Source organism: Bos mutus, chromosome 5, assembly GCF_027580195.1.
Source record: "Bos mutus isolate GX-2022 chromosome 5, NWIPB_WYAK_1.1, whole genome shotgun sequence".
Taxonomy (NCBI): domain Eukaryota; kingdom Metazoa; phylum Chordata; class Mammalia; order Artiodactyla; family Bovidae; genus Bos; species Bos mutus.
Genome location: NC_091621.1, coordinates 73,175,134 through 73,247,222, shown reverse-complemented (window position 1 = coordinate 73,247,222; position 72,089 = coordinate 73,175,134). Strand labels below are relative to the sequence as shown.

The following is a 72,089-nucleotide window of genomic DNA, read 5'->3' as shown; positions in this document are numbered from 1 at the left end:
GAGTGGGTAGCCATGTCCTTTTGCAGGGGATCTTTCCAACTCAGGGATCAAATGTGTGTCTCTTGCACCTCCTGCATTGGCAGGTGGATTTTTTTACCAGTATGCAACCTGGTAATAGTAAAAGTTAACACTCTATGTGTGTGTTTTATTATCCATTTATTTGTACATTGGTGTCAATATCCAAATACTATAATTGAAAGTACATTCCTTATAGCAAGTCTGCTCCATGGACAAGGTTCCTGGCTGTACCTCCTAACTAATATGTTTCTATTCTATTAATTAAATTCTGCCAGCTGCCTTTACAGAAAGGTAGACAGTCCTGCCAGACCAAAGCACAAAGCTGGCCTAACCTCCAAATAGGCAGAATATGCAAATGCTATTTAGTGGAATCAAACTGTGCTCAAAGATACCTTAAATATGAGAATCAGGGAACCAAAAGCTGGCCAGACAGTGACAGCTGAAAGGATAAACTGATTCTCTGATCTCCTGTCCAGGAATCAAGTATACAGTCTGAAGTGGACATAATTCTTCTTCTTTCTCTTTGTTGGAAGGAGGATTTTGGGGTCTACTTTCCTAGTACCTCTGTTTACCTGAGGCAGGAGGGTCAATTTTCAAAACACTTCTGGGAAGCATTTCAAAACATGTAAGAAAAAGAAATTAGGAAAAGTCAAAAAAAGAGAGAGTGTGTACTAAGTAAGGGTGCTAAGTCGCTTCAGTAGTGTCCAGCTCTTTGCCACCCATTGGACTGTAGTCCCCCAGGCTCCTTTGTCCATGGGATTCTCCAGGCAAGAATACTGGAGTGGGTTGCCATGCCCTCCTCCAGGGGATCTTCCCAACTCAGGGATCAAACCCATGTCTTTTATGTCTCATGCACTGGTAGGCAGGCAGGTTCTTTACCACTAGCTCCAAGAAAAACGGAAACAAAAACCAAGAGAAATCCCTAGAGCAGAGAGAATGGGGGAGAACAATGTTGGGATGTTAAGATTAGGTCAAATTTGTTATTTATTTACATTTTGCACCAGGCTCTGTCCCCTACTCTCCCTCCTTTAACATTAAAATTTAGTAGGCGTTGACCACATAAAGTAAGCTGCTTCTTTTTTTTTATTTATTCTTTTTTGGCTACACCTTATCACTTGCAGGATCTCAATTTCCCACCAGAGATAGAACCCGGGCCACAGCAGTGGAAGTCCAGAATCCTAACCACTAGGCAACCAGGGAACTCTAAAATAAGCTCTTCTTACCAATGTTTTGGATGAGAAAGAAGAAGCAAAATGTCTACACATTATGTGAAATGGGAAGAGAGAAGATTGGAGGCATAGAAGAAAAAAAAAAGGAAGAAAAAAAAGATTTAGATTTTAACAGAAACACTTTCAGGAAGTCATGGTTAGAAGTATGATAGCTCAAAGACACTCAAGTGCTATTAGAAATACTAGTGCAACACTGCTTTTTAAAAAATTGATAATCAACAAGGACCTGCTTGATGTATAGCATGGGGAATTCTGCTCAATGTTATGCAGCAGCCTGAGTGGGTGGAGAGTTTGGGGGAGAATGGATGCACATATATGTATGGCTGTGTCCCTTCACTGTTCAGTTGAAACTATCACAGCATTTTTTGTTAATTGGCTATATCCCAGTACAAAAAGATTTTCTTTCTTTCTTCTTCTTCTTTTTTTTTTTTTTAAAGAAGTATTAGGTACAGTATGCAAAGCTAATGATTCAAACCACTTTATTTCTTATTAGTCAAAGGACTTGAGAACTTGAACATGTTTTATGTAGATGGTATATTTGTCCTCAGCAGATGTGTGAACTCTAATGATTTTTCCAGGAAGCTCAGAAGATGAGCAAGTCTGACCCTATTCTGTATAGGATTACATATTCTACAGCAAGTGAGAAATTAAGGACCTTATTCTCTCCACTTTCCACTGATAGGTACACATTAGAATGGAATTTGGGGATGAAAGCAGGTACTTTTTTCTTGTAAGAGCTTATCTTTTGACTTATCTGTACTGCTAGCTTGAGGAACTGATGCTAAGGCTGAAGCTCCAATACTTAGGCCTCCTGATGAGAAGAGCTGACCCTGATGCTGGGAAAGATTGAAAGCAGGAGGAGAAGGGGATGACAGAGGACGAGATGGTTGGATGGCATCACTGACTTGACAGACATGAGTTTGAGCAAACTCCGGGAGTTAGTGAAGGACAGGGAAGTCTGGCATGCTGTAGTCCATGGGGTCACAAAGAGTCAGACATGACTGAGTGACTGAACAACAGCTTGAATCTAAAATATTAGTCACTCGGTTGTGTCCGACTCTTTGCGACCCCATGGACTGTGTAGCCCACCAGTCTCCTCTGTCCTTGGGATTCTCCAGGCAAGAATACTGGAGTGGGTTGCCATGCCCTCCTCCAGGGAATCTTCCTGACCCAGAGACTGAACCCATATCTCATATCTCCTGCACTGGCAGATGGGTTCTTTACCACTAGCGCCACCTGGGAAACCCATAGAGAGAGTACAGCTGCTTATAACAAGCTGCTTATAACTTACATTTCCCAAAGTGTCATGTACCAGTATCTTCTAGGATATGAGCTAAGAGCTGAAAAGACTATCCATGTTCACCATGACTATAACATTCTGAGGGAACAAGAATGGTCCAGTTCCTAGTGAATCATCACTAAACCTGATGGTAATCCAGCTCCCAGCTCCTTTCTTATCCACCAAGAGACTCATCATTTCTGATCTTTTCCTTTAGCTAGAGGAAGTGAGAACAAGGAACTGAAAGTTGTTTTCCCAACTAAAATCTAGCCATACTATGGGGTAACTTGAATTGATTTACATTGTAAAGGGTCACTATACTTGAGGACATGAGAAATAATCTTCATTTAAATCATTTATTAATACATACATATGGAATCTAAAAAACATGGTACAGATGCACCTATATTCAGGGCAGGAATAGAAATGCAGATGTACAGGACGGACTTGTGAACATAGCAGGGGATGGGGAGGGTGGGACGAATTGAGAGAGTATAATTGACATAAATACACTACCATGTATAAAATAGATAGATAGTGGGAAGCTGCTGTATAGCACAGGGAGCTCAGCTCTGTGATGACCTGGAGGGATGGGAAGAGGGGGTGGGAGGAAGACTTGACGGGGAGGGGATATATGTATACATATAGCTGATTCACGCTGTTGTACCACAGAAACCAGCACAACATTGTACAGTTCAGTCTCTCGGTCGTGTCTCACTATTTGTGACCCCATGAACCACAGCACGCCAGGCATCTCTGTCCATCACCAACTCCCGGGGTGCACCCAAACCCATGTCCATTGAGTCAGTGATGCCATCCAACCATGTCATCCTCTGTTGTCCCCCTCTCCTCCTGCCCTCAGTCTTTCCCAGCATCAGGGTCTTTTCCAATGAGTCAGTTCTTCACATCAAGTGGCCAAAGTATTGGAGTTTCAGCTTCAACATCAGTCCTTCCAATGAACACCCAGGACTGATCTCCTTTAGGATGGACTGGTTGGATCTCCTTGCGGTCCAAGGGACTCTCTAGAGTTTTTTCCAACACCACAGTTCAAAAGCATCAATTCTTCTGAGCTCAGCTTTCTTTATAGTCCAATTCTCACATCCATACCTGACCACTGGAAAAACCATAGCCTTGACTAGACAGACCTTTGTGGACAAAGTAATGTCTCTGGTTTTTAACACGCTGTCTTGTATAGCAATTAACCAATTAAAAATAAATTTTAAAAATGCCAAAAAAGAAATACTCTTCATTTAAATTAACCAGGTAGCACACATTATGTCCTATAACTAGTAACTCAATCATAAAAAGACAAAATTGTGTTTGAAAAATAAAGCTGAAGCCTAAGAATCTTCACAACCAAAATTACAAAGTTAACATAAAAACATTCTAAATGACTTCTGTACTTTCCTATTTCAATTATGCTTCTGAGAAGTTTTTAGATTTAGTTTTACTAAGAAGATTCTGTCAAACCTACATCTGCCTCCATGAAATCAATTTTCCAGAGTCTATGTGGGGAGGGAACCCAACTTATGTAAGAAGAAATGATGTAATTAGGATAGAACATTTCTGGAATATTCAAGTGCTGTTACTATGAGGTCATCTTGGGAGAAGAAGAACCCTGACTCTGGATCTGGATTCAGCATCTCTTTCAGTCTGACCATGGATCACTCACCTAGGGCTTAACACCAGAGAAGAAAATATATATTTGGATGAAAGTGGTGAGGGGGTGAATATTGTAAAAGCTGTTTGTGTTAAAGTCTCTAGATGTTCACAAAAATTTCTCAATAATGGAACTGATATAAAAGGACCGAAGTATTTATTATTGGACAATGTATGTAAAAATGGGACACAAGTCAGTGTTACCCTTTTATTGACATATGAAGTGATATTTTCTGTACGTCTAGTTTGGACCAAAATGTAACAGGAGTTTCAGTAGACACATATTTGTTCTTCAAATGGAATTCCACTGCTTCCAAGCGCAGCATCCTCATTTCCAAACTCACACTCTTCGGTCAGGAGTTTCTCCTCTCCCAGATCTTCTTTCTTTGAGGAACGTGAAAACCAGCCTGCAATAGCAAGTTTAGGGACTGGTTATGTTTATGACTCAGATGAAACAGAGCCCTCTAGAGGCATCAGAATGGAGGACAAAGTGAACACACAGCATGCCTGGTGACTCAGATTGAGATCATTTCTGCATGATATAAAACACATCAGGAAAAGCATTTTAGATACAGACTGTTGATCTCAGACCATGTCCAGGAAGTATCTGTAACAGAGACTTAAAAACTTCTGTGAACTCTAATTTTCAGTCTGTATAGATGGTTGGGACCTGAAACTGGAGAAAAGAATTCTGAGCATTCGACTTTTCTCAGTACTAAATCAGAGAAACTGGTAAGAAGAAGGTACAACTCCATTATTATCTATCCCATGAGGACACTTAGGGAACGGATCCCAACTTCCCAAGGGTCTACAAGGATAACCCTAGCCTTTTCTGAAAGTCTTCAATGGCTAAAGCTGCTTCAGCTTCCACAGTTTTTCTTCTCCCAAGGAACCCCACCGCCCTCACACTGCTATGGCAAAGACGGTTTATTGGGCCTTCCAGCTCTGAAATTCTGTGGATCTGGGCAAACTCACAATCATGCCACCTATGCTCAGAAGGGCCCTGGGCTTGGTTTAAAGCTCTACTGTCACCAACTTCAATGTCTTAATAATTTTTGAACATGGAAATCCACACTTTCATTTTGCATTGGAATCTGAAAATTGTGAAATTAGTCCTACCATGGGTCTTAAAGAAAGATGAAGGGATTCACACCTTTCATCCAAAACTGCCTCCATGAAAACATAGTTATCAGAGTAATCTTGACATTTAGCAGCTATAGAGTATCGAAATATATCTTAATATCAACGTTTTGCCATTTTAACTGTATTTCTTACTTTGTCACATCTTGGATTAACCACCTAAATCTTTTGATAATTTATGAGATTGTTGTGATTAAGAAAATAAGGTCATAGCATCAAAAAATACATGCCTAGTTGTAACTGCAGGAAGGTACCCACTGTGAAATCTGATTTAATTCCATCCTTCCTAGCAATACACAGAATAACTGAATATGGGCTCACTCAAATTTTGTCTTTCCAGGAAGGACTGGCTTTTAAGGGTTCAAGCGCATCTTCCCAGGAAATAAGACTATAACTATAAGAGATCAATCAGACTTCTTTTTTACTTGCTTCTCAGGGAATATTTTCTGGGAAATAGAATTTTGGGGACCTTATTATCCAAAATGCAGATCTCCTTATACAAAAACTATTAAACATTTCAAGATGGCAACAGGAAAGTGATAAACCAAGTGCAAGGTCATTCTTAATGTGGCAGCCTGTGCCATTGCAGAGATCACATGAAGGTGGACACTGGGATGGTCATCTCATTCATTTCACATAAAGAGATCTCAGGAAGAATTTCAGGCATAGAAGCCCTTTACTTTTGTCATTGAATTTTAGACCACTTCTCTTCTGTCCTTGAATAACAGTCAAGAATCTTTGGTGGAAATCGTGCAAGTGGAGTCTTGAGAGTCCCTGGGACTGCCAGGAGATCAAACCAGTCAATTCTAAAGGAAATCAACCCTGAATATTCATTGGGAGGACTGATGCTGAAACTGAAGCTCCACTTTTGCCACCTAATGTGTAGAGCTGACTCACTGGAAAAGACTCTGATGCTGGGAAAGACTGAAGGCAAAGGAGAAGGGTGGAGCAGATGATGGAGCTTCCCTGGTGACTCAGGGTAAAGAATGGTAAAGAATCTGCCTGCAATGCAGGAGACCTGGGTTTGATCCTTGGGTTGGGAAGATCCCCTGGAGCAGGGCATGGAAACCCACTCCAGTATTCTTGCCTGGGAGAATCCTCATGGACAGAGAAGCCTGGTGGGCTACAGTCTATATGGTTCAAAGAGTCAGATACGACTGAAGCAACTAAGCACTCACACACGCAGCAGAAGATGCAATGGTTAGATAGTATCACCTACTTGATGAACATGAGTTAGAGAGAACTCCAGGAAACACTGGAGGAGAGAGGAACCTGGCGGGCTATAGTCCATGGGGTCACAAGGAGTCAGATACCACTTAGTGACTGAACAACAAATGTGAGTGGAATGAACCCATCCCTGGGAATCAGGATAGCTTCATCCTGGATCTAACAGTGACTTCTTATGTAACCTTGAGAAGTCACACATTATCTACTTTGTTACTTTATTTGTGCAGTAGTGTTTGACTATACAATCCTTATGATCCCTTCAAGAATGGATAATCCCAGAATCTACAATTAAAGGTATTCTGGATAGTTGGTGGATATATCAGCTTCAAAATCCTGTTAGCATTTTCCACATAAAACATCAAAATGTTCACCAAATGCAATATCTCTCAGTAATATCTTTCAATAATATTTCTCAATTGTCTCTTGTTCTGAACTTTTATGATATTTTATCAAACCAGACATCTTGGTTTGGGAAATGCATTCACATTATCCATACATGTCCACACATCAGAAATTATTTTTTTAAAGATTTTTTTATGTGGACCATTTTTAAAGCCTTTAATGAATTTGTTACAATATGGCTTCTGTTTCACAGTTTGGCTTTTTGGCTGCAAGGCATGTGGGATCTTAGCTTCCCAATCAGGAATCGAAACCACACTCCCTGCATTGAAAAGCGAAATCTTAAGCACTGGACCTCCAGGGAAGCCCCAATATATTGGAAACTCTTAGAGCAACTATACAGACAGAGAACTCAGTCTATTTCTTCCTCTCTGAGGTCATGAGACAGTAACTGAGGTGCTTAAAAAAAAAGAGGAGTTTAAACCTGCTGGAGAAACAGTCATTCCTTTCCTCAGAGCATGGTCCTCAGGAAGACAGACCCTCCCTCTAGAGGACTGAGGTTTCCATCTCCCAAAACTCTTTTCAGTATCTCTTCTACACAAGACTTTCCTACCCTCATCCCCATTTCCAAGAGCAGAAAGCCCTGCCTTGTGTAGGACACGTCCAGAATCAACTTTGTTTTCATTCCTCGGCAGCTCTGCCACAGAATCATCTAACAGGTAAGAAACAATCCAAGAATAGACATGAAAAGAAAAATACACGAGTGTATAAACCAGATAAGGGGTCGGAGTAGACCCCCAGCCTTGACTTATTTTCATGCCAGAGAGAAGACAGTATTCACTGGGGATGGGAGATATCTGGTGGTATCTTCAGAGCATGGAGAGAGCTATAGGTCCAAAGTGGGACACAGGAATCTCGTATGTGGATGCGTGACCACAGGTGATGCTATGAATCACCCCAGATGATAGTTTATGCCTAGAAGAATACACGAGGGACTTCTCCACCTGACTCCATCTGTCTTTCCTCCCCAGGCTCAGGCTCACTAGTATGCTCATAGGCAGCCTCCCATAGATAATATTTACATGAGGACAAGATTGATACAAAGATTCTGAGTCAGAAACTCACATCTTGAAACACCTTTATAGAGTGCTATCTTTGACATCTCTGGGACTGCACTCAGCTCATCAGAGCCATTAGCCTCATGTCTTAGGGGCATACCCAGAATTCCTGGCCCAGTCCTAACCTGTGTCCCTGTACTTGATACTAAACTTATTGCTGTGATGTACAACATCATGCTTCCTTGGCATGCCTATCTGAAGTTCACTGAGGCTGAGTCCAGAGAAACACAAGTATCATTTCCCAGAAAATGTAATGAGGACAAGATGCAGATTCAGTATCCAACATCACAGTGTCTCCCTTCTCACCCAAAGCCCACAAGCTCTTCTCATCATCATCTCCATTTTAGAGCCTACCTTCGCACTTTATTTTCTGTCTGCACTTTTGAATTGCCAGGAAAACAAAAAAAAGGAACATGCAGGGTCCCAAGACGCAACCAAGGATGCCTGTCACGAAGAAGATCCCAGGGCCAGGGTGGGAGCTTGAGTGGTTCCCTAAGAAAAACATGTTCTCAGGGTGGGAAGGGACATGGGAGAATCCTGCCCCTCACTAGCACCTGCTGAGTGCTCAGGGTGATGAAGTCACAGCTTCAGACACAATGAGAGATTGTGAGAGCCTGGTAGACTGACCCAGGCTCTGTCCTCTGGGGATCTCAGTCCCATCCTATACTATTCTGAGGATTTACACAAGAGAATACTAAGGACGTCAGTTCCAATCCCCCCAATTCATCCCATCCCCCTTTCCCTCCTTGGTGTTCATGTTTGTTCTCTATATTGGTCTCTATTTCTGCTTTACAAATAGGTTTATCTGCACCATTTTTCTAGATTCCATGTATACATATTAATATATAATATCAGTTTTTCTCTTTCTGATTTATTTCACTCTGTGTGACACTCTCTAGGTCCATCCATGTCTCTGCAAATAGCAGTTTCATTCCTTTTCATGGCTGAGTAATATTCCATTGTATATATGTGCCACATCTTCTTTATCCATTTCTCTGTTGATGGACATTTAGGTTTCTTCCATGTCCTGGCTATTGTAAACAGTGTGGCAAACAGATAACTAATGAGAACCTACTGTGTAGCACAGCGGGTACTATTCAGCTCTCTGTGGTGACCTAAATGGGAAAAAATCCAAAATGGAGGTGATATGTGTATATGTATGGCTGGTTCACTTTACTGTACAGCAGAGTAAAGCAACTGTATCCAATAAACAGTTTTAAAATGAGAGAATGCTAAGGAATATCAAGAAGCTTTCCAACAGTCACAGACTCATAGTTCAGAAGCACCACACCCAGTCCCTTTCCAGGGAGAGAGCTTGCCCATATCAGAACAGAGAGAGAGGAATTTCAGGGCACTCTTGTTCAGGAAAAGAACATCCTCGAAGGGAGAGGCATCCATGTATATGGAGAGGGATCCGTTTCCCCAACTTTCCTGCCTCAAGTGAAACCGAGGGAGGGAAAATTTCCCTAAGCAGAGACTGTTGATCCCTTTCTGAATGTCCCCTCAGGGCACATTCAGTCCCCTCTGAAATGTGTGCACCAGAAAGAATCTTGACTAACTCACCTGTCACATAAGACAGAAGGAATGGAAAATTGTAACTGTTAAAATACCACCAGGCAAATTTTTCCTATGGTCTGGACATCAAAGAATCTCAGAATGTCCAAACATCACCAGGATATGCACCCTGACTCCCTCACTCGGTATTCCCCGGAGACTCTAGGTATCCCTCCAAAAGTGCCTGGAGAAACTCAGCAGTTCAGGCCATAGTCCCACCCAGTGTAAGAACATTTACAGCCCACAGAAATACTTCTTAGTTACATTTTTTTTTTTTTTTTAAAATTTTGGTTGTCCTGGGTCTACCTTGCTGCTCGGGCATTTCTCTAGTTGTGGAGTTCACTGTCTACTCTTCCTTGCGGTGTGCGGGCTTCTCTTTGAGGGGGCTTCTCTTGTTGCAGAGCACAGGCTGTAGGGTGCTCAGGCTTCAGTAGTTGCAGCTCCCCCAGACTCTAGAGCACAGGCTCAGCAGTCGTGGCACATGGGCTTAGTTGCTCCACTGCAGGTGGGATCTTCCCAGACCAGGGATTGAACCCATGTTTCTTGCATTGAAAGGTGGATTCTTTACCACTGAGACACCAGGGAAGCCCGTGAAACAGTACTTGAAAAAAAAAAAAACAACAACAATTTCTTACATTGCTACCCTGTTTCCTAAAGCTACCGTGACAAATTAATAATTTTTAACAGAAATTTATTTTCTCACAGATTTGGAGGCTAGAAAACCAAAGTCAGGGTGTAAACAGGATTGTGCTACTTCTGGAGCTTTTAGGGGAGGGTCCTTCCTTGCCTCTTCCAGTCTTGATCAACAATCCTTGACAACAACCCTTTTATCAACAATCCTTGACATTCCTTGGTTTACAGATGCTCTGCTTCAATCTCTGCCTCCATCATCACATGGAGTGTTCTCCTGTGTCTCTTGTTTTCACATGGTGTCTTCTCTCTGTGTCTGTGTCTAAATGTCCCTTTTATTGTAAGGACAGTACCCACACCAATCCAGTAAAACCTCATCTGAACTTGATTTCATCTTGTTGTTCAGTCTCTACGTTGTCTCTAACTCTTTGCAATCCCATGGGCTACAGCACACTAGGCTTCCCTGTCCTTCACCATCTCCTGGAGTTTGCTCAAATGCATGTCCATTGAGTCGATGATGCCATACAACCATCTCATCCTCTTCACCCCCTTCTCTTCCTGCCCTTAATCTTTTCCAGCATCAGGGTCTTTTCCAATGAGTTGGCACTTTGAATCAGGTGGTCAAAGTACTGGAGCTTCAGCATCAGACCTTCCAGTGAATATTCAGGGTTGATTTCCTGAATTGGATTATTAGGATTGACTTGCTTGATCTCCTTTGTGATTACATCTATGAAGACACTATTTCTAAATAAGATCACATTCAAAAATTCTGGTTGGACATGAATGTGGATGGGGGAGCACTATTCAATCCAGTACATACCTCATCCTCCAAGCTTTCAAAATGAATTCTCCTGTATAGAGTTTCAAGCCAGAGCTCAGGCCTCTCCACTCCACTTCACTGTAGCATCCTTTTCTCCTTTGTTGTCTTCTTACAGTAACAAGTGCTGGCCTCTGGGGAGGACTCTCTGCCCTGGCACAGAAACCAAAGGAGGCATATTGAACAGAGGGAGAATTTGAACTATCCTGCAGTCACATGAAGGCTCAGTTAACCCCATGGTGAGCTGGAGTGGTCCTTTATATTTGTCCTAAGTGGAGGGAAAGGGATTGAATTTATATATTTGTGTACTAAAGAGTCATTGAATGAGGATGCTCCCCAAGAAAGGAACAGCCATCATCACCTATAGCTCCTGAGAAGCAAGCACTGCAGCCAGACAGAGGGTCATACCACGGCATCCATCCTTTCCTACTGCTCATTCATTTTTGTACCTTTAATTCATTTACTTCATTATTTAAGTATGTTGTGTGGGTATACTCAGTAGTATCTGACTCTTTGCAACCCCCTGGACTGTAGCATGCCAGGCTCCTCTGTCCATGGAATTTCCCAAGCAAGAATACTGGAGTGGGTTGTCATTTCCTCCGGGGAATCTTCCCAACCCAGGGATCCAACCTGCATCTCCTGCATTGGCAGGTGGATTCTTTACCACTGCACCACCTGGGAAGCCCAAGTTAAGTATATATTTTACATTAAATTTTGAGAGTTTATTCTTGTTGGATTTTTATATGCTTCTTCTTTTTCTGGGGTAACTTGTAAGAGGAAGGTTAGTTAAGACAAGCTACAGACCCCACCACTGCAGCTGGGTGTTGCGTCCACAGCTATAAATCATCATTTCCCTCATTTACCACATTCTAGATTTCCTTCACCATCTTTTAGCACCTCTGCTGGTCTAGGCAGCTTACTTGGTGGAGTGGTCTACACCCTCACCCTGGGAGATCTGAAACCCTGGCCACTATACACTTCTCACGCTGTGGCTGGTGCACTCATATTTATTATCAAAATGGAGCAAGGGAGTGCCAAGAGATCCCAAATAGATTGCCTGGGTTTCAGATAGGTTTTTGCCTACACCTGTTATGCAGCAATTCTCTTTCTGATGCCTAGGGTATTCTAGTGTTGAAAAAAGCTTATTGTTTACTTGCTTGTTGATAATTTGCCATGAAGATCCTAGGATGACTGGGAAGCAGTCATGGCTTAAAGTTTAAGGTGACACTTACTGTGTGTGTCCCCTGGTGAAGTCACTTTTCCTTCTGTGAACCAGAGATAAATCCATAAAGCCTAGACTTGGAATATGGGAAGCCCAAATTCCTCAAGTGGACCTTGAGAATAAAAGTAAGCCAGAAAGAAAAACACCAATACAGTATACTAACGCATATATATGGAATTTAGAAAGATGGTAACGATAACCCTGTGTGCGAGACTGCAAAAGAGACACAGATGTATAGAACAGTCTTTTGGACTCTGTGGGAGAGGGAGAGGGTGGGATGATTTGGAAGAATGGCATTGAAACATGTATAATATCATATAAGAAATGAATCGCCAGTCCAGGTTCGATGCAGGATACAGGATGTTTGGGGTTGGTGTACTGGGATGACCCAGAGGGACGGTATGGGGAGGGACGTGGGAGGGGGGTTCAGGATGGGGAACACATGTACACCTGTGGCAGATTCATGTTGATGTATGGCAAAACCTATACAATATTGTAAAGTAATTAGCCTCCAATTTAAATAAATTTAAATTTAAAAAAGCATAATCATTCCAATTTCCACTGATTCTTGGATCTGTGTATTCTTACTGTTGGGTATATCATGGGTAACCATACAATGATAATTGATTTGTGTGATTGATTTAGGGTATATGCATTTTGCCATGGAAAGGAAGTCTCATCATTGCAGAATATCATGTCCAAGCTGGTTTCAGTTACCAGGTCAACAGGCATCTCCATCACTCTGAGAGTATAGCAAATTCTGAAGAATCTTCATTCTGTTTTCCAAAGTGGCTGCACCAATTTACAATCCCACCAACAACGTATGAGGATTGTCTTTTCTCCACATCCTTACCAATGCTTGCTACTTCTTGCATTTTTGATCAATAAAAAACAAGTTTAAAAAATTATATACTTAGAAATTCCATAAATAGTATGAAATTTTAAAATACTTTAAAAAATTATCCAAAAGTAATGAATATATCACAAGCATTTTTAGGAAATATCTTGAATTAAGTGATAGTGAAAAGAAAATATATTAAAAATTGTGAGAGCCTGCTAAAGATTTGCTTAGAGGAAATTGCCTAGTTTTAAATACCTATATTGAAAACAAGAAAAGAGTCACTTCCATGGCTGTCCAGTGGTTAAGACCCCATGCTTTCACTGCAGAGGACATGAATTTGAGCCCTGGTAGGGGAACTAAAAGCCCGTATGCTGCATGGCACTGCCCAAAAAAGGAAATAAGAAAATATTAAAATATTAATGGTTAACCTCAGGAAGCTGTTGTTCTTCAGTCACTCAGTTGTGTCTGACTCTTTGTGACCCTATGGACTGCAGCACACCAGGCTTCCCTGTCCATCACCACCTCCCGGAGCTTGCTCAAACTCATGTCCATCGAGTTGGTGATGCCATCCAACCATCTCATCCTCTGTCACACCCTTCTCCTTCTGCCTTCAATCTTTCCCAGCATCAGGGTCTTTTCCAATGATCAGCTCTTTGCATCAGGTGGCCAAAGTACTGGAGTTTCAGCTTCAGCATCAGTCCTTCCAATGGATATTCAGGGTTGATTTCCTTTAGGATTGACTAGTTTGATCTTGCAGTCCAAGGAACTGTTAAGAGTCCTCTCCAGCACCACGGTTAAGCAAACTGAAACTAAAACAAGTAGAAATAAATGAAAAAATAAGGTAAATGTCTAGAGGAATAAAAGCAAACATTAGCAAAGTAAAAGTTGGGTTTTCAAAAATTAGTAAAATTGACCAAATCATAGGAAAAATAATTTTTAAAAAGGAAACAGAAGATCAATATCAAAAGTGAAAGTAATCATTCAGATACAACAGACCTTATAATGATAATGAAAATATACTATGAACAATTATATGCTAATAAACTTAACAGTTTAGATAAAGTAGATAAATGTCTTAAAAAAAAAACACACAATATCAAAACAAAATCAAGAAGAAAAATAGCCCTACATTTATTGAAGAAATTTTGTCTTAGGAGCAGGGCAAGCTTTGTCAGGCTTCAAGAAGATAGTTGTAAGAAGGCCTTTTGGGGTAACTGGGGGCTGAAGTTGATTGATTCTTTAGGATGAAATGAGGTCACAACTGATTCAATGCAGAGAAGAGAAGACTATCCTTTAGATGAAGAATAGGAAAGGCATACTGGTTTTCAGGAAAAGGGCAGGCCTGCTCAGGAGTCTCTGGAGCCCTGGCTCTTTACCAGGCTTCCAATCACCAAGGGGAAATGGAAGTGGGGGAAGACTCACCCTATGAAGCCAGTAATCTGGTCCCCTTGATGTTCATCTCAACTTTTTTTCATTTAATTAAGAATTTTTCACCTTTCTTATCCCGATTTTGTGCTCATATGACCTTTTGTTCTCTCCATTAGTTACTTAGTTTCTTTGCAGCCACAGCAGGTCAGTCACTTGACACTGCAGACCTCCACCCAATGAAACAAAACTCATCTTTCCCAGGGTTCGTGAGGAGTTGGAGGAGGTAGAACTGACCCAGAAAGTGTTTCTGGCTGATCCCGCCAGCTGAGCTGAACCAGCCATTGAGCGGGACACCTGGCATGGAGAAAAAGAAAGCCACATATATATTTTTTTTAACATAGCTTTTCTGCATCAGCTTAACGGACAGAATGACACCTGACGTCAGATAACCTTGCATCTCATATAAGGAGATATTCAAGATTCAGCATCTAATTGGTGTTTGAACTTCAGAAAGTTTCCTTTTATATAGTGTCTGATGGCAGAGAAGATGTTAAAAAGCGTTTCTATTGGCTCGGAAGATGGCAGTGTCAGGGGATGGGATTATATGAACCCCTTTCTGCTGTAAGAGCCTCCATTAAGGGCCCAGAGGACTCCTCATGTAGTTTGGGGAAACTGAAGCTGTTACCCAAAGACAAGAGGATCAGAGAACCATGAACGGACACTACTTTCTCCAGGGACTTGTCTCTCTGCTCTTTAGCGTCCTATCGCGTGCTCAAGGTAAGTGTTCTTAAATTCAGTAGACACACTGGATTAGCTATAAGATTGTGGGACTGTAAGGACAATACCTTTCTATTTGTTGACCATTTGGTTTTGACCAAATGTGATCCTTAGTGACAGTAAGTGCTGATTTTTCTCCCTCGGGGCTCAGTTTTTCAAGTTAAGCAGTAATATGCTGCAGACATATAAATTCTATTCACAGACCTAACTCTGTGTTTTTAGCCCTCCCCAAGTACACCTAACAGCTCAGAAAATGTCTGACCACTTCTCAGTTTTCCTCTAATGGATTATGGCTGAGGGACTGCCTCTGTCTGGGTCTCTGATCTGTCCTTCCCATACTTTATATTACATCTCTCCCCACCAGTTCAGTATTTTGGATCTTTTAGACTGTGGACATGTGTGTGTGTGTGCACATGTGTGTTTATGTATGTATGCTTTAAGTGTATGCACATATGTGTGGACTTCCCGGTGGCTCAGTGATAAAGAATCTGCCTGGCAATGCAGGAGATGCAGGTTCGATCCCTGGGGTGGTAAGATCCCCTAAAGAAGGGAACAGCTATTCACTCTAGTGTTCTTGCCTAGGAAATACCATGGATAGAGGAGCCTGGTGGGTGTTCATGAGGTCACAAAGATTCAGACACGACTTAATAAATAAACAACAACATACATATGTGTGTGCATGTGTATGTGTCTGTATATGTGAGATAAGGGAATGGGTAAAGGTGAATTAGAAGAGTACGTATAGGCTAAATGTGTGAACAGAAATAAATCTGCCCAGTGGAAGTTGATTTTTTAGATAGGAGTCCATAGAACTTCCCTGGTGGCACAGATGGTAAAGAATCTGCCCACAGTGCAGTAACTTGGATTTGATCCCTGTGATGGGAAGATCCCCTGGAGTACGAAATGGCAACCCACTCCAGTATTTTTGACTGGAGAATTCCATGGACAGAGGAACCTGGTGGGCTACAGTCCATGGGGTTGCAAAGAGTTGGACATGACTAAATGACTAACACTTTCACTTTACTTTCCATAGAACTCATATAAGTTCTCTAAGCCAGACTGCTGGATTTGGTGGTAGCAATGGTAATGGTGGTGATGATATGTGTGTATGTATGTATGGTGAGGGCAAATATGGAAATCTTCCTTTCTGTGAGGAAAGCCCTCTCAGTAGAAATTGTAATCACACCTCTGGATAACGCTGCATTTGCATTCGAACTCTGAGTTTCTTTTTCTTCCCCCACAAACAACCCACAGTTCAGACGTTTTTCTGCTTTTCTGTAGTCTTTCCCTAGCATAGGATTCGGCAGGACTCTGTCTTCCTGCCTGTAATATTTTCCCTTCCTACCTCTTGGATCAGTGGTTCTCTAACCCCGCTGTGCAAAGGAAAAAAACTAACACCAAATGCAGGTGCCATCAATGGACTGATGCATTGAGGGCAGAAGAGGGATTTAGTCTTAGAGACTTGATGATCCCCACTGAGGCAGGTCAGTTTTTCCCTGTCTCAGTGGAGAGCACAAGCTTGTTCTGTGACATCTTAATGGGTCAGATATTTAGCAGGAACTCTGTGTTTGTGAACGTCCCTGTGGTGAATATTCTCACTTGTTGTTCGCACAGATGCTGTATGAAATTTGGTCTTCACTGTGCCCTTAAATCAGGAGAGTCCCAGATACCTGCTTTGAGTTCCTGAAATTAGAATGAGCTAGTCACATGCCTGGAAAGTCAGCTTTTCCAGGTTAGCCCTTGCTCCTGTCTGCTTTAGCAAAGGTCATCTCTCCATCCCTTCCTGATCCCACATTCCCTCCTTATTTCAAGCCCCACCCCCTCCTCCGCCCACCCTGTCAGAAGTCTCTGTCTCTCTTCTTTGGGAAACTCCACTCCTCCCCAAAGGAGCAAGAAGTTCTGCTCTTCATTCCCTTGTTATATTTCTTTCAACTTCTAGTTGGGGACTTCCCTGGCGTTAGATTTCGTCTTCCTAGGGGTTAAGATTTCATCTTCCAATGCAAGGGGTGCAGGTTCGATACCCAGTTGGGGAGTTAAGATCTCACATACCTCACAGCACCCGCCTTCCCCGCAAAAAAACCAGAACAACAGGAATATTGTAATAGATCCACATCAAAAAAAAAAAAAAATCTTAAAAAACCCTGCAAAACGAAACTTCCAGTTCCTTGGGTTTGGGACATATTATAATGGTGGTTGTCATTTTTTCAGGCTTTGCAGGCTGTTAAGAATAGAGGTAGACTCTCTGAATGAAATATAAAATTGGCTCTCTGATTCCCCTTTGGCCTCTCCAGATACAAGAACAATGAAGGAATTTCTCATTAGGCTAAGGAGAAATCACAGTTAACTCAAACAAGCATGTTTCCTCATAGAGAATGCTCTGTAGCATCATATTATTAAAGCACATATTCACACACTAAGGAACTCAGTTCACATGAGTTTGCCCCCATATACTTTGGTATGGGGGGCATAACTTTGGTATGATCATTCCAAAGAGCATTAAATATTTTCTGAGCTTGCACTTGTCTCTAAAGTACAAGGCAGGATATACCAGCTCCCTTTATATTCTTTCTGAACACAATCTCTGTATTAAATCTCAGTCCCTACACACACACACACACACACACACTCGATTGGATCATCAGTTCAGTTCAGTCGCTCAGTCATGTCTGAATCTTTGCGACCCCATGGACTGCAGAACGCCAAGCTTCCCTGTCCATCACCAGCTCCCGGAGCTTACTCAAACTCATGTCCATAGAGTTAGTGATGCCATCCAGCCGTCTCATCCTCTGTCATCTGCTTCTCCTCCCACCTTCAGTCTTTCCCAGCATCAGGGTCTTTTCCAGTTGGTCAGATTTTCTTATCATGTGGCCAAAGTATTGGAGCTTCAGCTTCAGCATCAGTCCTTTCAATGAATATTCAGAACTGATTTCCTTTAGGATGGACTGGTTGGATCTCCTTGCAGTCCAAGGGTCTCTCAAGAGTTTTCTCCAACACCACAGTTCAAAAGCATCAATTCTTCAGCACTCAGGTTTCTTCACAGTCCAACTCTCACATCCATACATGGCCACTGGAAAAACCATAGCCTTGACTAGACAGACCTTTGTTGGCAAAGTAATGTCTCTGCTTTTTAATATGCTCTCTAGGTTGGTCATAGCTTTTCTTCCAATATCATTTTATATCCACTTTCAAAATAATATATTTTAAATTTCTTTTTGTTCATTAAAATGTCTTCTATGCCATTTGGATGGTTGCCGGTATTTCAGTTATCCCATTCATTGAATCATAACTTATTTATCTAATCCTATTTATTGTACATTAATATTTTCAAATACAATGCTGTGATAAAGTTCTTATGAACATCTACATTGACTTAATAGAAAAGCCATTATTTTTTCCTCAAGATAGCCAATTTAAAGGCCTCCCTCTATATGTATTGCCTAATTGTCCAGCACAGTAGTTTTCAATATTCTCAGCAACATTAATGGAATTAAAAGAGTATTATTTTGGGGACTTCCTTGGTGGTCTAGTGGCTAAGACTGTATGCTCCCAATGCAGGGGACCTGGGTTCTAACCCTGGTCAGATAACTAGATCCCACAAGTAAGAATTTGCGTGCTGCAACTGAGACCCAGCACAATCAAATAAATAATTAATTAAAAAAAAGAGTATTATTTTCTTCATAGTCTTGACATAAGAGCATTCATCATTGTTTTTATCCACATAAACACTATATACAAAAGTTATCTTCTTTCCTATATTACTCTTTCAAGGTATCTTACATATCAATATTTTTCTCTAGAATGTTTTAAAACTTCTTATTTATTTATTTATAGGAACTCTCTATAAACAAACAACACTTCTTGTTTTTCTTACTTATTTTTGTAAATATTTCCCCCAGTTTTTGCATATATTTTTAAGGTTGTATATGTGTATAGGGGGTTATGTGATCAAATCTATAATGTTTTACTTTTTTCATTTCTGCCTTTAAAGCAGTGTTTCAAATGCCGTTCTTCATCTCAAAGCAACATCATCACCAGATAGGAATTACATTTTAGATATATGATATCTTAGCCCCATCACAAAATAAAAACACATTGTTTCATGATTTCATGGATATGATATCAAAAGTACAGGCAACAAAGCAAAAATAGACAAGTGGGGATATATCAAACTGAGAAGCTTCTGCAAACCAAAGGAAACATCAACAGAGTGAAAAGGCAAGCTAGCAAAAATGATATAAGGTTTTAATTTCCAAAAAATTAAGGAACTCCTGCAACTCAAGAAAAAAACCCCCAAACCTAATAACTCAATTAAAAAATTGACCAAGGGCTTGAATAGACATTTCTCTAAAGACATACAGATGGCCAATGGGTATATGAAAAAATGCTTGACATTGTCAATCATCAGAGAAATGTAAATCAAAACCACAAAGAGATACCATCTCACACATGTCAGAATGTGGGGAAGGAAATGGCAACCCACTCCAGTGTTCTTGCCTGGAGAATTCCAGGGACGGAGGAGCCTGGTGGGCTGCCGCCTATGGGGTCGCACAGAGTCGGACATGACCGAAGCAACTTAGCAGCAGCAGCAGCATGTCAGAATGACTTTTTTTTTTTTTTTAAAGACACTTAAGTGTTGGCAAGATTGTGGAGAAATTGACACTTTCTGTGTACTTATCCATGTTAAAGGTATAAATTGTATTAATAAAACTATGCAATCCTGGGATTAAATCTCTGGGCTTTCACTGTGATGGGTCCGGATTCAACCCTGACCTGGGAACTACGAGCCACAGAACAGCCAAAAATCAAACAAACAACAGCACAAAAACTATGACCAAAAAATCTGTATGATTCATAGTGATGTCCCTTTTCATTCTTGAAATTGTTAACTTTATTTTCTCTCTGCTCTTCTTAAGCGTTGCTCATTGTTCATCAATTTTCAATGAGCCATGTTTAAAGAGCTTTCTTCTATGTTTTCTAACTTATGCTTACCTTCTTTTCCATTAATTTTTGTTCCTTTTAAAATTAACCCCAACATTCTACATCCTTTAGACTTTCTCATCTCCTAGTTTTTTAATTGGAAGCTTACATTTTTTTCACTTTTCACAGTCTTTCCTCTTCTCTAAATCTGGTATATAAATTTCCCTTAGGCACTACTTGGATTTCATTAGAAGAATTTATTATCATATCATTATTTTGTGTTTATTATCATTATTATCAATCTTTATTATCATTATTTCACAATATTTTGTAAGTTTTAAATTTATTCCCAGATTCAGGGGTTTTTTTTGGAAGGGTGTTGCTGAATTTCCCCAAATAGGGATGGGTAACAACATTTTCTTATTAATTCTTAATTCTATTCCACTGTGGTCAGAGTAAATACTCTGTATGAATTCAAAGAGTAAAAGATTTTGTCCTATTATATGGTCATTTTGGTAAATGTTCCTAATGCATTTACAGTAATGTGAACTCTTGCATTGTTGGGTGCATTGCTCCATATGTTACTTAGTTAAATGTGCTGATTATGTTGTTGTACATCTACTGTATTCTTTGTTTTTTGTATGTTTGGTCTGTATGCTACTGAAAAAGATACAGTAATAATCCCAAATTTTGATTGTGATTTTGTCTATTTCTTCTTTTCAACCTGTCAAGTATATTTCAAAGCTATGTTCTGTTACCTTTCTTGAATTTTGTTGTCTATAATATCTTTTTAAGGGTGCATCTCATTATAATCATGAAAATTCCTTCTTTAATTCAATTAGTATATCTTGGCTTAAAGTCTACTTTCTGGGACATTGATATAGCTACTCCAGTTTTCTTACAGTTAGTACATTTTTTCCATCATTTTACTTTCAACCTTTCTTTGCTATCATAATATAAGGTGAGCATTATGTAATATGTGTCAATTTTGTTTTATCTTTATTTACTGTAAATGCAATTACTGATATTGATGTGTTGGTATCTACCATTTGCTTTTAAAAAAAATGATTTATTTATTTTAATTGGAGGCTGATTACTTTACAATATTGTAGTGGTTTTTGTCATATATTGACATGAATCAGCCATGGGTGTACATGTGTCCCCATCCTGAACCCCCCTCCCACCTCCCTCCCCAACCCCTCCCTCAGGGTTGTCCCAGTGCACCAGCTTTGAGTGCCCTGTTTCATGCATCAAACTTGAACTGGTGATCTATTTCACATACAGTAATATACATGTTTCATTGCTATTATCTTAAATCATCCAACCCTCACCTTCTCCCACAGGGTCCAAAAGTCTGTTCTTTATATCTGTGTCTCTTTTGCTGTCTTACATATAGGGTCATCATTACCATCTTTCTAAGTTCCATATATATGCCTTAATATACTGTACTGGTTTTTTTCTGTCTGACTTACTTCACTCTGTAAGTTTCATCCACCTAGTTAGAATTGATTCAAATGTATTCTTTTTAATGGCTGAGTAATATTCCAATGTGTATGTGTACCACAGCTTTCTTATCCATTTGTCTGCCAATGGACATCTAGGTTACTTCCATGTCCTGGGTGTTGTAAACAGTGCTATGATGAACATTGGGGTACATGTGTCTTTCAGTTCTGGTTTCCTTGGTGTGTATGCCCAGCAGTGGGATTGCTGTGTCATACGGCAGTTCTATTTCCAGTTTTTTAAGAAATCTCCACATTGTTCTCCATAGTGGCTGTACTAGTTTGCATTCCCACCAACAGGGTAAGACGGTTCCCTTTTCTCCATACATTCTCCAGCATTTATTGTTTGTAGACTTTTGGACAGCAGCCATTCTGACTGATGTGAGATGGTACCTCATTGTGGTTTTGATTTGTATTTCTCTGATAATGAGTGATGTGAGCATTTTTTCATGTGTTTGTTAGCCATCTGTATGTCTTCTTTGGAAAAATGTCTGTTTAGTTCTTTGGCTCATTTTTTGATTGGGTTGTTTACTTTTCTGGTATTGAGCTGCATGAGCTGCTTATATATTTTTGAGAGTAATTCTTTGTCAGTTGCTTCATTTGCTATTATTTCCCCCCATTCTGAAGGCTGTCTTTTCACCTTACTTATCATTTCCTTTGTTGTGTAAAAGCTTTTACGTTTAATTAGGTCCCATTTGTTTACTTTTCCTTTTATTTCCATTACTTAGGGAGGTGGGTCATAGAGGATCCTGCTGTGATTTATGTCGGAGAGTGTTTTGCCTATGTTTTCCTCTAGGAGTTTTACAGTTTCTGGTCTTATATTTAGGTCTTTAATTCATCATGAGTTTATTTTTGTGTATGGTGTTATAAAGTGTTCTAGTTTCATTGTTTTAGAGTTGGTTGACGAGTTTTCCCAGCACCACTTGTTAAAGAGATTGTCTTTTCTCCATTGTATATTCTTGCCTCCCTTGTCAAAGACAAGGTGTCCATAGGTGCATGGATTTATCTCTGGGCTTTCTACTTTGTTCCATTGATCTATATTTCTGTCTTTGTGCCAGTACCATACTGTCTTGATGACTGTACCTTTGTTCAGTTCGGTTCATTCACTCAGTTGTGTCCAACACTTTGCGACCCTCTGAACCACAGCACGCCAGGCCTCCCTGTCCATCACCAACTCCCAGAGTTTACTCAAATTCATGTCCATTGAGTCAGTGATACCATCCAACCATCTCATCCTCTGTTGTCCCCTTCTCCTACTGCCCTCAATCTTTCTCAGCATCAGGATCTTTTCAAATGAGTCAGTTCTTTGAATCAGGTGGCCAAATATTGGAGTTTCAGCTTCAACATCAGTCCTTCCAATGAACACCTAAGACTCATCTCCTTTAGGATGGACTGGTTGGGTCTCCTTGCAGTCCAAGGGACTCTCAAGAGTTTTCTCCAACACCACAGTTCAGAAGCATAAATTCTTCTGTGCTCAGCTTTCTTTTTTTTTTTTTATATTGAAAGTTGCTTTTATTTCTGTTCTTCTCTTGATGAACATTTTTGTTATTTACAATTTTGGATATTACAAAACAAAAAGCTGACATGAAGTTTCATAACAAGTGTTAGGGTGAAAATATGTTTACATGCCTCAGATGAATAAGCAGTCTAATGGTTGGATTATATTATAGTTGTCCACTTTAATTATTTAACTTTTTTTTAAAATTTTATTTTATTTTTAAACTTTACGTAATTGTATTAGTTTTGCCAAACATCAAAATGAATCTGCCACCGGTATACATGTGTTCCCCATCCTGAACCCTCCTCCCTCCTCCCTCCCCATACCATCCCTCTGGGTCATCCCAGTGCACTAGCCCCAAGCATCCAGTATCGTGCATCGAACCTGGACTGGCATCTCATTTCATACATGATATTTTACATGTTTCAATACCATTCTCCCAAATCTTCCCACCTTCTCCCTCTCCCACAGAGTCCATATCAGCTTTCTTTATAGTCCAACTCTCACATCCATACATGGCTACTGGAAAAACCATAGCCTTGACTAGACATACCTTTGTTGACAAAGTAATGTCTCTGCTTTTTAATATGCTGTCTAGGTTGGTCATAACTTTCCTTCCAAGGAGTAAGCGTCTTTAATTTCATGGCTGCAATCATCATCCGTAGTGATTTTGGAACCCCAAAAAATAAAGTCTGACACTGTTTCCACTGTTTCCCCATCTATTTCACATGAAGTGATGGGACCAGATAGCATGATCTTAGTTTTCTGAATGTTGAATTTTAAGCCAACTTTTTCACTCTCCTCTTTCACTTTCATCAAGAGGCTCTTTAGTTCTTTACTTTCTGCCATAAGGGTGGTGTCATCTGCATATCTGAGGTTATTGATATTTCTCCCAGCAATCTTGATTTCAGCTTGTGCTTCTTCCAGCCCAGTGTTCCTCATGATGTACTCTTCATATAAGTTAAATAAGCAAGGGGAGAATATACAGCCTTGACATACTCCTTTTCCTATTTGGAACCAGTCTGTTGTTTCATGTCCAGTTCTAACTGTTGCTTCCTGACCTGCATACAGGTTTCTCAAGAGGCAGGTCAGGTGGTCTGGTATTCCCATCTCTTTCAGAATTTTCCACAGTTTATTGTGATCTACACAGTCAAAGGCTTTGGCATAGTCAATAAAGCAGAAATAGATGATTTTCTGGAACTCTCTTGCTTTTTTGATGATCCAGCAGATGTTGGGAATTTGATCTCTGGTTCCTCTGCCTTTTTTAAATGCGGCTTGAACATCTGAAATTTCATAGTCCATGTACTGTTGAAGCCTGGCTTGGAGAATTTTGGGCATTACTTTACTAGTGTGTGAGATGAGTCAATTGTGTGGTAGTTTGAGCATTCTTTGGCATTGAATTTCTTTGGGATTGGAATGAAAATCGACTCTTTCCAGTCCTGTGGCCACTGCTGAGTTTTCCAAATTTGTTGACATATTGAATGCAGCACTTTCACAGCTCCATCTTTTAGGATTTGAAAGAGCTCAACTGGAACTCCATCACCTCCACTAGCTTTGTTCATAGTGATGCTTCCTAAGGCCCACTTGACTTCACATTCCAGGATGTCTGGCTCTAGGTGAGTGATCACACCATCATGATTATCTGGGTCGTGAAGATCTTTTTGTACCATTCTTCTGAGTATTCTTGCCATCTCTTCTTAATATCTTCTGCTTCTGTTAGGTCCCTACCATTTCTGTGTTTTATTGAGCCCATCTTTGCATGAAATGTTCCCTTGGTATCTCTAATTTTCTTGAAGAGATCTCTAGGCTTTTCCAGTCTATTGTTTCCTCTATTTCTTTGCATTGATCACTGAGGGAGGCTTTCTTATCTCTCCTTGCTATTCTTTGGAACTCTGCATTCAAATGGGTATATCTTCCTTTTCTCCTTTGCTTTTTGCTTCTCTTCTTTTCACAGCTATTTGTAAGGTCTTCTCAGACAGCCATTTTGGTTTTTTGCATTTCTTTTTCTTGGGGATGGTCTTGATCCCTGTCTCCTGTACAGTGTCATGAACCTCTGTCCATAGCTTTGTGGTATATTCTAAAGTCAGGCAGATTGATTCCTCCAGTTCCATTCTTCTTTCTCAAGAATGCTTTGGATATTCAAGGTTTTTTTTGTATTTCCATATAAATTGTGAAATTATTTGTTCTACCAATACCATTGGTAGGTTGATAGGGATTGCATTGAATATATAGATTGCTTTGGGTAGTATACTCATTTCACTATATTGATTCTTCTGATCAATGAACATGGTATATTTCTCTATCTATTTGTGTCATCTTTGATTTCTTTCATCATTATTTTATAGTTTTCTATATATAGGTCTTTTGTTTCTTTAGGTAGATTTATTCTGAAGTATTTTATTATTTCATTGCAATGGTGAATGGATTTTTTTCCTTAATTTCCCTGTTTTCTTAATTGATCAACCTGCTTTATGTTCCCTTTTCTCTCCTTTTATTTCTTCCTTTAGTATTAAATAAATCTGTTATTATTTCAGATTTTCCTTTTTCCTTTTGATTTTCAGCAGCTTTACTAGGAGTGGGCGTTTTCATACTCGTCCATTTATTTTTTTTGGAAAATTATCTATCATTATGTCTTCAAATATGACTTCTGTAGTTCTGTCTCTAGATCTCTTTTCCCTCTTCTCCTCCTCTTTCTTCTGTTTCTCATCTCTCATCTTTAGGACTCCTCTGAAAGAGGTGAAAGTGAAGTCACTCAGTCGTCTCTGCCTCTTTGCGACCCCATGGATTGTAGCCTACCAGGCTTCTCCATCCATGGGATTTTCTAGGCAAGAGTACTGGAGTGGGTTGCCATTTCCTTCTCCAGGGGATCTTCCTGACCCAAGGATTGAACCCGGGTCTCCTGCATTGCAGGCAGACGCTTTTACCATCTGAGCTATCAGGGAACACATTAGGACTCCTCTGGCAGAAAGTGAAGAGGAACTGAAAAGCCCCTTGATGAAAGTGAAAGAGGAGAGTGAAAAAGTTGGCTTAAAGCTCAACATTCAGAAAACGAAGATCATGGCATCTGGTCCCATCACTTCATGGGAAATAGATGGGGAAACAGTGGGAACAGTGTCAGACTTTATCTTTTTGGGCTCCAAAATCACTGCAGATGGTGACTGCAGCCATGAAATTAAAGACGCTTACTTCTTGGAAGAAAAGTTATGACCAACCTAGATAGCATATTCAAAAGCAGAGACATTACTTTGCCAACAAAGCTCCGTTTAGTCAAGGCTATGGTTTTTCCAGTGGTCATGTATGGATGCAAGAGTTGGACTGTGAAGAAAGCTGAGCGGTGAAGAATTGATGCTTTTGAATTGTGGTGTTGGAGAAGACTCTTGAGAGTCCCTTGGACTGCAAGGAGATCCAACCAGTCCATTCTAAAGGAGATCAGTGCTGGGTGTTCTTTGGAAGGAATGATGCTAAAGCTGAAACTCCAGTACTTTGGCCACCTCATGCGAAGTGTTGACTCATTGGAAAAGATTCTGATGCTGGGAAGGATTGTGGGCAAGAAGAAAAGGGGACAACAGAGGATGAGATGCCTGGATGGCATCACCGACCCGATGGACGTGAGTCTGAGTGAACTCCGGGAGTTGGTGATGGACAGGGAGGCCTGGCATGCTGTAATTCATGGGGTCGCAAAGAGTCAGAACTTATTCATCACTTTTTTAAGGTTGGCACTGGTTCCCTTGATATTTTTATTTATTAATGATTATTTGGTATTTTTTCATCTTTTTATTCTGTCCTCTCTTTTCCCCTAAATACATTGATCATAGTTAAAATCTTTATCTGCCAAGTCCAACATTTCTATCATGTGTGTCTCTGCATTCTCTTATCTCTTTTTTTCACTTTGGTCATTTGTCGTGTTATCCTAGCTTGTCAAATGTCATGTTATTTTTTATTGAATGCTATAAATTATATATGAAAAAGTAAGATACTCCTGATACATTTTCTAACACCTGAAAGGATTTACCCTTTGTTTTGCTAGGCAGGTAGGGGGAAGGGTGTATATCACTCAAACATCTAAATATAACCTAAAACTGAGCTGTAATAAGTGTGGGTTGCAGTTTTGGTAGCACCCAGTCCACCTCTGATTTTTCTGTCCCTGTGACAGGGGATTTCAGAGATTTCAGTTCAGAGCCTGGATTCTTTGGCAGCTCAGTACCCAAGAGAATGAGAAAGACTCTGCTTTCCAAGTCTTTTTATATAGTTCTTTAGCCTCCTGTCCTTCACAGCTTATATACTGGGCAGATATTTGAGGAGAAAACATGCTGTGTGAGAGAGGCTCTCAAGACTCTAATTTTGTGTCTCCAGCACCAGGTAACTCCCAAATTATGCTGGCTTCCTGTCACAACAGTAGTCCTCTGCTTGCCCAAGCCCAGATTCTGAATCATTAAATTATGCAATGAAATGACAAATTCCCACAGATAAAAAGAAGCTATAGATCCTGGACTAACATTGAAATAATCTCCACTCTTTAGAATTTTAGCATATTTAGTCCATGTTGTGTTAACAAATGTCAAATACATTTACGGTTTTGTAAAAAACATTTCCCAGCTTTTCAAGTTGTATCCAGCAAGACCCAGCAAGACACATTGGCCAGCTGTGAACTCCCCCATTCTCTCTGGCAGTGGAAAATTTTAGGGTTAATTCTCTACTTCATTATTTACTTAAAGTGCAGCACTGATAGACATTATTTAACCTTTCTTTACATCACTTTTATATATAAAAGGAGAGAAGAATACACTGAGTCTGTTAATGTTATTTGTTCAAGGGCTTTCAGAACAGGAATATAACTTATTTCTGCTCAGTGATAGAACCAGAAGGGCTTCACCAGTGGCTCAGTGGTAAAGAATCCACCTGCAATGCAGGAGACTCTGGTTAGATTGCTGGGTCAGGATGATCCCCTGGAGGAGGGCATGGCAACCCACTCCAGTATTCTTGCCTGGAGAATCCTATAGAGAGAGGAGCCTGGCAGGCTACAGTTCATAGTGTCTTAAAGAGTCAGACATGACTGAACCGACTAAGCACACATACACACTATTTCCCCCTCAAGATCACATAACTCCAAAATTTGAATAACAGAGATTCTTGACACAAAGTCTAAGAAAGGGTTGTATGGTTAGGGGAGCAGAAGAACATTCTCCGATTCCCAATGGAATCTGGCCAATGTCAATCAATGTTACCTGACATCATCTCTCATGCAAAGTTGTTCAATCAACTCAAAGAGATCACATTTTTTGAAAGTAAGTATCCAGATCTGAAGTCTGAAGCTTAGAACCACAAATGAAATATTCTGGGGTAAACCAAGATATCACAGAATCCATTTGTTTTTCAGTTCTGAATGACTGTACCAAGGAGAAGGATTCTAATGGTAGAGGATTCATGATTGCTATCTGAGGCATCTGATAAGGCCAGTTCCTGACTCCACTCCCTTTAATCAACCCCTTTAACTCTTAGGTCAACGGCATCAAAATGTGTGTGCTTTGAAAGGAATCCATCCAGCTGCCAGCTCATTCCTGTGACTCTGAACTCATTTAACTGCTCCGGGTAGAGAGACTAACATTTCCTGTAAATCTTTCTCTAATGCTGTGCAGAACTCTACAGATCAGAATGTTAACTCTGATAGGACCTTGTACCACCTTCTGTCTCAGACTACTCACTAGAGTGTTTTCAACTTAATATTTCCTGTTTTATTTTCTTCCTATTTTTCAACCTTATTATTCTCTTGCCACTGGTATAAAAAACCAGACCCAGCTGCTGCCCCATTGCAATGACTCCGTGTCTGAATCAGCAGGGTCTGCAGCCTCAGAGGAGAGCGCCCCCTACTGCTCAGGTGGGGGTCCCACAGGACAGAAAACCCTTCCCAACCCCTGGTGTCCCATTTCTCTCTGCTCAGACAGCAGACAGATCCGCCTGGTGGACGGAGGTGGTCGCTGCTCTGGGAGAGTGGAGATCCTTGACCAGGGCTCCTGGGGCACCATCTGTGATGACGGCTGGGACCTGGACGATGCCCGCGTGGTGTGCAGGCAGCTGGGCTGTGGAGAAGCCCTGGACGCCACTGTCTCTTCCTCCTTCGGGACGGGATCAGGGCCCATCTGGCTGGATGAAGTGAACTGCAGAGGAGAGGAGTCCCAAGTGTGGAGGTGCCCTTCCCGGGGCTGGGGGAAGCACTACTGTGATCATAGTGAGGATGCAGGAGTCATCTGCTCAGGTATGTGCCAGGGTCCAGCCCTGGCTGATACAGGGTATTTGAAGGAGAGACGGCTTAGGCTACCTATTTATTTATTTATTCATCAAAGATATAAAGAGTAATAGAATGAGGATAGCTCAGTAGGAAAATTCAGTGGAGAAAAGAAGCTGAATAGCTTGGTTTACGCGGAAGATCAATATAACCTGTGACACCAGGTTAGCTCTGACCACGGAGGCCGCAGGTGCCCTCTCGAATAGCGGAAGGTGCTCCACCTTAGACACCTTCTCAAGTGGGTCTTAGAAGCCCAGGCAAATAAATGGTGGCAGAGGATATTCGCGCTCCAGATGGAGACTCAGCTGGAAATTGAGGGGAAGAATGACATGGGGAGACCAAGCTTTGGTGAGCAAGGCCCGTAGCTTTATTTTCAGCAGGGGCTTATATACCCTAAGTTACACATAGAGGATAATAGGGGATGCAAAGTCAGCAGTCTTTGATCCTTATCAAAAACCAGGGTTTCATTCCTGCAAATTTATCGTATACAAATGGTTTAGGTGATTTACATCATCTTCTGGCCAGAAGGCCTATTAACATTTTATGACTCTTGACAAAGACTTATCAACAAAGACTTATTTTCTCTAAGAGTAATTATTTTAAGGTTTGGCGCCATCTTCTGAAGATAAAATTACATTCCTATAGGGCTGATGTGTAATGGGTTTACAACAAAGGAAAGAATTTATTACCTTAAGGGTCTAAAGTTACTAACACCAAGGCCACTACTTATTTTTTCTACATACCAACTATATTAATTAATACACATTCAAGGATACAATTCAGGGGATGTGGAAACTTGGCAACAAACATTGGCTCATCAATGAAGTCTTTTACTAGTTTTATTCTGACAGTTTCTAACTCTCTGAGAGGCTCTAAGCTATTTGAATATCTCTGTGCCTCTCGAGGGTGGGAGACTGTAAACAATCATATGCATAGCTGTAGGTGTGCGGGTAAACTTGTCAGGCGAGTTAGAGAGCCATCTGAGGGGTTTGGATTTAAACACTCCTAGTTGCCCAGGAACTTTATTAATTGGAGCTGTAAGTTAACTCTTTGACAGAGAGAGTGAGATGGTGGTGGGGACAGCCCGCAGTAAAGTCAGAGGTGAGAGCACAAAGCAATAAAGTAGGCAGACTCTGGTTTTTTGGGGGTAGATGCTCGAGAATATCGGGTGGGGGGGCGGGACTCCCGAGGCTCGATCCCGCCTTTGCGAATGCTGAGCCTCCTTCCTCATGACCTTTGTCACGAGTGGAATGTCTCTCACTGGCTCCCAGCAGGTATGATCAGTTTATTGCCCACCAGCTGGGAGAATGGAAAGTTCCAAGAAAGCTGGTGTCTGATCAGAGGGACAATAAGGGATGGGTGGGCTAGAGAGGACTGAGACAACTACCCATCTTCCCTGAGTGCCCTGTAGCTGTGAGCAATGAGCTTCATACACTTTCCTTTTACAAGTCTCTGCTATTCTTTTCTTTTCCAGTGGTCTTACCTGACACTAAAATAGCTTTATTTATTATCCCAGTTAAAATAAATCCTCATAATTTTTTTTTTTTCATAATTCACTTTTTGTAAGAGTGAAACATTTACTAACAGCCACATACACACTCTCTTTGCACAGGAAGGCTATAAGAGGCAGGGACAAAAATTAGGATGTACTTTCCTGGGTGGAGTTGTTTCTATACAAACAGTGTGAGACATTATTTTGCACTAGGTTAGTAAGAGTGGGGGCTACTCCTACTATAGGAGGATATCATTTACATGTATAGAGGGTATCCCTACAAGGGTTATCATTTAACAGATCAGAGATTCTTATGGATTTGTGCCAGATTTCAAGTTTCCTTTGCAAATTTAGACATAAATGTTCATAGTTCTTTGATGGTAGAGAATTGTTGATGAAATGCTCTGACTCATATATTCTTCCATTGTTACTAGAAAGGTCTCTCTCTCCAATTTTTCCTTTAAAATATCTGTATAAATGAAACTTTTGAGGAACACTTAGCCATGTACTGACAGGTCAAAGGTGGAGGCAATAAAACTTGAATTTCTGTTTTATGATAAGAGATTATATAGTTTATACTTGATGACTTCAATGATATAAGAGAATTGCATTTGGGGGCTTATTTGGAAAAAGTGGACAAATATAATTTTTGAAGAAGGTGGAAAAGGTTTTATAGTAGCTGGGAGGAAGGAGAATGGCAATGGGAGCTGATGAAGGTAACTGTGAGGTTCTCTGAGCAGCACTGAGGCACCAGGTGTGGTGTGAAGAATGTTGCATGTGCCTAAGGACACAGGATGTGTACACAGAAAGAGACTAGACAAGGATATGTCTTTACTATATTTAATATCTTTACTCACATCAGCCTTCTATTTAATAGTTTTCTTGGAATATTCCCACACTTATTCTTCCATGTAAATTTTAAAATCAAGTATAAAATAAAAATGACACATTATATCTCAGAAGTCTCTATCTTGATATGTATAAGACTTTATTGATTATTCAGCATATGTTTGAATATTTCACATGTATCAGGGTATATAAAACAGAATACAAGAAGTACTCCTTTCTTATTCTTTCTAAATTTTTAATCTCATAGAATTAATAAAACAATATCAATAACCTCATATATGCAGATGACACCACCCTAATGGCAGAAAGTAAAGAGGAACAGAGGAGAGCCTCTTGATGAAAGTGGAAGAGAAGAGTGAAAAAGCTGGCTTGAAACTCCACATTCAAAAAACTAATATCATGGCATCCAGTCCCATCACTTCATGGCAAAAAGATAAGGAAAAAATGAAAACAGAGACAGACTTTATTTTCTTGGGCTCCAAAATCACTGCAGATAGTGACTGCAGTCATGAAATTAAAAGATGCTTGCTCCTTGGAAGGAAAGTTATGACAAACCTAGATAGTATATTAAAAGCAGAGACATTAATTTGTGACAAAGGTCCATACCATATAGTCAAAGTTATGTTTTTTTCCAGTAGTTATGTGTGGACATGAGAGTTGGATCATAAAGAAGGCTGAGCACTGAAGAATTGATGCTTTTGAATGGTGGTGTTGGAGAAGACTCTTGAGAGTCCCTTGGACAGCAAGGAGATCAAATCAGTCAATCCTAAAGGAAATCAGCCCTGAATAACTCATTGGAAGGATGTATGCTGAAGCTGAAGCTCCAATACTTTGGCCACAAGAAGTTCCTCCACAAGAAGAACTGACTCACTGGAAAAGACCCTGAGGCTGGGAAAGGTGGAAGATGGGAGGAGAAGGGGACTTCAGAGGATGAGATGGTTGGATGGCATCACTGACTCAATGGGCATGAGTTTGAGTAAACTCCGGGAGATAGTGAAGGACAGGGAAGCCTGGTGTGCTGCAGTCCATGGAGTCACGAAGAGTCTGACACAACTGAGTGACTGAGCAACAAAAACAACCAGTTAAATAAAAATGCTTTAATTAGAATGTGTAGCCTGTGACCAAACTCCCAGCCAGAGGACTAAGGGTCCTAACCTGGGCCTCTCTGTTCAGTTCAGTCACTCAGTTGTGTCTGACTCTTTGCGACCCCATGAATTGTAGCACACCAGGCCTCCCTGTCCATCACCAAAGTCCATACCCCACGTCCAAGGTAAGAGAAACCCAAGTAAGACGGTAGGTGTTGCGAGAGGCATCAGAGGGCAGACACACAAACCATAATCACAGAAAGCTAGTCAATCTAATCACATGGACCACAGCCTTGTCTAACTCAATGAAACTAAGCCATGCCATGTGGGGCCACACAGAAGGGCGGGTCATGGTGAAGAGGTCTGACATAATGTGATCCACTGGAGAAGGGAATCGCAAACCACTTCAGTATTCTTGCCTTGAGAACCCCATGAATAGTATGAAAAGGCAAAATGATAGGATACTGAAAGAGGAACTCCCCAGGTCAATAGGTGCCCAATATGCTACTGGAGATCAGTGGAGAAATAACTCTAGAAAGAATGAAGGGATGGAGCCAAAGCAAAAACAGTACCTAGTTGTGGATGTGACTGGTGATAGAAGCAAGGTCTGATGCTGTAAAGAGCAATATTGTATAGGAACCCAGAATGTTAGGTCCATGAATCAAGGCAAATTGGAAGTGGTCAAACAGGAGATGGCAAGATTGAACATCGATATTCTAGGAATCAGCAAACTAAAATGGACTGGGATGGGTGAATTTAACTCAGATGACCATTATATATACTACTGTGGGCAGGAATCCCTTAGAAGAAATGGAGTAGCCATCATGGTCAACAAAAGAGTCCGAAAAGCAGTACTTGGATGCAATCTCAAAAACGACAGAATGATCTCTGTTCATTTCCAAGGCAAACCGTTCAATATCACGGTGATGCAAGCCTATGCCCCAACCAGTAATGCTGAAGAAGCTGAAGTTGAATGGTTCTATAAGACCCCCAAGACCTTTTAGAACTAACACCCCAAAAAGATCCTTTTCACTATAGGGACTGGAATGCAAAAGTAGGAAGTCAAGAAACACCTGGGGTAACAGGCAAATTTGGCCTTGGAATACGGAATGAAGCAGGTCAAAGGCTAATAGAGTTTTGCCAAGAGAATGCACTGGTCATAGCAAACACCCTCTTCCAACAACACAAGAGAAGACTCTACACATGGACATCAGCAGATGGTCAACACCGAAATCAGACTGATTATATTCTTTGTAGCCAAAGATGGAGAAGCTCTATACAGTCAGCAAAAACAAAACTGGGAGCTGACTGTGGCTCAGATCATGAACTCCTTATTGCCAAATTCAGACTTGAATTGAAGAAAGTACCAAAACCACTAGACCATTCAGGTATGACCTAAATAAAATCCCTTATGATTATACAGTGGAAGTGAGAAATAGATTTAAGGGACTAGATCTAATAGACAGAGTACCTGATAAACTATGGACGGAGGTTCGTGACATTGTACAGGAGACAGGGATCGAGACCATCCCCATGGAAAACAATGCAAAAAAGCAAAATGGATATCTAGGGAGGCCTTACAAATAGCTGTGAAAAGAAGAGAAGTGAAAAGCAAAGGAGAAAAGGAAAGATATAAGCATCTGAATGCAGAGTTCCAAAGAATAGGAAGGAGAAATAAGAAAGCCTTCCTCAGCCATCAATGCAAAGAAATAGAGGAAAACAACAGCATGGGAAAGACTAGAGACCTTTTCAAGAATATTAGAGATACCAAGGGAACACTTAATGCAAAGATGGGCTTGAAAAGGACAGAAATGGTATGGGCCATTTCTTAACATTAAGCAGAAAATGTTAAGAAGAGGTGGCAAGAATACACAGAACTATACAAAAAAGATCTTCATGACCAAGATAATCACGATGGTGTGATCATTCACCTAGAGCCAGACATCCTGGAATGTGAAGTCAAGTGGGCCTTAGGAAGCATCACTACGAACAAAGCTAGTGGAGGTGATGGAATTCCAATTGAGCTAGTTCAAATCCTGAAAGATGATGCTGTGAAAGTGCTGCCCTCAATATGCCAGCAAATTTGGAAACTCAGCAGTGGCCACAGGACTGGAAAGAGTCAGTTTTCATTCCAATCCCAAAGAAAGGCAATGCCAAAGAATGCTCAAACTACCACACAATTGCACTCATCTCACACGCTAGTAAAGTAATGCTCAAAATTCTCCAAGCCAGGCTTCAGCAATATGTGAATCATGAACTTCCAGATGTTCAAGCTGGTTTTAGAAAAGGCAGAGGAACCAGAGATCAAATTGCCAACATCTGCTGGATCAAGGAAAAAGGAAGAGAGTTCCAGAAAAACATCTATTTCTGCTTTATTGACTATGCCAAAGCCTTTGACTGTGTGGATCACAATAAACTGTGGGCCTCTCTGGGGAGATGGAAATGGATAAATAATAAAAGGCAAAGAGATCATCCTCTCTCTCATCATTCATTCTTATATCAGTGGTCAAGCTAATCCTTCAATTCTTTAATTTCTGTGGTATCTTTTCTGTTCTCTCCTGATCTCTACAGTACATTTGTATTCTGTTACATCATTCTTTTTGAGACTTCAAAGTTCACATACTTATGCAATCAGAGTCCTTGGCAAGGACAAACTCCACCATGTACATAAATAACCATGAGCACACTCAGAAACCATGCAAATTATTTAAAAAGTTGTTCTTTATGACGTGCAGGGATTGTTTCTCATTGGATTACCATTTCTGTATCTAAATAGGGTCGCTAAAGGATGAAATCATGATCAAGAGTCTTTTCCTTGGTCTCTCTCTCATACTCCATCCACTCCCCATTTAACTCACCCCACCTCTCCCTACAGAAGTTCTTCCCTTTTGGAGTGTCCTATCTATCTATTTCTATCTATCTATCTATCTATCTATTTCTATCTATCTATCTATTTCTATCTATCTATCTATCCTTTCTATCTATTTGTCCTTTCTATCTATCTAGCTACAAATAGCTAGAAACAGCTCTTAAGATTGTTTATTCTTTTGTGCATTGAGGGAAATGGGAAAGGGTAGCACTGTTAGGTGGAAAATGGGAGGAGCACAGGGGATAAAAGGTGTTAAAATCTTGCTGGCCAGGTATTTGGTTTCCAAATCTATATTTCATCCCTATTGAGTCTTTTGCAATTTAGAAATCACTAAAATATATATGGCTTGTTTGCTCTCTGCTCTCTTCCTCTCACTCTCCTTTTTTATAGCTTGCTGGCTTATCTCAGAAATCCAAATAGGAAAGGCATGCGCAGTTTGCATATAGTTAGGGTTAGAATACAATTATCATCACTCCTTCACATTTGCTAAGTATCTCATGTCTAGTATGAAGTAATCAACTAACTCAGTTGTCTTGCATAATCCCACTGAGACTTCACTTTCTCTCAGGTGTGTTCATAAATCCTAGGTTTTTAAGAAAGATGGCTAGGATCATTCCCTTCCTCTCCTATGACTCTCTGAGCTTTCATCATTTCCAAACTTATCTGTGAACAACTTCTTTCACAATTAGGTTACCTAATTGTGACCTAATGCCTGCACTCAGATCCAGCCCACATGATGTTCCCATCCCCAGTGACTTGAATATTGGCTCAGAGAAACGTGCCCAAAATTCTAGCCCCAGAAATTTCAGGATGACATTCTAAACTTCTCTGACTCTTAGGCCTCTGACCTCTCGAATCCCATGATCTTCTTTCACTCTCAGTTAGTTCAGCTATGCACTCAAGTTTGAATGTCTACCACTGTGCAGTTTCTTTGGGCCTTTGTAGTTTCTAGGCCCCCAGATAAGAATTAACATTCCTAACCAATATATATTCTCAGGATTCAGCCATTCCAAACTGACCCTGCAATCCTTCTGGATATCTCTTCAGAAACTTGCTCATGAAAATGCAATTTGACAATGACAGTCAAATTCTCTCTTCTTATCCCCTCTTATTCCACTGCTGGAAAGAAAAGCTTTCCCACCATTGCCTGTGAGGTGTTGTTTCCATTTGTTAAGCCAGTTTCATGAACAGTCAGTGGGTTTGTTCTTTGTTTCTCTTAGGATTTGTGCGTCTGGCTGGAGGGGATGGGCCCTGCTCAGGGCGAGTTGAAGTGCATTCCGGAGAAGCCTGGATCCCAGTGTCTGATGGAAACTTCAAACTCTCCACTGCTCAGGTCATCTGTGCAGAGCTGGGGTGTGGCAAGGCTGTGTCTGTCCTGGGACATATGCCCTTCAGAGAGTCCAATGGCCGGGTCTGGGCTGAAGAGTTCAGGTGTGAGGGGGAGGAGCCTAAGCTCTGGTCCTGCCCCAGAGTGCCCTGTCCAGGGGGCACTTGTCACCACAGTGGAGCTGCTCAGGTTGTCTGTTCAGGTGAGATTCATGGCAAGACTTAACTTCCATGTAAAGTCGGTTCAGCTAAAAATAAATAAATAAATAAGACTTTGCTGAAATCCTGTCTTTTTCTATCAGTGTACACAGACATCCGGCTCATGAAAAATGGCACCTCTAGTTGTGAGGGGCAGGTGGAGATGAACATTTCTGGACAATGGAGAGCGCTCTGTGCCTCCCACTGGAGTCTCGCCAATGCCAATGTTGTCTGTCATCAGCTCGGCTGTGGAGTCGCCATCTCCACTCCAAACAGAGCAGAAGGAAGTGATCAACTCTGGAAAGCCTGGTTTCACTGCTCAGGGACTGAGTCCTTCCTGTGGAAATGCCCTGTGACTGCCCTGGGTGTTCCTGACTGTTCCCATGGCAGCACAGCCTCTGTGATCTGCTCAGGTAAGAGAGGGAAGGGCTACTATACCTTGGATGCTCCTGGAGTGAAATGTCCCCAGAGCAGAAAGTAAGGGAAAACAGGCTTAAAAAGGAAGATAGTCTGTAGTGAAATGTTTATTCTTGTTACTGAACTTAGGTTTTAGCTGCTCATTACTCAAGAATCCAATACTGAGAGAAAAGTGCGGGGTAAAATTAAAGACAGCTTTATTGAGGAAATCAGCAGTTCTGGGGAGACAGAGGATTAATGTACCAAGAACCAGCTCCTTCTTGATGATCAGAGGCAAGAGTTTTTTAATTGAAATTTCAGGAGTGCACAGGTGGAGGTTTTGTCAGGTCTGACAAAATGTGGTCCACTAGAGAAGGGAATAGCAAACCACTTCAGTATTCTTGCCTTGAGAACCCCAAGAACAGTATGAAAAGGCAAAAAGACAGGACACTGAAACATGAACTCCCCAGGTCGGCAGATATTTGCCCAATATGCTACTGGAGATCAGTGGAGAAATAACTCCAGAAAGAATGAAGAGTTGGAGCCAAAGCAAAAACAACACACAGTAGTGGATGTGACTGGTGATAGAAGCAAAGTTTGATGCTGTAAAGAGCAATATTGCATAGGAAACCAGAATGTTAGGTTCATGAATCAAGGCAAATTGCAAGTGGTTAAACAGGAGATGGCAAGAGTGAATGTCGACATTTAGGAATCAGTGAACTAAAATGGACAGGAATGGGTGAATTTAACTCAGAGGACCATTATATCTACTACTGTGGGCAAGAATCCCTTAGAAGAAACAGAGTAGCCATCATAGTTAACAAGAGTCCTAAACGTGGTACTTGGATGTAATCTCAAAAATGACAGAATAATCTCTGTTTGTTTCCAAGGCAAACCATTCAATATCACAGTAATCCAAGTCTATGCCCCAACCAGTAATGCTGAAGAAGCTGAAGTTGAAAGGTTCTATGAAGCACCTACAAGACCCTCTAGAACTAACAACAACAACAAAACATGTCCTTTTCATTATAGGGGGCTGGAATGCAAAAGTAGGAAGTCAAGAGATACGTGGAGTAGCAGGTAAGTTTGGAGTACAAAATGGAGTGCAAAATGAAGCAGGACAAAGGCTAAAAGAGTTTTGCCAAGAGAATGCACTGGTCATAGCAAACACCCTCTTCCAACAACACAGGAGAAGACTCTACAAATGGACATCACCAGATGGTCAACACTGAAATCAGACTGATTATATTCTTTGCAGCCAAAGATGGAGAAGCTCTATACAGTCAGCAAAAACAAGACCGGGAGCTGACTGTGGCTCAGATCATGAACTCCTTATTGGCAAATTCAGACTTAAATTGAAGAAAGTAGGCAAAACCACTAGACCATTCAAGTATGACCTAGATAAAATCCCTTATGATTATACAGTGGAAGTGAGAAATAGCTTTAAGGGACTAGATCTGATAGACAGAGTGCCTGATGAACTATAGGTGGAGGTTCGTGACATTGTACAGAAAGCAGTGAGAAAGACCATCCCCAAGAAAAGGAAATGCCAAAAAGCAAAATGGCTGTCTCAGGAGGCCTTACAAATAGCTGAGAAAAGAAGAGAAGCAAAAAGCAAAGGAGAAAAGGAAAGAAATACTCATTTGAATGTAGAGTTCCAAAGAATAGCAAGGAGAGATAAGAAAGCCTTCTTCAGTGATTGATGCAAAGAAACAGAGGAAAACAATATAATGGGAAAATCTAGAGATCTCTTCAAGAAAATTAGAGGTATCAAGGGAAATCTTCAAAGATGGGTACAATAAATGAAAGAAATGGTAGGGATCTACCAGAAGCAGAAGATATTAAGGAGAGGTGGCAATAATACACAGAAGAAATATACAAAAAGATCCTCATGACCCAGATAACTAATATGGTGTGTTCATTCACCTAGAGCCAGACATCCTGGAATGCAAAGTCAAATGGGCCTTAGGAAGCATCACTACAAATAAAGTTAGTGGAGGTGATGGAATTCCAGTTGAGCTCTTTCAAATCCTAAAAGATGATGCTGTGAAAGTGCTGCACACAATATGTCAGCAAATTTGGAAAACTCAACAGTGGCCACAGAACTGGAAAAGGTCAGTTTTCATTCCAATATCAAAGAAAGGCAATGCCAAAGAACACTCAAACTACAGCACAGTTTGTGTAGTTGTAGTGTGTGACAACTACTCATGTCACATGCTAGTAAAGTAATGCTCAAAATTCTCCAATCCAGGCTTCAACAGTACATGGGCCATGAGATTTCAGATGTTCAAGCTGGATTTAGAAAAGGCAGAGGAACAAGACATCAAATTGCCAGCATCCATTGGATTATCAAGAAAGCAAGAGAGTTCCAGAAAAATATCTACTGCTTTATTGACTATGCCAAAGCCTTTGACTGTGTGGATCACAACAAACTTTGGAAAATTCTTCAAGAGATGGGAATACCAGACCACCTTATCTGCCTCTTGAGAAATCTGTATGCAGGTCAAGAAGAAGCAACAGTTAGAGCTGGACATGGAACAAGAGACAGTTTCCAAATAGGGAAAGGAGTATGTCAAGACTGTATATTGTCACCTTGCTTATTTAACTTATACTCAGAGTACATCACGCTACACGTAGGGTTGGATCAAGCACAAGCTAGAATTCTGGTGTCTGAGACTGTAAAGCATCTGTCTGCAATGCAGGAGACCTGGGTTCCATTCCTGGGTCGGGAAGATCCCCTGGGGAAGGAAATGACAGCCCACTCCAGTACTCTTGCCTGGAAAATCCCATGGACGGAGGAGCCTGGTAGGCTGCAGTCCATGGGGTTGCAAAGAGTCGGACACGACTGAGCGATGTCATTTTCACTTTCAAACTATTATTATTTTGTCCTATTTGACTGTTTTCCTTCGTTTCTGATTTTTGTTCATTTCTGTGATTAAATTTATTCTTTGGCTAGGCTTTTCTACAAACAGAGGCACGTGGAGGACACAAGGGTAGGCTGTCCTGAGAAGGCTCCGTAAGGTCCTGCTCCATAACATTCTCATTGTTCACTCATTTTTTCAGGGGAAATAAGTGCTAAGAAATGCTAAGAAGTGCTATGTCAGGGAAAGAAATGCCTAGATGAATAATATTTTTTATGAAACATTATTATTTAAGGATAATAATAGAGAACAAAGTACAAACAGTAAGTGTACACCTAGATCATGTTCTCCAACCCAGATCCACAAAGAGAACATTCACAGCACCACAGAATCACTATTGCCTCCTGATAGCTGTGTCCTCCTCCTCTCCAGGGAAGACTGCTTACCTAAGACTTGTACTGCCATAGAATATTTTGTCAGTTTGTGAACTTTATGTAAAACCATACAGTATGTTTTATTTTGAGTCTAATGTCTTTGACTCAAAACTGTGTTTGAGATTCACTCATGATGTTGTTTATGGCAACATTTTTATTCATTTTTATTGTTATATAGTATTCCTTTGAATGATCACATGACCATACACTGATCCATTCAAGTGATGGCAGAGATTTGAGTTTATTTCCAGTTCTTGACTATTACAATGGTGCAAATTACCATGATGATGACTTTTGGCAAAAGTATTTTTTATGATTTTTGTGTGTTTAATTCTTGGTCTTATATTTTTATTTTCTTAATGGTATGCTGTACTTCAATGAGCCAAGTTACTCATCTTAGGTTTGACTTATCAACTTTTTTTCTGTACATGTAGTGCTCTTTCAGTCAGTCAGTTCAGTTCAATCACTCAGTCATGTCTGACTCTGCAACCCCATGGACTACAGCATGCCAAGCTTTTCTGTCCTTCACCATCTCCTGGAGCTTGCTCAAGCTCATATCCATTGAGTCGGTGAAACCATCCAGTCATCTGATTCTCTGTCGTCCCCTTCTCCTCCTGCCTTCAATCTTTCTCAGCTTCAGGGTCTTTTCCAATGAGTCAGTTCTTCCCATCATGTGGCCAAAGTATTGGAGCTTCAGCTTCAGCATCAGTTTTTCCAATGAATATTCAGGACTGATTTCCTTTAGGATTGACTGATTGGACCTCCTTGCCATCCAAGGGACTGTCAAGAGTCTTCTCCAACACCACAGTTCAAAAGCATCAATTATTCAGCATTCAGCTTTCTTTATGGTCCAACTCTCACATCCATACATGATTACTGGAAAAATCATAGCTTTGACTAGATGGGCCTTTGTCAGTAATGTCTCTGCTTTTTAATATGTTGACTAGGTTGGTCATAGCTTTTCTTCCAAGCAGCAAGCATCTTTTAATTTCATGGCTGTAGACATAATCTGCAGTGATTTTGGAGCCCAAGAAAAGAAAGTCTGTCCCTGTTACCACTGTTTTTGCCATAAAATTTGCATGTCATGGTATTAGTTTTTTGAATGTTGGATGGGAACAAATGCCATGATCTTTGTTTTTTGAATGTTGAGTTTCAACACAACATTTTTAACAATAATAACCTCTTTAAAAATAACATAAAGAGGCTCTTTAATTTCTCCTCACTTTCTGCCATAAAGGTGGTGTCATCTGCATATCTGAGGTTATTGATATTTCTCCCAGAAATCTTGACTCCAGTTTGTGCTTCATCCAGCCTGGCATTTTGCATGATGTACTCTGCATATAAATTAAATAAGTAGAGTGACAATATACAACCTTGATGTACTCCTGTCTCAGTTTTGAACCAGTCCATTGTTCCAGTCCCTAGAACTCCTTATATTCTTCTTAAATGAACTTTGTCTACTCCAAAATCACAAAAATGTTCTCTGAGAATATCTCACAGAAGTGTAATTTTTTTTTATTTTTTGCATATAATTGTACATTGCTTCTAGGATTGATATCTGTGTAGGATAGGGTCAAGTGTCGTGTTTTCATATGGGTATCCAGTTGACTCAAAATCTTTTTCTGAAAAGACTATTCCCCACTGCAGTGTCACCTTTGTGATAAGTGAAAGGGCACATATGTCTGAGCACATTTTTTAGACTCTCTATTCTGTTCCACTGTATCCTTTGTCTCTCCTTGCACCTGTACCACATTTTCTTAATTATTGTAATTTCAATAAGTCTTGAACCTTCTCTGGTGGCTCAGATGATAAAGAATTTGCCTGCATTGTGGAAGACCTGGATTTGATCCCTGGGTTGGGAAGATCCCCCCGAGAAGGGCATGGCAACCCACTTCAGTATTCTTGCCTGGAGAACCCTCATGGACAGAGGAGCCTGGTGGGCTACACTCTGTTTGGTCACAAAGAGTTTGACATGACTGAGTGACTAAGCACACACAGTAAGTCTCAGTTCAGTTCAGCCGCTCAGTCATGTTTGACCTTTTGCAACCCCATGGACTGCAGCATGCCAGCCCTCCCTGTCCGTCACCAACTCCAGCAGGAGGAGAAGGGGATGACAGAGGATGAGAATGGCTCCTGTCCATTGAGTTTGATGATGTGATCCAACCACCTCATCCTCTGTCACAAAAGAGTCAGACCCTTCTCCTCCTGAATCCTTCAGTCTTCCCCAGCATCATTTGAGAATGACCCACTTTGATAACATCAGTTCCAATTTGCATCAGGTTGTCTTGAATTTCTCTCAGAGTATGGGAGTTTTTCAGCATTTTATGGGTTTGATGTTATCAGTCCTTCCAATGAATACTGAGGACTGATTTCATTTAGGATTGACTGGTTGGATCTCCTTGCAGTCCAAGGAACTCTCAAGAGTCTTCTCCAACACTACAGTTCAGTTGAATCTTTCCCAAATTACTGACCCAGGAAATCATGAGCAAAATTAAAAAAAAAAAAAAAAGTCCTTCAACTGCTAAGTTTGGGGGAAATTTTGTTATACAGTATTATTAAACAGGCACTTACCATATTACTAGCATTTCTAAATAGAGGAATATTTATCCTCTGATCTTGCATTTTACTGTTTCTACTTTATGTTGATCTGATGTGCTGATACACGCCTTCTCTAGTTCTTAATTCAGTTATTAACTTTTACAGCTGTAGAATTTTCATTTGATTTTGTTGTCATTTCTCTGCCAAGATACACATTGTGTTAATTCTTTGAGAACTTTAATCATGGCTATTTAAATTCTCTGTCAGACTATAAAACTCCTAGAGGAAAACATAGGTAGAACACTGTTTGACATTAATTGCAACAAGGTCTTTTTTGACCAACCTCCTAGAGTAAAGAAAATAAAAACAAAAATAAACAAATAGGACCTAATTAAACTTAAAAGCTTTTGCATATCAAAGGAAACCATAAACAAAACAAAAAGACAACTCTCAGAATGGGAGAAAATATTTGCAAATGAAGCAACTAACAAGGGATTAATCTTCAAAATACACAAACAACTCAATATCAACAAACCAAACAACCCAATGAAAAAATGGGAAAAAGACCTAAACAGACATTTTTCCAGACATACAGATGGCTAACAAATACATGAAAAGATGTTCAACATCACTAATTACTAGAGAGATGCAAAACTGCAGTCAGGTATTACTTCACACCAGTTAGAATGTCTATCATTAAAAAAATCTACAAACAATAAATGCTGGAGAGAATGTGCAGAAAAGGGAATCCTCCTACATATGGGTATGTAAATTGGCACAACTACTATGGAGAACAGTATGGAGCTTCCTCAAAAAACTAAAAATAGAACCCCAAGGATCTCAGCCAGGTCTCCCCTGCAGCATGGATTCTTTACTGTCTGAGCCAAAAGATCAAGCCAAAAACACTATTGATACTGATGTACAAAATAGATATTGCTTGGAGAATTACAACAGACATGGAGCCTGATGGGCAACAATCCAAAGTCAGACACTACTACAAGTGGAATGGATAGAGAAGCATGATACATAAATAAAATGGATAATAACTTTTTATAAAAAGAAAAAAAAAACTCAGTGTTCATTTGCAGAGACATAAATAGACTTAATTGTCAAGAAAGAGGGGCTAAATCAGAAAGAGAAAAACAAATATTGATATAACATCAGTTATATGTGGAATCTAGAAAAATGGTAGAGATGTTGTTTAATCACAAAGCAGAAATCTTTTGTGACACCACATAGATGCTCCTTTGTATATGGATTTCTCAAGAAAGAATATGAAGAGTGGGATGAATTGGGACATTCCAAAATATATTCCCAACTATTGATGAACCTGTGTCTCCTGTTTAGTCCATCAGTTCTGTACAACTGAGTCACCTGTGACTCACATTATATGTATAACTTACTAATTTGCTGTGTCCATGGGGCTACCACAACATTGTGGAGTGCAATTTACTCAAAAATTAATAAATGAAATAAAATAAATTTCCTTTTGTCAGGTAATCAAACCAAGGTCTCCTGGGAAATTTTTAATGTTTCTTTTTGCTCTGAGCCACCAGATCTCTTTTATATAAGTATTTTTAAATCACAAACATTGTAGATAAATAATTGTAGAATCCTTCATAGACATTTTGTTTGCTGGGCTTCTATTTAGGGGTAGATTAAGCTCAACATTCACAAGTCGGACAGATCAAGTGATTTAGCATCCGGTCCCATCATACATAAAATAGATTGTATAGAAACAGTGAAAACAGTACTCAGTGTTATTGGTGACCTAAAATAAATAAATCCAAGAAAGAGGGGATTACAGCCATATTTTAAATATATATATATAGGAGGTATGTTGACCAAATAGACAAAGCATGTTGTTGCTATTGTTTAGTTGCTGAGTTGTGTCCAACTCTTTTTTTCTGACCTCTCTTGCTTTTGAACTTTTGCAGTAGATTAGAGCCATGTTCCTTTGTCCATAGTATTCTGATCCCTGGCAAGAACACTGGAGGAATCAGGATTGCCATTTTTTGAACTGGGGATCTTCCCAACTCAGGGGTGGAGTCCCTTGGACTGTTTGGCAGGATCCAGATTCTTTACCATTGAGTCATCTAGGAAATTTTTAAGGACTAAATTTGCTTTGAAACAGAAGCTACCACAACTATTGTAAAGCAATTATACCTCAAATAAAAATTAATAAAAATAAATAAAATAAATGATCTGTCAGGTAACTCTAAGAGCCAAATAGAGGGGGGAAATTTTCTAATGGTTTTTTGGCCTCTTTGTTTTCCATGGAAATGAGTTCTTTTATATACATAGTTTTTGAAAAACACAAACCTGTATGATGAAATTGTATGGGGTCCTTCAGAAAGGATTTTGTTTTGTTTCTTCTGAACTGAACTAGATTGAAGGATAGATCATTTATTTAACTCATTCTTAAGGCAAAGCTTGGCTTAAAACAGGAATCATGCCATTGTCAGGACCAGGGCTCTTCATGGAGAAAGGGAACACGAAGATTATGGTAACTTTACCAGTATGTTCCAGCTTTCATCTCAGCTCCATCACTAGGTCATTATTATTATTTTTTTTTTTTGAACTTTTTACTTTGTATTGGGGTATAGCCGATTAACAATGTTGTTATAGTTTCAGGTGAACAGCCAGGGACTCGGCCATACATATACATGTATCCATTTTCCCCCAAACTTCCCTCCCCTCCTAAAAATTATTTAGTTTAACTGACTTTCCTGTTCTTTAACCCTCCCAACCCTCTAATCATTGCTGTTTCTTCAGGAAACCAGACCCAGGTGCTGCCCCAGTGCGACCACTTTGTGTCTGAACCAGCAGGATCTGCGGCCTCAGAGGAGAGCGCCCCCTACTGCTCAGGTGAGGGTCCCACAGGACAGAAGACCCTTCTCATTCCCCAGGTCAACGCCCCATTGTCCCATTTCTCTCTCCTCAGACAGCAGACAGCTCCGCTTGGTGGACGGGGGCAGTCCCTGCGCCGGGAGAGTGGAGATCCTTGACCAGGGCTCCTGGGGCACCATCTGTGATGACGGCTGGGACCTGGACGATGCCCGCGTGGTGTGCAGGCAGCTGGGCTGTGGAGAAGCCCTTAATGCCACGGGGTCTGCTCACTTTGGGGCAGGATCAGGGCCCATCTGGCTGGACGACCTGAACTGCACAGGAAATGAGTCCCAGGTGTGGACGTGCCCTTCCCGGGGCTGGGGGCGGCACGACTGCAGACACAAGGAGGACGCCGGGGTCATCTGCTCAGGTCTGTGCTGCACACTGTCCACAGTTTGGGGAGGGTGGGGCCCAGGAGGAGGGGGGTCTGAAGCCCTGAGGGAGAGATGCTGAAAGGACCAGAGAAGGAGGCTTCCTCCCATGAAGCCTGTGTTTCCAGCAGAGGTGAAGAGGAGGTGCTTTCACTGCCTCCTGCAGCAGCTGAGATTCTGGTCCTTTCTTCTCAGTAGTGTTTCCTGGCAGAGCCTTTTCTCACAGTTTTTCTTGAAATCAGGGCTCACCCTTCTGGTACATATAGTAGAGAAGTCTTAAAGCCACTGTGCTAGTTTTTGTTTGTTCTGTAACAAATTGCTACATTGTTAATGGTTTAAAACAACATATTTATTTCCTTACACTTCTGTAGCTTAGATGTCCAGCAGGGATCTCACTGGATTGTGATAAAAGTTTCAGCAGGGCCACATCACTTCTGAGCCTCTGGGAAAGAATCTGTTTCCTGTCTTTTCAAGCTTCTAGAAACCGCCTGCCTTCCTTCACTCATAACCCCATTCTGTTCATCATCAGACCAGCAATGCTCCACCTCTCTAACCATTATCCATATTCACATCTCCCTCTAACCAGAATGAGGAAAAGGATTCCACTTTAAAGGATAGTGAGTCTAAGAATGTGATTAGACCGTGCTCAGGTGGTTAATCCACCATATTTCAGGTTACTCTTACCATCCCAAGGACCATACCTTAATCACATATGTAAAGTCCCTTTTGCCAGATAAGGAAACATAGACACAGGTTCCATGTAGACATCTGTGGGTCCATTATTCCATCTGCCTCCACACTGTCCACATCACATCCCTTTCATACACTCTTTTAGATGTTTTGTCAGGAAGCAGGAGTCAGCTCCCTCTCCCTGCAGGTGTCCAGGTTGGTCTTTCTCTCAGTTCATATCCACTACATCATGGTGGTAGAAATATTTAGAAAGACAGACACAAATGGACAAAGTCAGGTGAAAAGGAGACAAGTTTCACTCTGGTCATCTAATGGATTTGCTTCCTCAGCTGGGTCACAGATGAATGTTCACATTTTTGGGGAGAGAGGAAAACCCAGAGCACTGAGTGGGGTGCTCACTGTGTCCTGTCTCCTCTCTTTCAATCTTAGAGTTCCTGGCCCTCAGGATGGTCAGCGAGGACCAGCAGTGTGCTGGGTGGCTGGAAGTTTTCTACAACGGGACCTGGGGCAGTGTCTGCCGCAGCCCCATGGAAGACATCACTGTGTCCATGATCTGCAGACAGCTTGGCTGTGGGGACAGTGGAAGTCTCAACACCTCTGTTGGTCTCAGGGAAGGTTCTAGACCCCGGTGGGTAGATTTAATTCAGTGTCGGAAAACGGATACCTCTCTCTGGCAGTGTCCTTCTGGCCCATGGAAATACAGTTCATGCTCTCCAAAGGAGGAAGCCTACATCTCATGTGCAGGTGACTTATGTCTGTTTCTGTGTCTTTCCCAACCCTGTAGGATGTTGTTAGTGAGATTTGATATTTTAAAATCTAAGTGATGGGTTTAAGTTGAGTTTATAAAATGAAGTTTGGATGGAGCTAATTTAATCTACATGTTCCAAACTTGCTTTATTAAAATTTTTAATTGATATAATTGATACAACATTATATTTTTTGCTGTGTGCAACATAATGCTTATATGTTTGTGTGTATTGATAAATGATCACTACAGTAAGTCTAGTTATATCTATATATATGGATCCATATATATAGATCCATATATATAGTTAAAAATTTTTCTTACATGATGAGAATGTTTAAGATGTATTTTCTTGCCATCTTTCAAATAGACAATACAGTATTCACTATAGTCACCATGCTGTATGTTATATCTCTTCACCTATTAATTTTATAATTCAAATTTATACCTTTTGATTACCTTTGCCCACACCAAATCCCCCACCTCTGGCAGCCACCAACTACTCAGCATCTCTGAACTTGCTTTTTGTTTTTTGTTTTTATTACACATATAAATGAGATTATATGGTATTTTTCTTTCTCTGTCTGATTTGTTTCACTTAGCATAATGCCCTTGAGGTCCATCCATGTTGTTGAAACTGGCAAGATTTTCTTCTTTTTTATGGGTGGATATAAGTCTATATTACATTTTCTTTATCCATTCATCAGTGAAGACTTACATTGTTTGACTCATATATATTGCTATAAAATACTAAAAGGTAATACTGTTAAAGTGCTGCAGTCAATACGTCAGCAAATTTGGAAGATTCATCAGTGGCCACAGGACTGGAGAAGGTCAGTTTTCATTTCAATCTCAAAGAAGGGCAATGTCAATGAATGGTCAAACTACCTCACAATTGTGCTCATTTCACATGCTAGCAAGGTTATGCTCAAAGTCTTTCAAGCTAGGCTTCAGCAGTAAGTGAACTGAGAACTTCCGAGATGTACAAGCTGGGTTTAGAAAAGGCAGAGAAACCAGAGATCAAACTGCCAACATTTGTTGGATCATAGAGTAAGCCAGAGAATTCCAGAAAAACATCTGCTTCATTGACTACATAAAGCCTTTGACCATGTGGATCACAATGAACTGTGGAAAATTCTTAAAGAGATGAGAATACCAGGGCACCTTACCTGCCTCCTGAGAAACCTGTATGCAGATCAAAAAGCAGCAGTTGGAACTGGACATGAAACAACCGACTGGTTCCAAATTGGGAAAAGAGTTCATCAAGGCTGTATATTGTCACCCTGTTTATTTAACTTATATGCAGAGAACATCATAGGAAATGCCAGGCTGGATGAATCACAAGCTGGAATCAAGATTGCTGTGAGAAATATCAACAACTTCAGATACGCAGATGATACCACTCTAATGGCAGGAAGTGAAGAGGAACTAAAGAGCCTCTCATTGAGGGTGAAAGAGGAGAGTGAAAACGCTGGCTTACAGCTCAACATTCTAAAACCTAAGATCATCAGCACTTCATGGCAAATAAAAGGGGAGAAAGTGGAAACAGTGACAGATTTTCTTTCTTGGACTCCCAAATCACTGCTGATGGTGACTGCAGCCATGGATTAAAAGAGGCTTGCTCCTCTGTGACAAACCTAGACAGAGTATTAAAAAGCAGAGACATCACTTTGCTGACAAAGGTCCATATGGTCAAAGCTATGTTTTTTCCAGTAGTCAAATCTGGACGTGAGAGCTGGCTTATAGAAGAAGCTAAAAAGAGTTGATTCTTTTGAATTGTGGTGCTTGGATGCCACAATTGAATTGAGAGTCCTTTGGGCAGCAAGGAGATCAAACCAATCAATCCTAAAGGAAATCAACCCTGAATAGTCATTGGAAGGACTGATGCTGAAGCTGAAGCTCCAATACTTTGGCCATGTGATGAGAAGAGCTGACTCATTGGAAAAGACCCCGATGCTGGGAAAGATTGAAGGCAAAAGAAGAAGGGGGCCACAGAGGATGAGATAGTTAGATAGCATCACCAGTTCAGTGGACATGAATTTGAGCAAACTTTGGGAGTTAGTGAAGGACAGAGGAGCCTGGCATGCTGCAGTCCATGGGGTTGCAAAGAGTCAGACACAACCTAGCAACTGAACATATGTTGCTGCAGTGAACATTGGGTTTTCAAGTTAGTGTTTTTGTTTCTTCAGATAAATACCCCAAAGTGAAATTCCTAAATCATATTGCAGTTCTATTTTTAATTTTTGATGCACCTCAATACTGTCTCTATAGGGGCTGCATCAACTTACATTCCCTCTAACTGTGCAAAAGCTTTCCTGTCTCTTCACATTCTCCTGAGCTCCTGTTATTTCTTCTTTTTGATAAATGCCTTTCTAGAGGATATGAGGTCATATCTCATTGTGGTTTTGATTTGTATTTTCTGATGATTAATAGTGTTGAGCACGTTTTCATGTACCTATTGGCAAGTTGTATGTATTCTTTAAAAAATGTCTATTCAGGTTCTCTGCCCATTTTTAAAAAATCAGATTGTTTGTTTTTTGCTACTGAGTTGTATGAGTTCCTTGTGTATTTTGGATAATAATCCTTACCAGAAATATAATATGCAAATATTTTCTCCAATTCCACAGGTTGCTTTTTCACTTTGTTGATGGTTTCCTTAATTGGGCAGAAGCTTTTTAGCCTTATGTCATCACAACTGCTTGTTTTTACTCTTGTTCCCTTTGCTTTTGGTGTCAGATCCAAAAAATCATCACAAAGACTGGTGTCAAGGATTTTATTTTCTGTTTTTTCCTGTAGAAATTTTATGGCTTCAGGACTTGTGATCAAGTCTTTAATCTATTTTGAGTTAATTTTTGTGAATGGTGTAAGATAGTGGTCCAGTTTCATTTTTTGCATGTGGCTGTCCAGTGTTCCCAATGCCATTTACTGAAAAAACTGTCCTTTTCCCAGTGTATATTCTTGGCTTCTTTGTCAAAAATTAATTGACCATAGAAATGTGGGTTTATTTATGGACTCTCTATTCTGTTCCATTGATCTCTGTGTTCATTTTTATACCATCAACATACTGTTTTGATTAATATAGCTTTGTAATATAGTTTGAAATCAGGAAGCATGACACCTCTAGCTTTGTTATTCTTTCTCAAGATTGCTTTGGTATTGAGCATCTTTTGTGGTTCCATGCAAATTTTAGGATTGTTTCTTCTGTATCTGTGAAAATTTCCATTGAATTTTGATAAGGATTGCAGTGAATCTGTAGATGCTTTGGGTAGTATGGGCATATTAATAATATTAGATCTTCCAATCCATGAGCACAGAATATCTTTCCATTTATTTGAGTCATCTTCAGTATCTTTCATCAATGTGTTTATAGTTTTCAGTGTACAGGTCTTTCACCTCCTTGGTTAAATTTATTCCTAGACATTTTATTCATTTTCATGCAAATGTAAATAGAATTGTTTTCTCAGTTTCTCTTATAGCAGTTTGTTGTTAGTGTAAAGAAATGCATATGATTTTTGTATACAGATTTTTCTTCTACAACTTTACTGAGTGTATTAGTTCTCATATTTTTGCTGAAGTCTTTAGTGTTTTCTACATATAATATCATGTAAGGGGTTTCTTTCCTCATGACTCTGATGGTAAAGAATCTGTCTGCAATGCAAGAGACCCGGGTTCAGTCCCTGGGTCAGGAAGATCCCCTGGAGGAAGGAATGGCAACCCACTCCAGTATTCTTGCCTGGAGAATCCCAATGGACAGAGGAGCCTGGCAGGCTGCAGTCCTTGGGGTTGTAAAGAGTCAGACATGACTGAGTGACTAACACTTTCACTTTTCAATCTGCAAATAGTGTCAGTTTTGCCTCTTCCTTTCAGATTTGGATATCTTGATTTTCTTTTTATTGCCTGATGGATCTGGATAGGACTACCAAAACTAAGTTGAATAAAAGTGGTGAGAGTAGACATTTTTGTTTTGTGTCTAATTTCAGAGGAAAAGCTTTTGTTTTTTTACAGTCAAGTATGATGTTAGCTGTGTACTTTTCATATGGCCTTAATTATGTTGAGATGCAATCCTTCTATACCTACTTTGTAAAAGAGTTTTTACTGTAAGTGGATGTTGAATTTGTCAAACACTTTTTCTGCATCCTTTGAGGATATGATTTTTACCTTCATTTTGTTTATTTGGTGTATCACATTGATTAATTTGTGAATGTTGAACTATCCTTGTATCCTTGGAACAAATATCACTTGATCATGGTGTATGATTCTTTTAGTGTATTGTCAAATTCAGTTTTCTAATATTTTGTTGACGATTTTTGCACCTGTATTTATCAGAGTATTAGCCCGTAATTTTCTTTTCTCATGGTGTCCTTATCTGGCTTTGGTATCAGACTGATGTTGGCTTCATAAAATGAATTTGGAAGTGTTCTTTTCTTCTGTTTTTGGAAGAGTTTGAGAAGGCTCCACCACTAAATACTGTTACATTGGGAACTGAGATTTCAGCAGTAAATTTTGAATGAAATAAATAAATGTTGGTGAGGGCAACAAATAGTCAAACCATAGCACCTTATTCCTTCAACATTTCTCTCTCTGTTTCTCTCTCTCCTTCCCTCCCCCTCCACATACACAAACACACACACCCCATTCAGGTGCACCTTGAAGGGTATGCTGGATGTTGCCTGAAACCCATAGCTAAGAGAATGTGGGATCAGATACTTCAAAAGCAGAGGCTCACTCCCTTCCTTGCCTCTTTTGCTCATCTCTTTGTCTTTTTCATTTGAAGGCCAAAGAGGCATTAAACTATGAGACCTTTTATTGATGATATTTTTCCTACAATTAAACCCTGTGAATTGAGAGGTGGTAAAGTCTTTGACCATGAAAATGAGCAACCTGCTCACAGAGGTCCTGCCATCGTTTTCTCAGAGGTTCTCTGCATAGAGTGGGTAGGAGTTTTGATAGGATGATCTGGAAAGAATATATAAATATTGATACTTTATGACAGGTACTATTTACCCTTCTGTTTTTTTGAATTTATATTTATTTCTCTCAGCTTCAATTCTTTTATATATATTTTCAGTCTTTTGTTTATTATTTCTGCATCTTCTCAATACAAATTTTTCTCAGTAGGCTTTTTCTTTTCCATTCCCCATCACTTTTCCCCTGTACCATCACTTTTCCCCTGTAGTTTTTTTTTCAAGATTATAATAGATTTTTATTTTTTTTTTTTTTTAAATATAAATTTATTTATTTTAATTGGAGGTTAATTACTTTACAATATTGTATTGGTTTTGCCATACATCAACATGAATCCACCACAGATATATCAATAGGCTTTTTTTAACTATTGCAAAATTTCTGGCTTACTCAGTGTGTACATATATGTGTCCATATATCTTCTCAGAATTCTACTAAGTCTTTCCTGTATACTTCTTTTTAAGAGATTCCTAACCAACACTATGGGCTTTTCTGGTGGCTCAGACAGCAAAGAAACTGCCTGCAGTGTGGGAGACCTGGGTTTGATCCCTGGGTAGGGAGGATCCAGTGGAGAAGTGAATAGCAATCCACTCCAGCATGTTTGTCTGGAAAATCCTATGGACAGAGGAGCCTGGTGGGCTGCAGTCCATAGGGTCACAAAGAGTTGGACATGACTGAGTGACTAACACACACACACACATAACCAACACTACATTGTGGAGCAATTATCTTCCAATTAAAAATAAATTTAGAAAAGAGAGTTTCCTTTTACAACAGTAGTCTTCACTTGCCCACTTGTCACACTGAATAATAGGTAAGAGTAGTTTATAATCTATCTAATAATTTTCCATTAAAATTATGTATATGAGATTTTGAATATAAATTGACTCTGTGCTTCTGGACTGATTATTTTTAATATGAACTATTATCATAGACTGTTACCATTAATTTATATTTGGTTTACTATTTCACTGATTAGTATGAATTTAAAAAAAGAAATTTTATTTCACTGAATTTTATTTGTCTATTCATTCATATAATAAATATTTATCAAGCCCCTCTCTAGGTATTTCGAAATGGCTTTCCATAGATATTTGTTGAATGAGTGCATACAATGAGCAGGCACTGTCCTAATAGCAGAAACATGGCACATATAAGATGTACAAGGTCCTTCTTCTAATGGAACTTTCATTCAGAGGGGTGTGTGTACATTCGTAGATGTCTGTGTTTATATTTGCTGTGGGGTGTGAAGACTGATAAACAAGTAAATATTTAAAGTAATTTCAGCTGGTGATCAGATGCAGTGAATGTTTCAGTCCAGGAGATAATGAGCCTGTGTTTTCACATGTCATTTGCACTGAGCCGTGGGTCTTAGATAATCTTATGTGGAGACAGGAACACCCTCAGCTATTTCTGATCCACTATTTCCCTTTTGTTTGCAGGAAGAAGACCCAAGAGCTGTCCAACTGCTGCCCCCTGCACAGGTACGCCGGCCCCGCCCCATTGCGTGTGGCTCCCAGGGGGTCCTTCCTCTCACCAGGGGAGTCACAGGAGGGGCTGCTGCCTTCTCAGACAGAGAAGCTCCGGCTCAGAGGAGGACACAGCAAGTGCTCAGGGCGGGTGGAGGTGTGGCACAGTGGCTCCTGGGGCACCGTGTGCGATGACTCCTGGAGCCTGGCAGAGGCTGAGGTGGTGTGTCAGCAGCTGGGCTGTGGCCAGGCCCTGGAAGCCGTGCAGGTCTGCAGCATTTGGCCCTGGAAATGGGAGCATCTGGCTGGACGAGGTGCGGTGTGGGGCCGGGAGTCCTCCCTGTGGGACTGTGCTGGAGCCCTGGGGGCAGAGCGACTGCAAGCACGAGGAGGATGCTGGTGTGAGGTGCTCTGGTGAGTGAGGGGCTCGGGGTCCACCCTGGGTGAGCTGGGGGCAGCAGGGGCACTGGGCTGGGCCGGGCGTGGTGGGGAGTGTGTGTTCAGACATCCCGGGTGCTGGGGCTCTGATCTAGGATGAGGGAGCTGGGAGGACTGGACACTGATGTTGTGGAGACTGAGGGGTGATTTCAGGCTCAGGAGGGAAAAATGGTTTGCCCTGCATTCTGGCCAATTCTTCTTCCCCACACTACTGTTTTTCTCTTTAGGTGTAAGGACAACATTGCCCACGACCACAGCAGGTACTGTGATCCATCCACAGGCAGGAGAGAATACTCAAATACTGGGGACCTGTTCTGTGGGCTCTCTGACAACTCAGAAGAGGAAAGAGTCTGAGGAGCCATGGCTGTTGGGGAGGAGCCAGGGCATTACACTGGGGAAATCCCCTGCCTTGATGTCCAGGGTCAAATGTTCTCATGCCCGGGGTCCAAGAAAGTCTGGTTTCCATGTTGTAGAATCTAAGGATCTCCCACCTGCCCTTGAGTGTTGCTCCTCATCAGAGAGGTGCAGGTCCCTGGACTGTTTGATGCTCTGTCTCCTGAAGCCCAAGGAGAAGGGATGAGCTGGGTCCTCAGAGGCTGTCTCGGCAGGGCAGCTCCCTGACAATCCCCATCTCTGCCTCGGGGCCACACTGGCCAGAGTGGAGTTGACTTGTCTCAGGACGAGACCCGGGGAGCCCTGACACTGTCTGAGGCTGAGATGCCATTGTCCGGAGCTCCTGAAAATGCTGACACAGGAGATTTCTCTGTGCCCAAGACTATCTCCAGCCCTTTTTCCTGTTCTCCTTAGGGACCAGAACAACCTCAAATTCTCTCCCTGGCATCTTCTCCCTGCCTGGGATCCTCTGCCTTATCCTGGGGGCCCTTCTCTTCCTGGTCCTCGTCATCCTGGTGACTCAGCTACTCAGATGGAGAGCAGAGCGCAGAGGTGGGCTGCAGGGGGAACTGGGGACCAGGGAGAGTGTGTGGAGGCAGGAGATGGGGCAGGTGTGAGGAGGGGAACCTGGGCCAGGTACTGTTCTGAGTTGCAGACTCCATGTGCTCCGTGCTGAGCTCTAAGGGCTGAGTAGACAGAGGTTCTTAGGACTGGGGTGTGAACTCTCATAAGTCATGGCCTCTCCTGTGAGACCAGACAGAGTTGGCACTGAGCTGTAATCAGGGTCAGATGAGGGAGAAGGTGCTGACATGGTGCATGGGGTAGGAGATGATGCTGAGGTCCTGGCAGCCCCCATGTGAGCACCAGGGAGATGAAGGTGGGCTGGCTGGATCGGGGTATCTGGGGAAGCTTCTCTGACCTGCTGGGGGATCTCTCAGCCTTATCCAGCTATGAAGATGCTCTTGCTGAAGCTGTGTATGAGGAGCTCGATTACCTTCTGACCCAGAAGGAAGGTCTGGGCAGCCCAGGTGAGTGTCTCTGTCTGCCCTCCTGGGATCTCTGGTTGTCACCACCCACTGGCTGTGCACATCTTCTCAGCATCTGCAGACCCCATGTGTGCCCCAGGCTCACAGAGACGGCTCCTCCAAAGAGGCAGGATGGCCTCTCAGAGCCCCGTGACCTCCCAGCCTCTGTCTACACTGCAGAAGCCAGGCCTGTCCCTTCTCAGCCTTAACACAGGTCCCGTGGGTGTGGGAGGGTCATTCTGTGTGTTGTGTGATGTTTGTCTCCACATGAGGCTTCCCGTCAGATTTCTCACTGACTAAACTGCTGTATTACACCAGGGATGGTGAGGACAACAGTGACTACAGATCCAGTCCAGGAAATAGAGGTGGACCTGCCTTGGCTGGGCTCTGGGGAGGAGAGTTTCCCTCATAGAGAGGAGATTTAAGGGGAATGGTTTTCCTTTGATGGACCAGAGGCATCCCTTGTGTCCAGATGGGGTTCGTCCTTCTCCTTCTCTGGCTGTTCTGTGATGTGTCATGTTGGGACTGGTCTCTCTGTGTCCAGAATCACAACAGGCACACAATGTTTTAAAAAATAACATCTGTAAAGCACAATTTGTCAAAGTACTTTAGCAATGCTCAGTGGTGGAAGAGTTGCTTTGAGATATGTAGTTTCCACCAGAAAATATTGAGATATGTAAAATCATGTTTTGGCTTATGGACACATCAAAATGAAACATGGTCTTAGAGAAAAAAGTCTTTTGAAACAAGGAGTGACTGGTGCCTCTATTCAGAAACTCAGAAACTCTGGGTCAGAAGGTATCTTAGGTATTCCCCAGACCAACCCACTTACTGTGGTTTCATCCACTCCCTTGTCTGCTCTTGGAACCCCCAGATCAGATGACTGATGTCCCTGATGAAAATTATGATGATGCTGAAGAAGTACCAGTGCCTGGAACTCCTTCTCCCTCTCAGGGGAATGAGGAGGAAGTGCCCCCAGAGAAGGAGGACGGGGTGAGGTCCTCTCAGACAGGTGAGTGGGGTCAGTTGATCTCCTGCAATCTTTCTATCTGAAAAGAGTGAATTTGTGCTCCTCAATGCCCAGCCTCCCTAGAGATTCAAAATATAGGTAATCTCATACATTTGGTAGCATTATCTTGACCATATGCCATATTTAATGCTGTCAGACTCCTTGCAAGGAGTGAGGAATCACTCTGCTTTTGGCATTTATGTCTCCATAATGTGACATAAACTTATCACTTTGTATGTGATATACTTGCATAAAGGTTTATAGATTATGGAATTTCCTGGTGGTCCAGAGGTTCGGATTCTGCACTTTCACTGCTAGGGCCTAGGTTCAACCCTGGTCAAGGAACTAAGATCCGACAAGCATTATGTCATGGCCAAAAGAGAAACTTATCGATTAATTGAGCATATTTAAAAGAAAGCTAAGCGCTGAAGAATTGATGCTTTTGAACTGTAGTGTTGGAGAAGACTCTTTAGAGAGCCTTGGATGGCAAGGAGATCAACCCAGTCATATTAAAGGAAATCAATCTTGAATATTCATTGGTAGGACTGAGCTGAAGTAGAAGCTCCAATACCTTGGCCACCTGATGTGAAGAACTGACTCCTTAGAAAAGACCCTGATGCTGGGAAAGATTGAAGGCAGGAGGAGAAGGAGATGACAGAGGATGAGGTGGTTGGATGGTATCACCAACTCGATGGATATGAGTTTGAGCAAGCTCTGGGTGTTGGTGATAGACAGGGAAGCCTGGTGTGCTGCAGTCCATGGGGTCACAGAGAGTCAGGCATGACTGAGTGACTGAACTGAACTAAACCAAATTCAAAGGTGGAACAAGTGTTTTAATAATATCTTTGCACTGGTCACATACATGAAGGCAAACCATTCAATATCACAGTAATCCAGGTCTATGCTGAATCAGTAATGCTGAAGAAGCTGAAGTTGCCGTTCTATGAAGACCTACATGACCTTTTAGAACTATCACCTAAAAAAGATGTCCTTTTGATTATAAGGGACTGGAATGCAAAAGTAGGAAGTCAAGAGATACCTGGAGTAACAGCCAAATTTGGCCATGGAGTACAAAATGAGGCAAGGCAAAGGCTAATAGAGTTTTGCCAAGAGAACACACTGGTCATAAAAAACACCCTCTTCCAACAACACAAGAGAGGACTCTACACGTGGACATCATCAGATGGTCAGTACTGAAATCAGATTAATTATATTCTTTGCAGCCAAAGATGGAGATGCTCTATACTGTCAGCAAAAACAAGACTGGGAGCTGACTGTGGCTCAGATCATGAACTCCTTATTGCCAAATTCAGACTTAAATTGAAGAAAGTAGAGAAACCCACTAGACCATTCAGGTATGACCTAAATCAAATTCCTTATGATTATACAGTGGAAGTGACAAATAGATTCAGGGGATTACGTCTGATAGGCAGAGTGCCTGATGAATTATGGATGGAGGTTCGTGACATTGTACAGGAGGCAGGGATCAAGACCATCCCAAGAAAAAGAAATGCAAAAAGGCAAAATGGTTGTCTGAGGAGGCCTTACAAATAGCTGAGAAAAGACAAAAAGTGAAACCAAAGGAGAAAAGGAAAGATATATCCATTTGAATACAGAGTTCCAAAGAATAGCAAGGAGAGATAAGAAAGCCTTCCTCACTGATCAATGCAAAGAAACAGAGGAAAACAATGGAATGGGAAAGACTAGAGATCTGGTCAAGAAAATTACAGATACCAAGGGAATATTTCATGCAAAGATGGGTACAATAAAGGACAGAAATGTTATGGACCTAACAGAAGCAGAAGATATTAAGAAGAGGTGGCAAGAACACACAGAAGAACTATACAAAAAAATCTTCATGACCCAGATAATCAGATGGTGTGATCACTCACCTAGAGCCAGATATCTTGGAATGTGAAGTCAAGTGGGCCTTAGGAAGCATCACTCTGAACAAAGCTAGTGGAGGTGATGGAATACCAGTTGAGTTCTTTCAAATCCTAAAAGATGATGCTGTGAAAGTGCTGCACTCAATATGCCAGCAAATTTGGAAAACTTAGCAGTTTTAATAATATCTTTCCAGGCCATAGGACTGGAAAAGGTCAGTTTTCATTCCAATCCCAAAGAAAGGCGATGCCAAAGAATGTTCAAACTACCGCACAGTTGCACTCTTCTCACACTCTAGCAAAGTAATGCTCAAAATTCTCTAAGCCAGGCTTCAACAGGACATGAACCATGAAATTCTCAATGTTCAAGCTGGACTTAGAAAAGGCAAAGGAACCAGAGATCAAATTGCCAAAATTCGCTGGATCATCAAAAAAGCAAGAGAGTTCCAGAGAAACATCTATTTCTGCTTTATTAACTATGCCAAAGCCTTTGACTGTGTGTATCACAATAAACTGATATTTCAGTAGCTGCAAGAAGACCCTCATTCTCTAGAAAAGAGTATTTCTCCATCTGAGGGCCTGTGTAGTTTCTGGGGAGGAGATATCTGTGGGTGCACCTGTGATACTATTTGTGGACATTTGGGAACAGGAGTCAAGTCAACTAAGAGCAGACTTGGGTTGTGAGTGAGGAATTCAGATTTTTCCTGTCTCCAGTCTCCCTCTTATTGTGAATTTGCATCTATCACCTGTGAAAGGAGAACATTTAAATTCCTTTTTATGATTCTTACCGTTGCTGGGCATCTCCTTGGTATTGTGTTGCCTGGAAGCAGGTCTCCCAGAGCTCCTGAGCACAGGTCTCCTGTGATGCAGGATTTCCCCATGCACTGAGGCCCAGGAGACCACATGCACTGGATCTGAGAGGACAGCTGGGATCCATCCTCACTGGAACTCATGTGAAATAGCCTGAGCCTCCCTCCCCACACCTGGGTCCCAGGGATGCTTTGTCATAACCACTTGCTTGACTCCCTTCCACCAGAGGGTTCTGTCCCATCCTCGTGTCTCAGTTCTAATCAAACTTCTCTTTTCTACTTCAGGCTCTTGTCTGAACTTCTCCAGAGAGGCAGCTGATCCTGGGGAAGGAGAAGAGAGCTTCTGGCTGCTCCAGGGGAAGAAAGGGGATGCTGGGTATGATGATGTTGAACTCAGTGCCCTGGGAACATCCCCAGTGACTTTCTCGTGATGCTGTATTAACTAGGAGATGAAGCCTCAGATATTCTAATTGCCTGTATTTCAATAGAGTAGTGCTGACCTGTAATTGTGTCATATGAAAATTGCTCAAAATGAAATATTCTGAATAAATTAACTTTTTGCTGTGCTGTTAATTTAGCAAGCTCCATGTCAAACGCTTTTAGAGGATTGGTCCTCAAATGCCATCTTTCTCAAAGGAAATGAAAGATGAGTGAGCTGACCTGCTTTCTCACTTGTCTTAGAGGCTAATGAGGGCATGCTCACAAGTGCTCCAGGTCACTCTTAAGGATGTAAACTTGGTCTATATTCACACACTCCTTCCTAACAAGATGAACTCATGGAAAAAAAAACAAAACAAAACAGTTCTAAACACCTCTGAGATGTCACATCACCAGTTTGTAACTTGTTCTTGGACACCAGACTGGGTATGAGTTTCAAAGTGGAAGGTTGGCTGGTGGGAGAGAATGGATACAGCTTTCCTTATCCTGCCTCAATATTCACAGGCCAATTAAAAATCTAACTGAACATAACTACCTCTTCCTTTTTCATCTCTCATTTATTCCTTTAGTGGATACAGACACCTCTTTGCTCATCTCCCATGTCTATTTGATTATCCAATCCTTATAAATCCATTCTTTCTTTTCCATCTCTTCCTACCATTTCTTTAGGATGCTGCTATTTCTTGTCTCTCCAAGGATCTCTCCTTCTAAGTGAATTATATCAGTTCATATATATCTTCAAGTTGATGGAAGGCAAATTGGTGCTCACCCACACCCTGTATTCAGATGGGACAAGAAGGCAAGAAAGTGGAGACCTAGGCAGAGGGGATCCAGAAGAATAGATGTAGATAGAAAGATCAAGAACATTTGGCTATTTATGTTTCAGAGATATGGATGGAGGCATCTGACATGACTGATCTCTTAGAGGAAGAATTTCAGACCAAGGGGCTTCTTTGAAAACATCTATTTTTCAGATGTTTCAAGATTGTTTCAAGATTGCTTAAACAGTGTCAGACTTTATTTTTTTTGGCTCCAAAATCACTGCAGATGGTGATTGCAGCCATGAAATTAAAAGATGCTTACTCCTTGGAAGGAAAGTTATGACCAACCTAGACAGCATATTCAAAAGCAGAGACATTACTTTGCCAACAAAGGTCCATCTAGTCAAGGCTATGGTTTTGAACTGTGGTGTTTGAGAAGACTCTTGAGAGTCCCTTGGACTGCAAGGAGATCCAACCAGTCCATCCTAAAGGAGATCAGTCCTGGGTGTTCATTGGAAGGACTGATGCTGAAGCTGAAACTCCAATATTTTGGCCACCTCATGGGAAGAGTTGACTCATTGGAAAAGACCCTGATGCTGGGAATGATTGGGGGCAGGAGGAGAAGGGGACAACAGAGGATGAGATGGCTGGATGACATCACCGACTTGATGGACATGAGTTTGGGTGAACTCTGGGAGTTGGTGATGGACAGGGAGGCCTGGCATGCTGTGATTCATGGGGTCACAAAGAGTGGGACACGACTGAGTGACTGAACTGAACTGAACTGAAAATGTAATTGTGATCCTGCTGTGACTCCTCAGTGTAGAGAGAGCTGGCATGAAGAAGTGACAAAGTAAAGATTACGTTTACACAGCACTACCCCTGCAACCCCCCCCCCCCCCCCCCCCCACCCTGGCCAATTCCATTGTGGACATGTGGAGAAGCTGCTGAACTAATATAAAACCTGAGAGTGCTGGCCTGGTTGTGAGCTGGACCCACCCAGTTACTTGGTTGATGACTCTGGATGGTTTCTAGGACTCCAACCTACACTCATGCTTGCAGTCTTCATAGTTCTAGGCTGTGCTTGGGGATGGGAAGATGCCCAGGGCTTCTTCCAGGGCAGCTCACATGGCTATTCACTTGGGAAGTGATGAAATAGATGACATATGATGAAATAAGGCACACACACAAAGAAGCTCAGTGAACTCCAAAAAACACAGATAAACAATGAAATTCAGGAAGACAATATAAGAAGAAAATAAGATTTAAAAAAATTTCTCATCATCATTATTATTGTTTTTAATTTTTGGTTGCATGAGTCTTTGTTGCTGCACATGGGCTTTCTCCAAATGCAGCAAGCAGGCACTACTCTTCTTTGTGGGCAGCAGGTTTCTCTATGCATGGGCTTCTCTTATTGTGAACAGGTTCTAGGCACCCAGGCTTCAGGGGTTGCAGCATCACCTCCTATTTGTGATTTGTGGGTCCTAGAGCTCAGGCTCAGTAATTATTGAGCTAGGGCTCAGTAATTGTTGAGCTAGGGTGTTACTTCACAGAATAAATTCAGATTTTTTTTTTTAAAACAGAGATAGAAATCATAAAAAAGGAAGTAAACAGGGAGTTTGCTGATGGTTTAGTGGTTAGGATTTGATGCATTTGCTGCTGTTGTCTGGATTCAGTCCCAGTAGGGGAACTGAGGTCCCTCAAGCTTTGCAGTGAGGCAAAGAGAATAACAGAAGGAACAAAACAGAAAAATGAACCAAACAGAGATTCAGTTGCTTAAGATTCAGTTCAGTTCAGTGGTTCAGTCGTGTCCGACTCTTTGTGACCCCATGGACCGCAGCACGCCAGGCTTCCCTGTCCATCACCAACTCCTAGAGCTTGCCCAAACTCATGTCCATTGAGTCGGTGATGCCATCATCCAACTGTTTCATCTCCTGTCGTTCCCTTCTCCTCCTGCCCTCAATCTTTCCCAGCATTAGGGTCTTTCCTAATGAGTCAGTTCTTCGCATCAGGTTGTCAAAATATTGGAGTTTCAGCTTCAGCATCAGTCCTTCCAATGAATATTCAGGACTGATTTCCTTTAGGATGGACTGGTTGGATCAGTTGCTTAAGACTACAATGAATGAAATGCAACAAAATGAAAAATGCTACCTAGAGCATCAACAACAACAGCAAAAGACTCTGTAACTTAGAAGGCAGGACCATTGAGATTACCCAGCCAGAGGACAAAGAAAAAGAGGAATGAAAAAGAGTGAAAACAACCTGCACATTATTGGAGTCCCGGAAGGACAAGAGAGGGAGAAAGGGACACAGATTGTACTTAAAGAAATAATAACAGATAAGTCCCAAATCTGATGAGATTTAGACATCCAAGTACACGTAGCTAATAGGTCACTCTTCAGAATTCATTCAAAATGATCATCCCCAAGACACATTGCTTGTAATCAAGAAAAAGAGAGAATTTTATAAGCAGCAAGAGAAAAGTAAATGCTCACAAAAAAGAAATTCCCTTAAAAATGTCAGTGAACTTTTTAGAAGAAACCCAACAGGCCAAGAGAGAAAGGCATGATATATTCAAACTTATGAAAAAAAAAAGCCTACCAACCAAGAATACGTTTTCTCAGGAAGGCTGTTTTTCATAAATGAAGATGATATAAAGACTTTCCCAATTGCAGGAATTCACCAACATTAGGCTTGGCTTACAAAATTGCTGAGGGGAGTTCTTCAAACTAAATGAAGGATGCTAATTTTTATATGAAAGAAGTGAAAATATATAACAGACTTGTAAATGTAAATATTGAATCCAATTCAGCATACTCTAAACTGTAGTATGGTAGTGTGCTAACCAGTTAGCTCTAGTCTAAAGGAAGTATTAAAACAGCTATAGAGAAAAATATTTTGTTAGTGGATATACAATATAAAGAGAGGTAAATTCTGACATCAAAAACAAAAAGTGTAGAAAGGGATAAAAAGGTAGAGCTTTTGTATGTCATGGAAATTAATTTGTTATCAGTGTGGTATATACTGTTGTCTCTGTAAGATGTCTTATGTGACCCATGTGGCAACAAAAATGTAAAAACCTACAGTAGATTCACAAAAAGTAACAAGAAGGGCCTCAAAGAGCAACATTATCCAAAATTATCAGTTCACAGTTCTAACTGTTGTGCAGAACAGTTGAGTTGTCCTGGTCTCCACATCATCTTTCAAGATCAGCCTGAAGAGGACTCTCCTTCGAAAAGTGAAAGACTAATTAAGCTGTCTGTTATTTTAAGCCAAAGAAATCTTTTGGCACCTCATCTCCTTCCTTATGTCATATCGATGGTGCAGCTGTACTTTTTTAATTGCAAATTTTCTTCCTGTATTATTGTGTGGTTTTAATAAAAAAAAAAAAAACTGCCAATGATAAATCATATGAATATCCTGTCTCCTCAGTTGGGTTTGATTAAGACTTATTAAGAAGCCACATGTAGGTACTTTGTGGTTTGTCTTGTGTATCCTTAGAGATAGAGATTTGCAGTGTTTGTTGTGACATATTTGTTGGTGATAGCTGCTTGTTTTTGAAAATCAAATTTTGCCTTGCTAATTGCCAGAAACATTTGCCTTTAAAACAAAAATATTAGCTAAATGATGTTCTCAGAAACATTTCTTTATATTTAAGACAATTTATCTTCAATATTTAGTACAGTGCCATTCAGCCATTCAATAAATATTAGCTGAGCATCTGTGAAGTTACAGAGAGGGAAATATAGAGCTTATACACAGGCACAGGCCTCACTCCAATCCTGGGCCCTGGCAAGGCCTCAGACAATGCCTGCAGACTGCAGGAGCCTTGGTTAGCATGCCCAGATTGGGAAGCATTTGATGACAAGGAAAAGAGATCTGTTCACAGAGTCTTTGATGTTAAAGGAGGAACACATTTTGCTGTTTTCCAGTGTTCTGAGGCTGGTCTGCGGGCAGGACTCAGCTGCACCAAAGCTCCATGTGCAATAGAGCCTCAGTTCATAGACTTTGAGTCTGAGCAATCACTCAGGCTTTGAACTCTGAGTGCCACCCCAGAGGCACTAACCTTAGGTTGCAGTGGTTTAAGAATCACCACCCACAAGAACTCAATAGCTCTGCAGTTGGTAATTACATCAGCTCTGAGCAGAGGTGGGTTAATCATGAAGTTAATGAAGCCTGTTCTTCAGAGCCTCTCCTTGCACCAGCCCCTTCCAAGTCCTGAGGGGGGCCCTAGGGCTGTGGTTGAAGCAGAGAGGACTCTATGATCCTTGCCCCCTCACCGTGTCTTCTGCCTGCCTTTTGCCTGTGGAAAACTTTAGTCAAAGAATATGTTTAATTGGAGAAGCGAGAAATGTGGAAACAAAGGAAAACAGTCAGAGGAGACTAAATAATAATAATGTAGTCATTAAGCACAGTCAAGGACCTTTAGTTCTTTCTCAAGGGTTATAGATGATATTCTGAGCCATGTCCTGTGAGCTGTCTTATAGACACAAAACACCAGGCGGAGCAGTGAACTACATGATGACCACACTGTACCCAGGACTTGAGCATCCACAATTCTGAGAACTGACCACAAAGACATGGGAACAAGTACACCCAGGCACTAAAGATCAACTCTACCTAAAACAACCAGTGGATGTTTTGGATGGCATCACCAGCTTGATGGACATGAGTTTGAGCAAGTTCCAGGAGTTGGTGATGGACAGGGAAGCCCGGTGTGCTGTAGTCCACTGGGTAACATAGAGTTGGACACTACTGAGCGACTGAACTGAATTGAAAGTAACCAAGATGACACTAGTCAGACCACTCATGACCAATTTGAAGATGACTGTACTATTTCTGCATGTAACCCCTCTCCCACTTTGTCTATAAAACTCTCACCACCTGCTTGTCATGGGGGGTGAACGTTGGCCTTTGAACAGATGTCTGCCACTGCCCATGCCAGTTGCCAGCATATGAAATAAAGCAAACTTTCTTTTCCACCAATCTGCCCTGTATACTGGCTTTTAAGCAGTGAGCAGCCAGGCCCCACACACCTACCTTTCAGTAACATGGTCACAAGGAGATAGGCTTTGAATGTGCCATTTTCTTCAGTTGAGGGGGAAAAAATTCAGCAAGATTATTTCTTACCCAAAGGTGAAGAAATTAATTAACTACATGGAGCACTCCATCCAGAAATCAGATTTGTTCAGGAAATCAAGAAGAAACTAAAGAGGTTTAGAAAGTACATGCTGCCTTTTCATTAGTACAGGATTGATGGAAAGTAAAAATATGATGAACTGACTAACTCAGAGCAAAGGAGAGCTGTTTAAGGATGAAGGTCAAGATGCTCAGAGACAAAAATGGGGAAATGGAAGCACAACTGTCAGCACAGACTGATGTAAAGGGAGGAGGAGCTGCACCAGGTGTGGATGCTCTTAAGCAGAAGTTTGGATCCAGTTGTTGGTCAATCAGTGATGGTGACTAGGAATCAACCAAGCCCCAAAGAGGAATCAAGTTGAGACCTGAGGGAGCAGCTTGGGATGAAGACACAGAAGGAAGAGGAGATCCAGAAAAGTACCTGCTTCATGTGACAGATTTTGTCTTCCTTTCAAGTCTTCAGAATAGGCTCTGTTCTGATGCTGGAACAACTGACTCCCAAATCTCAGAAGGAACACACACATGCATACACACATTCATTACCAACCTGCAAACGTACTGTGGTCAGTGAGGCTCCACTCAGCTTACACGTGTACCATGTGGAACATGCAGCTTCTGGGGCAGGAAAGAGAGAAACCAGAGAGTCGCATGGGGTTTTCATGCCTCTACTCAGAAGTGACACAGGTGACAACACCCACGTTTCATTGGCCAGAATGAGTCACTGGGAGATAGAAAAACAGCTATTTGATGAATATTACTATTGATGCCACATCCTTGGTAGCAATGCTGTTTTTTTTTTTTTTTTTTCTTGCCTTGGTAAAGTTTCTGAGGTACAATTTTGTGCAGAAATTAAATGTCATTAGACCGTCCCCAGAATGGGATTTGAAGAAGGCCTTCTGTATCTGGTTCCTTTGTCTGGTGTGTCTCTGGCTCCTTACTCCACTTCTGTCTGTGCTGAGTGGGATTAGTCAGATTTGTGTCTCCCCTCCCCCCACCACCCTCCCCACTCAGTATCACTAACTGCAGGGTGATTTTCAGCATTTGTTTATGCATTCATTTCTTTATTTATCCACTATTTGTTAAGCTCTCTCTATGTGTCTTTACTTGACTTTAAAGAGATATTGAAGAGTAAGACACAATACTTCCTCTCAAGAAGCCCCCACTTTAGAGACAGTGAGCAAGATTTTATAGATTAAATAAACACAGCAGTAATTTTGAGCTGGAGAAATTAAAAGAGTTCACAGAGGTGACAACTCTGTGCTTTTAAAAACAAGAGAAGATTTATGAATTTTCTTTCTGTAATGGGCTTAAAAGTGTGTCCTCTAGAATTGAAATATACATAAATGTAATATTCTCTATTTTTATCACTGATTTCATCTTGTGCACTAGCAAGGGATGTTTGTGTGGACTGAAAGTTCCATAAAGTTAACACAGACTCTCCCATTTAAAATTTATCCCTCAACTTAGCTCGGGTTCATGGTAATAATTGTCTTGTCATTTCTAGTTCAAGCTCCCTGCTGAGACTGGTTTTCCTCTCTTTCAGGAGGCATCTTCTTGTCTCTCCTCCCACAGGTGGTGCCTGGGGTGGGAGGGCTTCTTTCCAACAGCAGCAGGGAAGGACCCTTTGTCTGCATGCTCTCCACTTAGAATCTGCTTGTCTTTGATTTCTTAGCTTTGATCTGCTCTTGTCTCTGGGTATCTGATGTTGCACTATGGAGGAGTGAATGAGGCCAATTCAGTGCCACACTCTTTGTTTGATGTTTCTGGTTATAGACTGTAAAGGGCTGAACAGAGATGATGGGCTGGACCTCAGCCAGCTCATGACCTTGCTCTTTCCTTCATGCTCTTGTGATGAAGTGGTCTTTGGTAAAGGAGTCTTTACTAACCTTGGTCCCATCCATGCAAGGAACACAGATGGTGAAGGGGGTCTCCAATGCTTTGGTATAACAACTCAGTTAATAATTTTCCTTTAGAGTTGTATGCCTCTTTTTTTAATTTAAAAATATTTTGTATTTTAGTCTGTCTGATTGGTCCTGAGGAAATTTTCCTCAAGCAAGAAGGTTTAATTATTAACTTTCCTAGCAAAGAGATTACTGAACCTCTGACCACCATTTTCTCATGGTGATTTGGGAATAATAATGCTACATGTTGTATTGCTTTACAATCCATAAGGACAAATAGTTAGCCTAAGTAAAAGAACAAGATTTTTCTGCTCTTTACTTCTGTACTTCTAATTCAACATGGAAGATGTTTAAATTTTTTATAACAAAATTTCTTCCTGTTACAGTTGTGTGTGGTTTGAATTGAAAATATGCCAAATGATAAATACATAAACATCCTGACCACTTGGCCATATCTGATTAAGACCAGAACAGGAGGCTTCATGGTCTTCACCTGTCAGTGTTCTGTGGTTTGTCTTCTTTATCTTCAGATATACAAAGAAATTTGCAGCATTTATACGTGTTTAGAACTGGCTGTCTCAGCACTGCTCTTGTACTGGGGCTAGGTTGTTTCTAGTTATTGAAATTTACTGCATTCATTGCAGAAAGGTGTTGAAGTCAACCATATATAGCTCATACCATTTAACAGTATTGAAATATCATTAAAACAAATGATGCAGCTTGCATTGTGCTGTTACATCCTCACAACAAGTTAAATTATTTCTCAAAAGATTTCTTTTTGAACTTTTAGCTCATACCATTTGAATTGAAATTTAAAACAAATGATGCAGCTTGCATTGTGTGCTGTTACATCCTCACAAGAAGTTAAAATACCAGGCTGACATTCATTCATTCAGGTATACAAGAGACATCATTACGATTTTTAGTTAGCCAAGCACTGGGGATATGGAGGTGAATTAGACACAAAATGTTTTACCAAGTACATTTGAGTTTATAAAGTAAAATGATTAAGTAAACAACTTAATTCACAAAAGCTCACCAATGGTAAGATTGAGGTTCTTGAGCAGTTACATGGGGCACAGAGAGAAGGAGTGATGTGTGGAAGACTCACAACTCTGATTGGCACCAATGACCATCACAGCATGTGGTTCCTGGGAGAGTTCTGACAGCCTCAGTCAAGGCTCCAGGTCACAGAATTGAATTCCTGTTCTAGAGTCCTGGGATTCCTGGGATGAGATGGTGGGAGATGCCCTAACACTGCTTCTCTACTACTACTGTGTGTGTGTGTATGTGTGTGTGTTAGTCACTCAGCTGTGACCAACTCATTGTGACTCCATGGACTGTAGCCCCTCCAGGCTCCTCTGTCCATGGGATTTCCCAGGAAAGAATACCAAAGTGGGTTGTCATTTCCTTCTCCAGAGAATCTTCCTGACCCAGGGATGAACTCAGATCTCCTGCATTGCAGGCAGATTCTTTATCATCTGAGCCATCAGGAAAGCAAGTTAACAGTAGTACATAATACTACTACTATGCACTACTGCTGTTGCCTGGAAAGTTCCATGGACAGAGGAACCTGGCATGGGCTACAGTCCATGGGGTGCAGAGTGGCCATGACTGAGCACATCAGCATCAGCACATGTACTACTGTTAACTAGTGTTGTAATATCACATGCTAATGCCAACTCACCTAATCCTCACCAAAATCAGTCATCTTGGTGGGATCATCACCCTCCTTTTACTAATCAGAGAGTGTAAGAACCCTGTTCAAGGCCCACACATGGCATGTGGCTAAACTGTGAGTCAAGACCAGGCAGTCTGGCTCCTGAGCCTGTTTTCCTGACCCTGTACTGCACTCTCTCATGTTCATTGTGGACACAGCTGGGTTAGTGTCCTCCCTAAAACTTTCCTCCTTCAAATCTTTGATGAGATTGGATACTGAGATTTCTTTATGTGTCAGAAAGATGTAGCTTCATCCGAGGGTGAGTTGGTCCATGTTGACCCTGCACCCCCAGCTCTGGGGTAGAGGGTGCTGTGGGGACAGGCTGCCAGCCCTGAGTTTGCCGCTCCTTATAGCCCATCCCTTTCTATAAAGGGTCTGGAGCTGCCAACAGCATCTTACCTGTGAGATCTCCATCCCAAGTTGAGACCATGTGTACCTGGTTCACTAAATGCATCCCTGTGTCATCCTGTGGGAGGGATGACTGGACCTCAGGAAGCACGTCCTGTGTTCTCAGGTGTCTGGCTGGTGGTTTCTGGTGATGGTGTGGACTCCACAACTGGGTAAGGAATGATGACTCTGGGCCCAGAGGGAGTAGAGCATCAATTCTAAGTGACTGAGCAGATCCTGGTCTTACTTCAGCAACTGAGTGTAAATTTTGGTTTTGATATTTATAATAAGTTTTTATCATTAATGTGTTAAAGGTCCAGATATAGAAGGATGGGGGTCAGGTACAGTCACTGGGCTTGAGAGTGAGAGGACCAGATGACAAGGAAGTGATTCTTAAATAAATAATGGGTAAATATTAGCATATTTAGAGGAAGAAAAGCATGTGTTCAACTGTCTTTTCTCCCGTCTCAAGTAGGAAGGACAGGCATGGCGGGACAGAGAAGCTGTGTCTGCTGACTGGGATGAGGGTCCCTCTGGTGGGGGATGTGGCAGGGCTGTGGACTAACCTGCAGCTGCCCTCAGTGTTGGCCCTACTGAGACCTTAAGGTGGGCCGTGGGTGGCTCTTGAAGCTGTCTCTGAGCTCTGGTGGGGACCCTGGGGCCTGTGTGTCACAGATGCTTCCTTCCACGTCTGTGCTGAAAAGATGGAGTCAGGGTGAGGGGGCCTCAGGGTGGGGTTGTTTGGACCACAGGGCTGCATCATGGGAATCTTGAGCCTGAGGGGGCATGAGGAAAGGGGGCAGCACATTAGTGACCTTGAATTTTGATGAGGGAGCTCTATCTTGCATCACTTATGGCCCTTCTCAGTCTCTCTATTCATCCCTGGGATTACCTTCTGGGGAGCATCTGGGAGCTTCTCTGATGAGTGGAAACAGAACAAGGCATCAATGGCTACACTGGACATCATCCCTTCTGCTTGGATCTGTCCCCTCAACCCACCTGGGATTCCATTCTTGCCGCCACCTTTCCTCTTAAATGCAGAACAGAGGAGGTGGGTTCATTGGTGGTTTCAGGCAGCATGAACCCCTTTCTCTTCTCTGCTTCACTCACCCCTTCTTTGCCCCATGCCTGCAGCTATCATGTAGCAGACTTTCTATTTCCCCATCTCTCTGGAGCTGTTCCCTTAAATTATATTTTGCATCTTCTTTAGTTATGGTTTTATAATACAAATGTATTCTGAATCTTATCAAACCATACTCTCAGCATATAAAGGGGGTACATGTGAAGTTTAGAAAACTTTAGTCTTTCTAAAGTATAATTTTCTTCTTGTTTTCATTGTTTAGTCACTTAGTCGTGCCCAAGTCATTTCGACACGATGGACTGTAGCTGGCCAGGCCATTCTGTCCGAGGAATTCTCCAGGCAAGAATATTGGAGTGGGTTGCCATTTCCTTCTCCAGGGGATCTTCCTGACCCAGGGATCGAATCCATGTCTCTTGCTTTGTGGGCGGATTCTTTACTGCTGAACCATCAGTGAAGCCCCATATTTTCTTCTAGAGATCCCTGCTCCTATTTTGGTGGGCTAGAGTTCAATGA

At 41.2% G+C, this 72,089-nt stretch overlaps 1 protein-coding gene across 1 annotated transcript; it reads left to right on the top strand.

Moving 5' to 3' along the window:
* Positions 1 to 28,856: 28,856 nt before the first annotated feature.
* LOC102267745 (antigen WC1.1) lies at positions 28,857 to 61,516 on the top strand (the record flags this gene model as incomplete). The annotated part of the gene is given in 16 exon segments (XM_070370129.1): positions 28,857 to 29,385; positions 36,931 to 37,239; positions 37,339 to 37,647; positions 46,239 to 46,331; positions 46,408 to 46,722; positions 47,843 to 48,157; positions 54,566 to 54,607; positions 54,700 to 54,857; positions 54,859 to 54,916; positions 54,919 to 54,946; positions 54,948 to 55,006; positions 55,258 to 55,290; positions 55,838 to 55,975; positions 56,362 to 56,451; positions 57,323 to 57,460; positions 60,435 to 61,516. Coding segments are annotated over 16 exon segments (2,760 nt in total), but the record flags the coding sequence as incomplete, so codon positions are not given.
* Between the last annotated feature and the right edge of the window lie 10,573 nt (positions 61,517 to 72,089).